At 37.9% G+C, this 72,089-nt stretch overlaps 1 long non-coding RNA gene across 1 annotated transcript; it reads right to left on the bottom strand.

Moving 5' to 3' along the window:
- Window positions 1–53,245: 53,245 nt before the first annotated feature.
- On the bottom strand, window positions 53,246–69,263 carry LOC133268228 (uncharacterized). Its single transcript, XR_009743014.1, has 3 exons — window positions 69,119–69,263; window positions 68,543–68,736; window positions 53,246–53,496 (listed from the first exon to the last, which is right to left on the bottom strand). It is a non-coding gene; the product is annotated as an uncharacterized LOC133268228 (long non-coding RNA).
- Between the last annotated feature and the right edge of the window lie 2,826 nt (window positions 69,264–72,089).

The following is a 72,089-nucleotide window of genomic DNA, read 5'->3' as shown; positions in this document are numbered from 1 at the left end:
AAATCATAAAAGCATTTACTGAACAAACATTTCATAGGACAAAAAGGTGTCAAAGATTTGTGGGTTGAAAAATACTTTTGATAAAGAACTGCCTTTGTTTACTTGTTCTTAGTGTTCAAGGTTTGCATTATTTTGGAAAGTACCAAAGGGTGTGGATCTCTATAGATGTTATTCCTTTTTGAGGATAGCACTTTGACTTGGACTTTTCAGAATATTGGGATTTGCATAGGCATGTTTCAGGAAAGAAGTGATTATGGATTGAAGGTTTCGTTATTAAGAATGATGCAAGCCATTGTGGCTCAGTTATTGAGAGAAACCACTTGTCTCCAGATGGCTGTAGACTCTGCAAATTGCTTTAGAATTTGTACTGAATATGTTAATGGAAGATAGAATTCCCTTTAAGCATATTTGAAATTGGGGAATTTGGAATTCAAGGGTTAGTCTCTTGGGGCAGGTTATTAACTGTGCAGTGCCAACTTGATGGTTTTGGGAAATGTTTCCTGATTTAATTTTTCAGGTAAAATGTTAATGGGCTATTGTGGGGTCATTTCTGTTCGTGCAGTTTTAGTTTAGTACAACTTCATTGACTTTATGCTTCGACTGATAAGCTGCAATATATTTAAGTGTTGAAAATCTTGTGTTTAGGGTGAGATTTTAAAAGCACTTTATGGAAAGACCTGCCTCTGTTAAGCATGTCTCTAATAAAGCCTACCCTGTGGATTTATTTTTAGACAGAACTCTTGTTAAGCTGTCTAAAAAATTTAGCCATTTGCTAAATTGTTTTAATAAATTTTCAGTGTTTGGATTTAGAGTAATTAGATCACACAATTCTTTGATTTGTTCAAATGTGTTGTAGCATTTCTACTCAGATTTTGACACTTGTTTTGAGCATTTTAAGCTCTTAATGCAAGTAATTTTTTTCAGATAATGCATTAAGAATTGAAATGGATTTGTAGTCTGGAAAAATACCTATTACATGACCGAGTGTGCAAAGGCGTCAGAAGAACAACAAAAGGTTTAATGAGAGACAGGAAATAAGCTGCGTTTTGAGAGAAAGATTGGTGAATCCAACAAACATCAAGCTTTGAGTGGCAAATGGTATTTGTTTCTCACCTCCCAAAATAGATGGCAGCCTTCAACCGCATTATTACTCAGCAGAGAGCTGAATGATTTTAATCCTTGTTCCTTTAAGCTGAACTGTGTTCAGATTGTGTTTCAAGAATCTCATAAATTTCTTTGTCTGACAGAAAGCAGTTTTATTTGAGTACTTACTTTATAGTCATAATTTGAACAGTTTGGGGAACAAGTATTATTCAGAGGAACTGTGTAGTGCTGCTTCTGGTTCCTACTTGAATTATGACAACATCTGATCAGTGTCTTGGAAGGTCTTTTCTGTGCATGTTCACAAGAATATAGGAGCCTGTTACAACCAGAGGTAGCAAACAATAACTCATGCTTTTAGTTCTGAAGATTGTTTACTGTGTGTCAGCCATATAAGTGGCTCTTCTGCTGTAGGTACACATGTGTCTACGTGAAGGTAATTTGTAGACATTACAGATCACCACTGTGAAATGTGCTTTCTCTTTACGCCTATGTTTGGGACACTTGTATGTTTGTTTGCTTGTTTTTTAACAACTGCGATAGAAATAATGGGCCTGAAGAGTGTACTGGCAGAAGATCCATCCACTTGTCAAACAAGCTCCGTAATATTTTCCCAGTTTTAATTCTTGGTGCGGTTGAATAGCCTCACAATTTTATACCAAACATGAGTAAGGTTTGGTTATATTTCAGAGTCTGATGATCTAACTCTCTTCTTATCACCCACGTATTGTTTTCAAAACTTACAGCTTTATCCTAGGCTGCCTCTCCCACAGCTGCCTGTACTAATCTGATGCTTGGCAATGGCTAGAGAACTAATATGTTAAGATCTCTGCCTGTTGCAATTACTGCCATCTCCTTGGATTGTTCCTTTCTCTCCCTGTCAGCAGTATTCATTTACTGGTCCTTAGCAGAGGGTATTAGCTGTTTGAAAACGACATGATACCTATGTTTAAGTGTACTTTTTTGAGACTAAAGCCCCTGTGCATTACTGTATTATCAGAAAGAAAATGTTATTAAACAAAGTTCTCTTTCAAAATTAAACGCAAATCTCACCTTAAACTAGAGCATACCTTGGCAACGTATTTGAACACATGTGCAACATTACTACTCGCATATGCAAATAAATAGATGACATTAATGATTTGGCCTGAGGGTCAATTAAGAAGTCCCTGTCTGGGTCACTAGTATCTTTACTCGTATCCTGTGACTTTACCCCCTAGGTTTGTTTGTTTATTCTTGGACACTGCTGCAAAGAGGGTATGTTTTACAACTTGAGACAGCTCCACTTATGAATAGTGTCGGGTTTTCTGAATACTGATGAGCACAAAAACGTAAACTGATTGTTCCCAGCCCCACAATCCGCTGGGTGATGTCCATTGGGTCCACTGCTGATGTGCTCAGTAATGAAGACAAATTGAGCAGGTTCTTCTGTTCATTAGCTGCATAATGCTTTATAAACAACGAGACAAATTTTAGAAAGTGGAATTTAAATGGGCAGTATCTGGCTAGATGTGCAGTCTTGTTTAATTGAAGACCAACACGGAATTTTCTATACAACTTCCGGAATATAAAATTTCCAACTGAAATGAATTTTTAAACAAGCATTCCTTTGTGGTGCATATAACCCAAACATTATATTAGAACCAGAAATTGAAAAGCAGTTGAAAGTCTAAACAAATATATAAATGGCTAGTTTATTTGCACTTCTGAAGTAAATGGGAAAAGTAAGCAAGCAGAATTATTGGCCAAATGGAAGGTCAATTTGGTCAATCAAAAACATTCTTCTAAGTTCAGTAATCAAAGGTGATGTATGTAACGTAACCAAGGACAGATTTATTTTTTTTTTCTTTTCTTGGTATGATCTTTAAATCTGACATATTTCCTGTAACATGAAGTCTAGAGATATCCCAAACTTGGAAATGCTAGAAACCTGAATGTGTTTAGTTGTGAGAATTACAAGAAAATTAAATATTTTTTGCCTTAATTGCCACTGTAGTTATAATGAATATCTAGTGATGCTATGTGTGCCGATAGTGCTTAGAATACTGATTTAGTTCCAGGCCCAAATTTCTGATGTCCGCTTAAGCCTTTCTTTGTTCTGCTTGTTAACTTCAAGGTTGTCTGTAACCGACCCAACTAGATCTGCAAAGAGTATAGTTACAAGAATTATTTCTGTCCTGTTTTGTTTTACATATTGTTTTGTTGCCTTTTTGGCAATTTTTCCTTGATTTAGTGCCGCTGGACCCAACTAGATCTGCAAAGAGTACAGTTACAAGAATTATTTCTGTCCGGTTTTGTTTTACATATTGTTTTGTTGCCTTTTTGGCAATTTTTCCTTGATTAAGTGCCACTAATGATTTTACTTATTTTTCATTCCTCCTTTGTTGTTGAGCTGTCAAAAAAAGATAGTCTTCAAATTCTGCCAATGTGTTTGCCATGTGGGCATGCAAATCTGGGCACAAAATATATAGGTCCTTTCTTGGTCTGGCCATATGTGAAAGTCAGTCATGAAATGAACTCTTATCTTTCAGTTTAAGTATGCTGGAAGGTGTAGGTTGTTCAGGATAATGTTAGTCAGGGGAACCAGATTACTGAGGTAGACAGGACTGAAGCAAGAAATAGGGCCACCAGCTTTAGCAGAAACTGGTATTCCAGAATAAAGAGCAGAGTAATTCCTGATGTGGAACTAAAGTCATTAGGCTTTGTGTCTGGTAATGAACTTCAGGCAGCATAAACTGAACTGACTCCAGAGTAAGCTAAATCAGAATTGCGTTCTTGGCAATGGATTTGAGTATCCAACTCTCACAGACTGCCGTTTCCTCCTACCTTCTCAAGAACTACAGCTATGGAGAAACAGAGTAAGGGGAATCAAGTCTCATCTGTCATTAATCTTAAAGTAGTCATACATTTATTTTTCCTTCAGTACTAAATTAAGCTATTTCACTACACATTCTGTGACTTGCCTGATACTATCTCATGTCCCAGATGGGGCTATCAAATGGCTCCTCCTGAAAAGGATGCTGTTTACATATTAGTTCTATTCAGACACCTCTATTTCAGCAGTCTCTTAAACAAAGTAGTTATTGATCTTAAAATTACTTGCTATCAGGAGCCTCAGAACTGGCTGTGTAGTATTGATATTTTAATCTTTATTTTCCTGATCTACCCTCAAATTCCACAGAATTGCAGGTTTGAAATTCTAAACAGCTTTTCTTTCTGTGTCGTTTCTCTGCAGCTATGGAATGAACATTCTGTCTTCTATACTCCTGGCTTCCATTTGTACTGGGTATTATCTCAGTCTATAAGGGGGAAAAAGGCCACTGAGAAGTATTTGACCTTTCTGGGCTAGAGCTACTGGAGACTTAAAAAGTGTTGAGAAGTTTTGCTGCCTATTGTTCAAATAAGGTGTAAGTCAGTGATGTCAACATAACATGCTGAGGAGATGTCACATGTCTGCAATTGGCTACCTCTGACTAGCCAAACACAGCTGGAAACATGGAAAACAGATGTTGTTTTCAATCAAGCAAGGGTCAAAGCAATCTTGGGATAGAATGTCTGTATTTTTCTATCCAAAAAGTAATCCTTGGGTAGTTTCAGTGGAACAGTAATTATTTTAGCAGCTTTACTCTCATTTTTTTTTTTTAAATGTGCAGCATTATGCCCATACAACAGAGCAACATAAAACAGGGGGCATGCATCCAAGCAACATGGGATGATTATTAAGAAAAGGATCCAAACAAAAGAACATCATTGGCTAAATTTAGAGCCACACTTGGTAACTCTGTAATATTTAACAATATACAGTAAGCAGAGCCTTCTACTGACTATAACATAAAAATTCGAAAACACATGGCTGAAGTCTGCTTTGTAAGCCTGAAACCAGCAACTTCATGTAAGCAGTCAGTTTATGGGTCTTTATCCTAAAAGAATTCTGTGTTCTTTATCGTTTGTTCTCTGTATATCATCCTCAAAAGATTGAATAGAATTGCTTCATGACTGGCATGTAAAGAGGAGAACATGGAAACAATGCATTGTACAGATTCCAGTGTGGACTGCACAGAAGCTTAGAAAGAGAACCAAGGCTTTGCTTCCTAGCTACAAATGCATAGTTGTAAATCTGGACCTGGCTCACAGAAATTAGAACTAAGTTTCTTTCCCTGAGATGGAATTGGCTTACAGAGGCTGAAAACTAGCAGTAGGGTATTGCCAAGAAAGGCTTACTCAGGAAAAGCAACCAGATGCCTTATGAGCAATTTAGTAGCAAAGCTCCTGGTAGGCAAAAATTGGGTATTACCTCTACAGCTGAGAATAAGAGAATGAGAAACGAGCTAAAATGTTTGCACCTGAAGTTGCTGCTTCCCAAAAGGGAAGCATCCACCCATGGGTAGAAAAGTGGCAGACCTAAATTTTTGCCTTAGAGCCTTTCTGCTAGAAATAGAAAGCTCAACTATCTTAGTAATAAATTTATTTACCATGTAGTCAAGAAGTAAATGGCTGCCTTAGTTCACTTGTTTACTTATTGTTTCCAAATCTGAGGTATGGGGTATTTGGTTGTTTGAGTTTGTCTGTGGGTCTTTTATTTGGGGGGGGGGGGGGGGGGGGGGTTGTTTGTTTATATTTTTTTATCTCGTTCATTCTTTTTGGTTGGGGTTTTATTTGTTAGTATGTTTCCCCAGCCAATCTAGGTAACTTGTTGCAGTGCTGTGCTAGATTCCTCAAGAAGACATTTTCATCTGAAGATATTCTCTAGCTTTCCCTAGCTTCACTGTTCTTTGCCATGACTGAGTGTATTTACCAAAATTTTAGGTAAATTCTGCCCTGAAACAGTGTAATCTGGCCTAAATTACTATGTAGCCAGAGAAATTTTCAGGTAGTAAAAATAAAACAACAAAGAGAATATCTAGATTTACAAATATAGAATACAGTGCAGCCTCAATTATCTGAATGTTAAAAGAAACAGTGACAGTGGTGTACTCAAAGAGTTGAGGGAATTTTCAGTGTAATTAATAAATGCCAAGGGACCTAACCCTATTTCATATGACTGACATTATACTTTTGCATGAGAAAATAATAGTTTCTTCCTTGTAATGTACACATGAAATTCATGACAGATAAAGAGATTCTCTGTGAAGAAGTTCATGTCTTCAAAGCATTCTGTTTTGTGAGACAAGTGAAAATTTATTAGAGAATCACGAGGTTGATTATGTTCATCAAACATACAAAATAAAAGTGTAAGAATTTGGATCTTCTGGAGACTTTGATGTCATTTGTAATTTCTGAAGAAATTTGCACCATAAAGGGTTTTTGAAAGGGTGCCATACTGGCAGAATTAGAGAATAAAATTTCTATGTCCAAAATGGTGTTATTCGCACACTGTGATTTTAATGTGCTCTGATGGGGCTAGGTCATTTATGCAGTATCTATTCAGCTTCCACAATTACTCAGTCCTGCTACCAGAAGGATGCCAATACCTTGCCTCATGTATTTTTTTTTAAATGGATGTGTGTCTTCTAGAAGCTGGTGGGATTACTTACTTAGTTCACATATATTACAATTCTAAGTCAAAGTGACTTGCACTTACTGTTGATATGCTTGTGATTCTAGCCAATAACCAAGCAACAAAAAGCTCCGTATTCTATACTGATTTTTGAAGCTGCTCCTCTCTAGAGGTGAAATATTTTTAAACACTCATTCAAGAAATAATTTAATTGATCTTTCATCTTCTATTATTCCCTCTCCTCGGGAACCAGTGACTGAAATTAACTCTATTCCCACTTCAGCCACCTTCCTTTTATATTGCATGCATAGAAACTTGTCAGCCACTGGATTAAAATAGTGAAAGTCTATCTAGGGTTAAATTAGACCATCATTGTGTGAAGTGAAGACAGATTTTGACATATTTCAGTCTGACTAGTCATGTACAAAAGCAAATAGCATAGAGCTGATAATTTCAAAAATGTGAGTGGTTAACTTGAAAGTATTGCGCTTGATCAAACTCTTGATCAGGATTTTTCACAAAAATGGTTTGTAGTTGCTACTGCTTTTGTTATTTATACTTCAAATCCAGTGCAGGAAAATGCTTTTAACTTGAATTTTTAATTCTACAAGGCCAAAGGTGAAATATCTGAGCAGTTATAAATTCTCTTTCAAATAAAACACGTTTCCAGAAAATGCTTTGAATCATAGAATAATTTGGGTTGGAAGGGACCTTTAGAAGTCACCTAGGCCAATCCACTGAAGTCCCCTGGCAATGGGCAGGGACATCTTCAACTAGATCTGGTTGCTCAGAGCCCCATCCAACCTGACCCTGAACATCTACAACTCCTGGGCAACCTGTTCCAGTGTTTCACCACCTCAGTGTAAAATAAATAAATAAGTTACTTATATCTAGTCTGAATCTATGCTCTTTTAGTTTAAAACCATTACCACTTGTTCTATCACAGCAGCCTTACTAAGAAGTTTGTCCCCATCTTTCTTATAAGCCCCCTTCAAGTACTGAAAGACCTATCAAGGATGATTCTATGCTGAATAATGTCTTGACAAAAGCAAGTTTAAGAGTACTAAAATCAGTGGAAGCTGTCTATTCTTTTTGCCTTTTTAGTTGTTCTTTGATTTCTGTTCAAGGTCAGGCTCAGAATCATTTCCCATAGCTGTGATGTTCATAACAATTCTCATCTGTGTGGATCATCCTACAGCTGGTAAGCGGTGAACTCATGCTATAACCATTGAACAGTGAAGAACTGAATAAGGGAGGACACTAGTATTGCACAGGACTAAAATTGGTTTGGGTGGGTTTCTTGGTTTGTTTTTTTTTCCTGTTTGGTTGGTTGGTTTGTTTTGTTTGTTTTTGTTTGTTTTCTTTTTTTCTTTAATCTCTTCAGGCATTTTGTCTTCCTCTGTCTGTCAGTTCAGTGAATTCCTCTGGTTTCCAACAGCTTAACTGAGTTAGTGCAATTGTGACTTGTATCATCAGCCAAAAAAAGTTCAAGGACTGACCAGCTTGCATGATCATCAGCATGGCAAAATATAATATGGTGGGACAAGCCAAGAATTATGGGAGAAATAATTTAGACTGACTGGTTAAGAAACATGTAAATTGGGATTTGCAAGGAATAGGAAAGAACCTTGACAAACCTGTTTCTGAGTACTATATAATGAAACTCTCATGTAATGATGTTTGCAAGCCTAAAATGCTGGCTGCAATCTATGTGCAATCCTTAGTTGTGAATATGAGTCTTCCACACTTACCACACTGATACAGCTGCCTTCAGTTAAAATTTGTAAGAGAGGAGAATAAAAATATTCGCCTGTCCAAACAAGATGCCAGGTCGCTTTGGTGGCTGAGTACCAACCAACGCTTACATGTGCAGAGATACTCACAGCCTCCCTATGATAAACAACAGGGAATATCTGAGTCCCTTATGCCAGTTTGATCACTTTACTTACTTAATGTTGCTTCATTAATTTAATGTCCTGCCCTGATAATTTTTGTTGGAACGTCCCCTGTTTAGTTCATATCACTCTTTCTCCATAAGCGTTTGAGCGCTGCTTCCACAGCTAGAAGCACTGTCCCTCATCTCAAAAGGCAAGTTGGCAGTGGAAGTTGCCAACACTAATTATCAATTCCAACAGCAAACATTGTGGGGGGCTTCTGTGTAGCTGTGTTACATATATTGCAAATAGCAAACCATGTTTATAGTATGTTTAGTAACTATGGCAACCACAAACAGATGAGTTTTAAAACATAGGATGGACTCCTTTGCAGATTAATTGCTATGCCTTTTTATCAGGCACCACAGAGTTAATAATCTAGACACATCAATGCACAGAATACCTTCAGAGATACCCCTAAGAAATGACTTGGAAAAAACATGCACTGTAGGGATTCTTTAGACGCTGTGCCTCACTGATGTCCATATTGAAGTTGCTCAGCTGGTAAATAAAACTCTAACAGTCAGCCATTCCGTCTGAGCTCTGCCCATCAGATTATACACTTTGCTACACATTATACACATCATTACCATTAACAAAAATGAAGCACTACAAAATGGTGCAGGGCTGGAGAGATTGTGAGAGGGCTTTCACCCTGTTGACATCCATGAGCATCCAGTGTCTTAAGGCTGTTTCCTTGAGTGCACTATTTTAATGGTTGCTACCAGCTAAAGGTTTGCTACCCTTTAGAACAAGTATTTTCAGCTCTGTCTCATGTTCCTAATCCAAAGGTGGCCTTAGTCAAAGGAATTAAAACTATTCTAATAGTATTTTGAGATGTGTAATTAATTAATGTTGTCTATGTACAGTCATAAACACCTGGTTTTAAATAGGCAGGTACTACCTATGTTTGATCTACCTAATCAAGATAGTTCTGTTATGCCTGATACTGGTCTTTGAGTTTCTTGAATACTTTTTTTATTATGAGCCATATGCTCTTGGTGTTTCTGTGTGTTTTGCAAAAGCTTGCATTTACATAATTGGTGGTATTCATTTGAAGGATACCAAAGGTTGTGCACTGCTCTTCATAAATCATTAACAGTAATATATCTTATAGCTACTTGAGGATTATTTTTTACAAAATATCCCAATCCATTAATAAGATCTGAATAGATTGTTGTCCCTACAGGATCCCACTATCATTCTATTCCAGCATCTACTGGAAGAGCAGAATCGTGGTCATTGTAATAGAAAAAATGGTCCAAAATAAACATTTTTGGAAGGGAGATAATTTAGGCTGCATAAATCTTGGCACCAAGAGAAGGCCGTGGTAATAAGGGTGCTTAATATTTGTAATCAAGAGACAAAAATCCTAAATAATTTTTAAAACCACATTTGACGTTAATGTCTTGTACATGGTTTCAAATTATAACACTTCTAAAGGTCCTATTCTTAATGTGATTTCTCATTCCAATTTAGTTTGGAAAACTGTATTTCAAGTAAAACAAATAGACAAATGGAACTTTTATCAGCTTATTAGAAGAATTAACAAATTTTGAGTCAAAAGCCTATAATAAAATACATAGGATCAATAATGTTAGACCTGCAGTTGTTCTGTGTTCTTAGCTAGGTAGCGTTCTATTACACCTATTGACCGACTGAGAAGTAGGTAAGTATATCATGGGTTGTTTTGGGGTCTTTTTTTATTCTTTTCATAGGTCTACACTTAAAATGTGAAGGATCTCCCATTTGTACCTATTAAGATCATACATACTGTTAAATAATGATGGATGATGAACATAAAATAGAACAGCTGGTTCTGAAGATTGGCAGCTATTTTTTTTCTCAAACAATAAAATCCCTGACCAAAGCATTGAGAAAGGTGAAGAGCCAGAATCTAGATGAGCTCCTGACTAAGATACTGACAATGGGCTTTGCCTACAAACAGCTGCAGAGGAGGAAATTTTGTTTCAATATTATTTATTATTAATATGGCAAGGACTGTTTATTAGAAAAGAAGGAAAAATAAGAAACCAAAATCCCAACCACAAAACAAACTACCCCAATCCTGTTCCCCTCCACTGTAAATACATGTAAAAATACATGTAAATACACTGTAAAAACCATGGCTTTTACTCAGGCTTCAGGTGTCCATGACCAAAAATGAAATGCAAAGCATCACCATCCAGAAGACAGCTCTTTCTTGTGCCTTATTTGATGTAAAAATTAGCAGTGTTCATGTTCATATGTTGTTCATATGCGCAGTATTGCCTCAGACCAAATATCTGGCTTGTACTTAAACCTCGCTGGCTTTCTAGTGAAAGGTCTGATCTAACAGGAGGTTCTGAGCATAGGAGAGCTGCTGATAGAAACATACATCTCACCCAAAGCAGTTGTAACCACTTTCTTTAAACTGAAGAGAAAAGCAGTATCCTTTTAGGCATCATCTGGTAGCTAGAATGGGTTGGCTGAGAAGCTTGAACAGTAGAGTTCACTGTTGCCCTCAGGCTGGAGACATTTAAATTCGCACTGTTATCTCTCAGGGGAGAGCCTTGACTTAGAGTTAACAGCTATTTGGGTCCAAGTAGGGCATTCTTTTAAGGCACTTCTGGCATCTAAACCAGCTCTGCTTCTATCTTGTTGAATCTAGGTCACTATGCAACAAGCAATGCAATATTTAAAAGGGGAACAACCAGCAGAGACGTATTGAGTTTAAAGTACCCAAGTGAAAGCAGCAACTCCTTGCTGGCAAGCCCTGACAGCAAGACCAATTTCTGCATTTTGCGTTAGAGAGTTCTTGAAGAAAAATGGGAAATAATCCTGAAATCATGGTCTGGAATCCAGAGGTACCTCTGTGCTCAGCATTTGCCAGCAGCAGCATGGGGATATTTAGATGCTTTACCAAATGTGTAGAAAGCCTAGAAGCCTCATGGTTTTGAATTTCACTTTGAGGCCAACTTCTTTAAGTACAGACTTTTCAGTGCCTAAATTGCAGGCAGTGAAGTCCTTTATTGGACCTGGCCCCATACCTCTTCACAAGATGATAATAGTTTTATTCCCAGGAGAAACCAGGTGTGTTTACATCTGTGTATTAAATTTAGAATCAAAGAGGTTGTGGGAGAACATATTCCCCATATATCCTATTTCCTTTACAGAAACTGCCTCCCACTATTAGTTCAGTCATCCTTAAAAACTGTGGATGAGGAAATGTGCTGATGAAATATTATTTTTACAGTTATTTATCACTGACATTGTTATGTATATTTATAGATATTAGAATAAGCATTAAAATAGTAATTACTAAAATTATTTAAAATTAGATTCTCTCCACAGTAAGAAATACATCCTGCAGATGTAAGGGGTCCTGGACTAGAGCCTGTAGACACAGTTTTGTCCTTCACACAGAATCACACAGAACCCCAAGGGTTGGAAGGGACCTCAAAAGATCATCTAGTCCAACCCCCCTGCAAGAGCAGGGTAACCTATAGTACATCACACAGGAACTTGAATATCTCCAACATAGGAGACTCCACAAAACCCCTGGACAACCTATTCCATTGCTCCTTAATTTATTCCAGCATTAAGAACAGTATCTGGTATACTCGAGGTGTTATAAAGACCAAAGAAAGATAGGGATGCAGAATATTGGCTAGAAAAAAGTCCTAAGTTAGTCCTAAATTTCCAAAGCTGCTCTATTAAACCATCTATTTTGATGAACTGATGAAAAGCCATAAACATGAGATGGTGAGACTTGAGTGGTGTAAATCACTGCAGATTCATTTTTCCTGCAGCTGAGGATCTCTTCCACTTGCTTTGTTATTGTTCAGCCATAAAATTTTGACTAACTCACATTTGTTTACAGCACAGCAACAGCCGAATGGTGGCAGACTAAATATCCCAACCCTCTGCCTGGTCATTCACATTGGCCAGCGGGGGGTGATTGAGGGAAGATGCAGACAGGACACAGATTGGCATTTGCCAGCAGTAGTCTACCAGACATTAATAGTTTGTAGTACAGAGACTTTCTGATCATAGTTGGGTTTTTCGTTGTTGTTCTGGGTGGGGTGTTTTTCTCTCCACTCTCATATGGTACAGCTTTCTGAAAGCATTAAATGATCACCAGCTGCTAGCATACTCAGATAGCTTTAACCTACCTAGGTTGAGGTAAGTATTAGGCCTCTGTAAAGGCATAGTCCATAGGACCTTTGTATGGCACAGACCAACAGCCTGTGCAGCACCAGCGGATAAGTAGGACAGCTTAAAGTAGAATTTAGACTGTCTGATTAAGCTGTACTGGCTTATGAGACCTGCTTCATAATAATGAGTGATACTCATAATAATGAGTGTGGTTCAGAGAACAGTTGAAACATGGAAGTAAACCCAGTGCAATTATCTCAGTGGTAGTCCATGTTATGCGTGAGCATTTCTTAAAAGATCCTGTGGGAAGCATTGCTGAAATGCCAGAGGTTAAAGTACAGTGTTCCTAGGCGCATGACAAACAGTAGGAGATCAATGGGAGTTTAGCAACATGAGTCCTTGTTCTCACTTTGGGGTTACAAACCTTGTGATACTGAAACCTTTTGACTGACCCAGACTCCAGCAAAGTTTGCCTTTTAAGATGCTGGAACATACGCAATTTTCATGCCACATACCTTTCCCCTCTTCTTTTTCTCAAATATAACAGCTGTAGTTATGGGCCTGTGGACAGGAAGGAGGGATTGATTTTGTGTAATCAGTACAAAACTTCCACTGAGCACTATAAAGCTGTAATTGTAATTTATACCTTTATCAGAAGAAACTATAATTGCTAAAAATCCGAGTCACTCAGGCTTTATACTTCTTATTCTTTAGCCCCTGTGAATATTCCCACTTATTATTTTTCTTTCAGTACCAGGAATTTGCATGGTTTCTAATAAAGGGTCACATAATGTTATTCTGCATATAAAGCATTCTTATAACAGTGTTGATCCTTTTGCCTTTCATGCTTTTTCAGCATGTTGTCAGGATTTGCATCTGCCATGAACACTTCACTTAACCTAATTCATATAAGTAGTTTCAATGTAGTCGGTAGACATACTGTTATCTTCTAGATTAGGGATTTAAAGATCCGGACTTGACTTTTCTGAGCTCAAACCTGTAGAATAACCTGTGAAGAAAAGCTCTTCCCTTTATGTTCATTGAAGATTAAGTAAATGGTTGCTTAGCATCAAATCTGAAGGAAAAGGAGCTTTAGTTTTAGGCACAGTAATTAGTTATCTATGCACTTGCCATGACAGAGAGCTAGAGAATGTTAAAACACAGCAGGAAGAAATTCCCCTGCCAAACATCACAGTGGTGGAAGACACCTGGAAACTGCTTTGTCTGTGCTTCATCCTGCTCCAGGTTGTTCTAGCAGCCCAGGGAGACGTAGAATCATAGAATGGCTACAGTTGAAAGTGACCTTAGAGATCATCCAGTTCCAACCCCTGCCATAGGCCAGGACAACTCACACTAGACCAAGTTGCTCAAAGCCCTGTCCAACCTGGCCTATTTTTAGATAGATTAATAAGATTGGTTAGTACTTATAATTTATCACTTGTGTCTGGCTGTTTCAATATTGCAAGCATATGTGGAACTCTTAAGTTTTGAGGTAGAGGTAATCCTTGGTACTGTACTGTAGAGGGAATTCTATTTGTTAGTTTAAGCATCATGACAGATCTCTGAAAGAATGACATTCCTACTAAGTAGGAACTCAATCTAAGTACATTTTTTTTCCCCTCTCTCTAAGTAATGCATTATAAAGTTTAATATAGCCTAAGCACGACAGTATAACTCTCAGACATCCTTTACTCCTACCTATCCCTCTGATTTTCCTCACATCCACTGTTGTGTTTCTCCTCACATATGTACTCTAATAGCCAATCTTGGCATAAGCTGCCCACTAGAAGCTACTGCAATACCTAGGGAATTAGTCACAAATATAGACTTGCTCACATAGGAAATACTTAATCACATAAGAAGGATTTTCAGTGTTGGATTTTAAGAACCTCAGGAAATAGGTATATGAAACATTAGATTACAGGCTATGTAATTCTATTAATGGAATGCAATTTTTACTTTCTTGTACTATTGAGGGATGAGAAATTACCCTATGTCATTCTGTTCAGAAAATGCCCCAAAGTGTCTAGCTATATCATACATTGTTTTTACTACATAAATTGCATCTAGGTGCACCTTTACTAACAAGGTTTTTAAAATGACCGAGTCCCCTTTTATTTGACTAAATCCTTGTAGCTGCTATGTAAGTCAAGCTTGCTACAATGCAGGTTTATTCAAACATACCTTAGGAATTTCAGGTGAGCTCTATTTCTCTCCACTTCTCCCAGCAGCACAGAAAGTAAAAATCACAGTCTGAAACTGTGCCTAAGGATAGTGGGAATCACAGTGAAAGACTGTGCTGAACATGTATAGATTTGGGGGGGAGGGGGGGGAGAGATTAATAATAAAAATCCCAAAACTAAATACATAAAAATCTCCAGTTAGTATGCTGACTTTTGAGATATGAGGATCCCTTGGGGATAAGTGGGAAACAGAAGGGTTAAGCATGGAAAAAGAAATAGATGCTGCAGTCTTTATTTTCTGCAGTCAGCTGTTGCAGATTGAATCGGACTTGTAATTTGCTTCTTGGGTCTGGCAAGGAATTAAGCAGCATTAACCAGTCTCCTATGGGGTAGCTAGCACAGGTACAACATGAAGGCCAGATCCTCAGTGATGTGTAAGCGCTGTGTGAAATGGATGGTGAAATACCTTTGTTTTGAGGTCCATGCTATGTACTTTTCAGTTTGGGCTTTTTGTGTTTTTTTTTAAGACAGCATATACAATACTGACTGGAAGTTCACTATTCCAACACTGGTGAAAAGTGATCATAGAGCCTGATGCAAATAAAAACATTTTCTGAATAAAGCCTAAACATGCTGACAATGCCTTCTGCAGGGGCCTGCTTAAGCCTTTTTGTTTTCTATTCTCTGGCAATGTCTGAGCTAGGGCTCTTGTGAGAAGAGAACTCTAATGTGTGCCTCAGTGTGCTGGAGATTGGTACTAGTTTCTTCCCCCAAGTTACTATCATTCGGGGAAAGAGCTTTAACATGGCTGTTTTGAAAGTATAGTGCCCTTTCAGACAAAAAATTACTAGAAGAGAGAGCATCAACAATCTTGTTATTTCTTAGGGCTGTGTTGAAACAGGGCTGTTTAAACTCTCCAGTGATGTGCAACAGCAGAAGTTGAGAAGCTCTGGAGACCCCAGAAAAAAATTTTCATTATAACCAGAAGTGATAGATTAGAGTAACACATAGGAACACAATTGCTTTGGGTTTAACTTTCAATAATACAAATATTATACAATATAGATAATATGAAAGATTACATCCTGCTATAACCATGAGGTCCATGTATATAACTAGCAGCATTCTTCTGCAATAATTACTCTTGCAAAATGCAGTTTGTTTTGGTTTTGGGATGTATTTGTAAAAATATATGTACTTAAGTACATATAAATGCTGCCTTAAGCTCTGAGTGGGAGAATTTGTGGCTTGTAATATACCTAGTACAGGATGTGTTATGGCTGTCACTTTATGGTTTATAAGAAGATTTTTTCAGTTGACTCTGACAGCTCTTTATATGTAAGCACCTGCTCCTCACTTCTACCAGGAGCAGATTCTCATACAGGTTTGATTTTTCAGCTTGTGAGACATATTTTCCCACAGTACGTCAGAAGCAGGCATGCTGAAAAATGGCTTTTCCAACTGGATACAACCATAGCAATAGGTGGCTTCATCCATGGCAATTATCACTTCAAACTCCTTGGAAAATCTCACTTCCCAGGAGTTTGAAAATCGAAGGTCTGCCATTCCCCTAATGTGCCCTGTATTTAACTGCAAGAAATCCATATGTTTTCATGAATTTTGTCTATATTTCAATAGTAGCTTAAAGAAAAGTGAGGGTGGTATTTTTTTGTGTATGGTTTGGTGGTTTTGGTGGTATATTTTTGAGGATTTCTTGTGTTTTTTTTTCTTTTCTATTTTAAAGAAGGGAGCAGAGAAGACAGCAGGAACACAATTTTACAGTTTTTATTTGATCAAATCTCACAAACACTGCATTTTTACTATCATCCCTCACACTAGTTTCACTCCACATGACTTAGCAGAAAGCATATTTCAAGGAGAATATCATCACTAGACACTAAATATCAAAATGAATACCATTTTTGCCTGAAGATTTTAACCCTGTTCCTACCTTACACCTTTGCATGAACAGTCTTCCAGGCTTCTGTGTGATCACAGGGGATGGGAAGAAAATGGTGAGGAACCGTAGTTTGCAATTGACATCTGTGTTTCCTCAATATTTTTCTATTTCTTTTTTCCTTAAAATGTTGGTCTCTTAAATACTAAACAGGACTGTGCAATTCTTAAGGCTTGCCTCAGAGCAAGAAATAGGTGTATATTTCATCATGTATATATGCCATTGTATGTATGCCATGTATATATGTATATGTATGTATGCATGCCATTGGCTGAGGGAAAGGACTGCCGAACGTCCTACAGCAATGGGTTTACCACAAGATTTGGGGTAGATGTGTCAGTTTAATCACCTGTGAAATAGGTGTATTGAGAACATGAATATTTCATTATCTATGGTGACTAAAAGTTTAGATTCAGATTTTTATAGTCTTAACTTCTTGTCTGAGTGCATTCTTACTCTGCTCTAGCTACTTGCAGTTGTTCATTAAGTAAAATGACCAACATGAAATATTCTGTACAAAATAAGTGCTTGGGGCAAATATTCAGTTTATAAACCTCTCCCATATTCAGAAAACAACCCTTAATCTTTAGACCAATTGAGAAAGTAGTCTAATTCAGGTAACTTAACATACACCGATTTTGTTTTAGCATCAAATATATCAATTATTTAAAGAGTATTTCATTTCTTTTGCTGTATTGAGCCTGTTGTAAAACCAAAGCTAATCTTTACTCAGTTTTCCCCTCTTACCACAAAACAGAAAAATATTTCCTGCAAGTAGTGTGTTGTACTAGAGCATCTGCCTCTTGTATGAATAAACTGCCAGATAGCCTTAACAAGCAATTAATTTATTCCATTGACAGATTTACTATGTTATCAGTTATTTGCTCAAGGACAATTTTATTATATGCAAATCATTGATATAAATTGGGGCAGAATAGATTTATCAAAGGGTCTAGATTCGTCTTTCACCATTTGGTATGTCATTTTTATAATGTAATGTATTTACTTTTAGAATATTAGTTTGAGAGTTCTGTTGTAACTACAGGATTTGTCATGGTTGGGATAATGCTGATTTGTTGTTTTTTATTATGCTGAACCTTCTAGCTGGTCTGAGTTCAGAATTCATGAAGCAACTAGAGAGTTTTGACCTGAGATAAGGGAGTTTTAAAACTTGTACTTCTGTTTAACTGGACTTGACCTTTTAAAGTGCAAGACAGAAAAAATTCAGATCCTTACACGTAGAATCGTAGAATGGTTTAGGTTGGAAGGGACCTTAAAGATCATCCAGTTCCAACCCCCTGCCACAGGCAGGGACACCTTCCACTAGAGCTGGTTGCTCAAAGCCCCACCCCACCTGGCCTTGAACACTTCCAGGGATGGCACATCCACAGTTTCTTTAGGCAGCCTGTTCCAAAGTTGCACCACCCCACAGTAAAGAACTTCTTCCTTATATCTAGTCTAAATCTCCCTTCTTTCACTTCTGCCACCTGGTCTATAGAAACCTGCTCTGTCTCATTCACTGGGTAACCATTTTGTAGATAGTAGTAAAGAAATCATAACCAAAATTCTGATTTCTATTAAAGAAAAACAAAGGGACACCCCTCCACCCCTGAAACCTAAAGAATTATTGGAATAAAGATTTATGTTGGAGGATGGGGAAGATTTTGAGTTTTGGGGGTATTTTGGTTATGATCTCAGCATTTGTTTAGTTTTTTGGTTGTTGTGGTTTTTTTTTGTGTGTGTTTTCTATTGTGGTGTTTTTTGGTTTTAACTTTTTTTTTTGATTGGTCATTTGTGTTTGTTTTTTTCTTGGACTTTTTTTGTGCGTGTGTGTTTTTGTTTTTTTTTCTTTTTTTTTTCCTTTTTATTTGGCTGGGGTTTGTTTTTTTGTTTTTCTTTTTTGTTTTCTTGCTTATCTCATGTGCTAGCTTTGTTCTTGTCCTATTTGTGTACGCTTTATGTACACCTTCATGCTGTTGAAAAAATGCTTTCACAGATACCCATAGAAGATGCCTTCATGTTGGCTGCCTCAGTGCTGGTATGAGGAACTGTACAGTTTTGCGTGATTGAGAGTGAATGGGTCTGTGTCCTGTGCATCTGTATAGAATAAGGCAAAATAAGTGTCATTTGTTGAGGGCAGCCTTAAAAAAGGTGTCTGATCCAGTGGTCCTCCAACAGTGCACGGAAAACTGTTGACACACTAATAGTGAATATAGTGTATTTTCCTCCTTTCATTATTTTTTTAATTTAATTAAAATATTTTGAAAAGGAAAATTTTGCTTTATATGTATCAGGAATAATGGAATTTCTAAAATCTTAAGATTTTGAGGTGGGAAAAGTCTGACTTTTTTCTAGATCTAGTTAGGACTAGGGGATGTGTAAAGCTTGAGAAATCTCTGCTCAAATCATTGTTCTGCCACAGAACTGAGCATGCAACTTGCTATATCTGTGCTTCAGTCCCCATCAATAAATTTGCACTAAAAGTAAGGTTTTGGAGGGCTGAACACACTCAAAGCTGTTAGATTGATCAGATTTCATGTTGTTTGAGGCATAAAATTGTTAGATGTAAGTTTGTGAGACCTACAGAAAATTATTAATCCAATTTACCTCAACTTGGAGTTAAAGAGCCATAATAAGTTATAGAGCCCTAAGTGCATACTTTCTTTCTAAGAAACTGCTCCCTCTTTTTTTCTACTCACGCTTAGTTAGTAGAACATTCAGTCATCTTGGAGAAGATATTCCCTTCTTCTCATCTGAAGTAACCAAGGTTTCCTGACTTCTCTGTATGTTAGAAGACACTCAATACTGTGTGCTGATGAGGCACAGGTTGAAAAAGTATTGACTTCCTTGGAGCAAGACAAGTACTTATGATGATTATTTGATGTGTAGCAAAGGGGAAAAATTAAAAAATTCACTAAAGTTTTGTGATTAGAGAAAGCTGGGGAGCAAAAGGGAGAGCAACTTTAAAAATATTAATGTCAGACTAGCTTTATGGGTTTTTATTTATAGGTGGTACCAAAATATTTCCATTTAAAAATTACTCATGCTACTGTTTCTAAATTTCTGTAAATATTCTAGACTTTTAAAACCTTATTTAGAACAGCCTATTTCAAGTTTTGTCTCAAAGTTTGTTGTAAAAGAATACTAGTATTTTATATTGTGATTCCAGCCCAAACATCTTGGCAGTATGTCTTGTGCCCCAAGTTGCTTCATTCATTTTGGAGGTGTCAAAGTAATGTTTTAAGGAGTTTTGGAAGATTTTAATGGATATTTTTTTTCCCTGATGGATTAATTTGTAAATCACAGATCCACAATGTAAATGGATTATGCTGTTTTCTCAGCCATCATTCATGACTTCTTATGGAATCAAAGCAGTCTACTCAGACCAAATCCATGGGGAGCAAACAAGTATTAGGTATCTTTCCTACCGTGACCTTACCTTGCCTTTCTTACCTAATAATTATGCTTCATATTGCTTGAATTCTTTAAATGTATGGACCTCAGAAGGTTCATCTAGGTGTGGAAGATCTCCATAGGGTTTAATGGATTTGAACTACACTTTTTTGAGGGTCTTGTCTGTCCATCTTAAAAAAACAAAACAAAAAAAAACAAAACAAAAAAAAGTATTTAATGCATTTGATATTCTGTTTTTAAACTGAGATATAGATAGAAAATATAAAATAGAAGAAAGGCATGTACTATACAATTGCTGGGGTGAGTAGCTTGAGAGAGGACGCCTGCAACACCGGAGCAGAGTGGGGTGAGACCAGCATTCAAGAGCCTCAACTCAGAGCAACAAGAGCCACCGAGGGAGCCTCAAGGCCTCGACAGGACCTGCCCAGGAGCCGGCAGCTCAGCTGACGAGAGCGAGCAGCTGACTCACACGGGGCGGAGCCTGAAGCAGCAGCACCAGCCCTGAGTGGGTAAAAACCTGCCCAGGGAGCGCGGCGAGGCGGTTTGCTCGGCAGTGGGCAAAAATAGCGGGTTGAGGCACTTTGCGCGGCAGTGCAAGCAGGGTGACCGCCTGATCAAGAGGACTTGCCTGGACCGCAGGAGGAGGAAGGACTGCTTGCTTGTGCAGAGAGACGTAGACAGACCAATCGACCAGATAGATCGTGGTCACAAGAAGATCAAAAACTGTAGTGATGAATAATATGGGTACCCAGACTGAGCCTTCCTGCAGACATGAGACCATGCAGGTCTCTGGCTGCAGTGAATGCCTGAGCCTGGCACTTGTACTGGAGAGAGCCAGTGACGCCGCTTGTGTGCGGTGTCAGCAAGTAGATGACCTGCTAAAGCAGGTGGTTGAACTGAGGGAGGACATAGGAAGGTTGAGAGCTATCAGAGAGTGTGAAAGTGAAATTGATTGGTGGAGCCACACCCTAAGGCAAGGGCAGAGGGAAGTGGTTGAACAAGTGATGGATCCCCTTCCCTCCTACCATCGGACAGAAGGAGGAAACTTAAGGGACAAGGAAGTATGGAGGGAGGTCCCTCCTCAGAGAGGTAAGTGAAAACCCTCGCAATCCCTTCCTTCCTCCCAGTTGCCCTTGAGTAACAGGTATGAGGTCTTGGAACTACAGGGCCAGGTAGATGGAGATGGAGGGGTAGATCCATCCAGTAAGTCACCTAGGGCTTGTCACTCACCCCCATGCCTTAGAACTTCTTCAACAAAGAAGAAAAGAAGAGTAATTGTAGTGGGTGACTCCCTTCTGAGGGGAACAGAAGGGCCCATTTGTCGACCTGATCCATCCCACAGGGAAGTCTGCTGCCTACCTGGGGCTCAGATTAGAGATGTTAAAAGGAAACTCTCTGATCTGGTGCAGCCCTCTGACTACTATCCGCTGCTGGTTTTTCAGGTTGGCAGCGATGAAATTATTACAAGCAGGGCAAGGGCAATGAAGAGAGACTTCCAGGCCCTGGGACGGCTGGTTAGAGGGTCTGGAGCGCAAGTGGTGTTTGCCTCCGTACCTGTTACAAGCAAGGGTGAAGAGATAAATAGGAAGAGTCTGCAGATTAATGTATGGCTATGTGACTGGTGCCAAAGGCAGGGTTTTGGGTTTTTCAATCACGGGCTGCTATATGAGACACCTGGTTTGCTGGTGGCAGGTAGGATACACCAGTCCCAGAGAGGGAAAAGGTTTTTGGGGCAGGAGTTAGCAGGGTTCATTGACAGGGCTTTAAACTAGGTATGAAGGGGGAAGGGGAGATAACTGGGCCTGTTAGGGACAAGCCCAAGAGAAACATGCTAGGGCTTGAAGGATGGCAGACTAGGGAGGACTCTCAATCTATTGTTTCATTTGAGGGAAAGGATAATTATTTAGACCCAGGGGAAAAAGGGTACCTGGGCAAGAGTTAGTAGAGCTCACTCACAGGCCTTTAGGTTAGATTCAAAGTGCGAGGGGGTTGTAGCTGGGTTTGAACTAGTGGGGCATTGTTCTAGTATTAATGAAGACCAGAAGGCCTCATGCCTCCCAAGGGTGCCACTAGCGTGCTCGGCTTGCTCCCTGAAATGCCTGTACACCAATGCACGCAGCATGGGGAATAAACAGGAGGAGTTAGAAGTCTGTGTGCGGTCTAAAGGTTATGATCTGGTGGCAGTTACAGAGACGTGTTGGGACAGCTCACATGACTGGAATGTGGTCATGGATGGCTATGTCGTTTTTAGGAAAGATAGGTCAGCAAAGCGAGGTGGTGGAGTTGCTCTCTATGTGAGAGAAAGACTACAATGTATTGAGTTTTGTCCAGGAGCAGATGAGGAGCAAGTGGAAAGTCTATGGGTGCGAATAAAGGGACAGGCTGGTATGGGTGGCACAGCTGTGGGGGTCTATTATAGACCTCCTGATCAGGACGAAGGAGTTGATGAGGCTTTCTATAGGCAACTGAAAGCAGCCTCACGACTACATGCCTTGGTCCTCATGGGGGATTTTAACTACCCCGATATTTGCTGGAAGACTTGCACAGCCAATCATTCATAGTCTAGGAGGTTCCTCCAGTGCGTTGATAATAACTTCTTAATGCAAATGGTGGACAAACCAACTAGGAGAGGAGTGCTGCTGGATCTAGTACTCACCAAGGAGGGTCTGGTTGAAGCAGTGATGGTCAATGGCAGCCTGGGCTGCAGTGACCATGAGATGGTGGAGTTTAGGATCCTGTGTGGGAGGAATAGAAAACCTAGCAAGGCCACAATTCTGGATTTCCGAAGGGCCAACTTTGGCCTCTTCAATCAATTGCTAAGGGAAGTATCATGGTAAAGGGGCTCAAGATAGTTGGTCAGCATTCATGGACCACTTCTTCAAAGCTCAGGATCAGAGTATCCCAATGGGTAGGAAGTCAAGTAGGGGAGCCAGGAGACCAGCACGGTTAAACAAGGAACTGCTGGACAAACTTATGCGGAAAAAGAGAATCTATGGATTATGGAAGGAGGGGCTGGCCACTTGGGAGGAATATAGGACAGTTGTTAGAGAATGTAGGGAGGCAATTAGGACAGCTAAGGCCTCCTTGGAACTTAATCTTGCAAGTCGGGTCAAGGACAATAGAAAGGGCTTCTTCAAATACATAGCGGATAAAACTAACACAAGAGGCAATATAGGCCCACTGCTGAACGAGGTGGGTGCCCTGGAGACAGAGGATATAAAGAAGGCAGAGGTGTTGAATGCCTTCTTTGCCTCTGTCTTTACTCCTGCAGACTCTCCCTGGGAGACCCAGATTCCTATAGCCCTGGAAGGAGTCAGGATAAAGGAGGAGTTTGCTTTGGTCCATGAGGATTGGATTAGGGATCAGTTAAGCAATCTGGACATATATAAATCGATGGGTCCGGATGGAATACACCCGTGGGTGCTGAGGAAGCTGGCGGAGGTCATTGTCGGGCCACTCTCCATCATCTTTGGTAAGTCGTGGGAAACAGGTGAGGTGCCTGAGGATTGGAGGATGGCAAATGTCATGCCAGTTTATAAGAAGGGCAAGAAGGAGGACCCGGGTAATTATAGACCGGTCAGCCTTACCTCCATCCCTGGAAAGGTAATGGAACAATTTATTCTTGACACCATCTCTAGACATATCAAGGATGAGGGTCATTAAGAGCAGCCAACATGGTTTTACCAAGGGGAAGTCATGTTTGACCAACCTTATAGCCTTCTATGAGCAAGGGTTATATGAAAGTATAGAAAGGTAGGTTATAAAGGTTCTAATTCTACCAGTAAAATCTTCATTTCATTCCAAAGACATAGAAATTTTACCTTTGCACATGTGTGTTTTTAGAGTGTCAGTGAGGTCCTTCTAAAGCATAAATACCTGGCATACCTATTTTTTTAAAATAGATTTTTCTTTTTCTAGAAAGACGATACTCCTAAAGAAGTACTATGCAAACTGTATCCTGTACTAACACAAAAGATAAAAGACAAGAGGCTCATGCCTTTCATCTTAATATCAGTGCTGTGTTGTTGATCAATATGTAATAAACCTCAGTTGGAGTGTTCATTGAAATACTTTTTCCATGCCATATCTTGCTGTGCGAGCTGTTTTGCCACTGAGCATAGCGAGATTTATGCTCTGTAAGACTTCTCAACTTCATGTTTGAAACTGATTGTATGTTATATAAGTGTACAATTACCTATGAATAAAAAATATATATTGTATATATGTACATAGTATATGCAGAGTTATATTTTAAAAGTTTATATGTAAATATATATGATTATTTATGCTTTTCTAACACTGATATAACTGTATGCAAAGTCATCTGGTTTTCATGGAGAAAGGTCATTTTACCTTACTCTCCCTTTTCCAAAAATTCATGATTCCCAACTCAATACAATCAATCACTAATATGAAAACTTTAAGTAGTGTCTGATTGTCTTTTTCTCATATTAATTCTCTGTGTCAATTAACAGATTTTAATTCTTTTAAAATAAACTGTACAATTCTGTGAGTGATAGCTTCCTGCTGGTGGCTTATAACAGAATGGCACGTTTTCAGAAAATTCTTTCTGATAATATACTACCACTTCTTAATGACAACAGGAAGCCATCAATCAGATGAAAGTTCTCTACATTTCACTTAAAAAAAAAAAAAAATCCAATTTTTAATAGAGAGAAAGAAGGAGGGCCAAGCAGGGGGAAGACAGATGGCAAGTTGTTGGAGCCATCCCGACTAACATCTCTTTAAAGTGTTATTTTTCAAACCATAAAAGGAGAGATTGCAAACCATTTTCATTCCCAGTCAAGGTTTCTTGATGACCTCACATTTCCTGTACAAAACAAATAAACAAATCAAACCCAATTATGCAATAATCTCTCTTCTGCCTTCTTTCCTTACCTTCCTTTTTGGTCTGTAAGATAGTAGTTAATGCCTCTTAAGCACAGTAATTTAGTATTCTCCTCAATGTGGAGGTGGTATAAATTTATAATTCTAGATTATTTGTTAAGTGTATATGTGTATATATTTATATGAAGATCACTTTCAAGTAAATATCTTCATTTTTGATCTTGTTTTCCCATAGCTCTTAATTCACATAATGTCATGTTCCTTTTTTGTTTCATACATTTTATATAGAAGGCCATGAAGCACTGTAAAATAACCTGTGTTGAAATTGGAGGGAGAAGAAGACAGGCAGGTTTCCTTCCTTAAACATTTCTAGATAAAGGATTCTTACAAGCAAAGTAGAACGATACAAGGTTAGGTACAGCAGGAGATTGAAAGTGAGGAAATGTAAATCTGGCATCATCACTGGGTTGGAAAGAAAATCAATTAACCTGTACAAGTTAAACAGTGGTAAAAGGATTCAAAGGGATTCAGGTTCAAAGTTGCTTATCTTATTCTCACTATTGAGTACTTCTAGTGGGTGTCAATAGCACAAAATGAATGTGAAAACCTGGAAGCACAGGAAACAAATCAGGAAATGTATAGCTAATAAAATAAAAGTTGTTATCTAGTAAAGTAAACAATAAACTGTATTGACAGTTATTTAATCAGAGACTATTTCCATCCTGGACTCTTTTGAAGTGCTCTCCTTGCAAACTTTTTGCTAAGTTTTTTCTTATGAACTCTTTCAAAAGGTTAATAAATTAACAGATATTTTCATGAATGTTTGGTCAATTTGAAAAGATTGCTTTGAAGTTGGAGTCAATAGACTTCTTATAGCACAGAACTATCTAATATATTCTGGCTGTGCATTTAATCCATCATTCATGCTATTTACTTTTCTCCTATGCTTCTTTGAATTATAAACCCATGTTTTAAAACAGAATCTCAATAGAAAGTTGTCATGGTTTAACCCCAGGTGGCAATAAAGCACCATGTACCCACTCACTCTTCTTCACCCTTCCTGCGTCAGCGGGGTGGGGAGGAGAACTGAGCAAAAAGTAAAACCCTTGCATTGAGGTAAGACTAGTTTAACAATCAAAATAAGGTATACTACTAATAATAATAATAATAAAAAGGGAAATAACAGAGAGATAAAATAGAAAAATGACCAAAAAATCCCACAACACCCCAAACAAACAAAAACAAACCCCCACAAACACAAGTGGTGCACAAGACAATTGCTCACCACCCACTGACGGGGATACCCAGCCTGACCTGAGCAGCGATTGGACCCTCCCAGCCAATTTTCCTCAGTTTATATACTGGGCATGATGTGCTGTGTTATGGAATATCCCTTTGGCTAGTTCAGGTCAAGTTTACTGTCTCTTCCTCTTGGCTTCTTGTGCACCTCTCACTGGCAGTGCATGAGAGGCTGAAAAGCCCTTGCTTAGGATAAGTGCTACTTAGGAACAATTGAAACATCACTGTGTTTCAGCATTGTTCTCAGACTAAATCCACCGTGCCAGCTATGAGGAAGAAAATTAACTGTATCTCACCCAAATGTAGGACAATAGTGGAACTGGCTGACAAAAAATAATTTGTGATACACCTTGAAATTGTGAAGACAGTAAAAGAACTAGGGAAGGAAGTATGATCTAAACTGTTAACAGCATTTTAGCTTCAGATTCACTGTTAAACTACTATTGTTCAGGGCAATAGCAAAATACCATAAATTGGGGTCTGGTAGGGATTCCGTATTTCTATTTGAGGTCTTATGCGTCAAACCTAGAACTGTGTAAATCAAGTCTGAATGAATAAGGCAGAAAAGCATGGGTAATAAAGTGGTGGATTAACACAATGATAAAACAAGGCATCACCGAGCCATTAAATTTTGACAATTTTCAACTTCTGCATTGATTTAAGATGACTTGTGATTTATACAGATCTGATCAATGCAGATGTGGTTGTATTGCATCATCAAAGACAATGTGTTTTGATGTCTTGGATTATCTCTAAGACTCTATTTTAGTATAGAGTTCTCAAGCCAACTTTGCTTGGGTCAGTATTTCCTGTTATGTCTAAAGTAAGGTTCCAGATCTGCCCTGAGTTGTTATTCTCATAGACCTAAGTACAGGACATATGCAGACCCTTTTGATATGAAGTCTGCATTTTATACACTGTGTTAGCAACACTTTCTTGCACTAGATTAAACCGTATTTTCAGGATTTGTCCTGTATCTGATATTTTCTGAGTAATTTCTGATAAACTTCAGCAGGCAGATCTCAGATCAACTGTGGGTAAAACTATTTTGTGCTCTCTGTGAGTAAATTAATTCATTTTAAAAGCAGATAAAAGAAAAATGTAGTGTATTAAGAATGCTGAAAATGTAATAATCTTCCAACTGTATCAGATAGAAAGACTATGAATAATACAATTTATGTTAGGAGAGTTCATAATCCGGGCTAATAATTGTGATATATTGATCAGGTATTTAAAATCTAAGCAGCGTTATTTTCTAGTACCCACTTCCAGTACTCCACTAAAATTTTAGTTAGTTATATACCTGGTCAATATTACTCCAGTCCAGAATTTAGCCTGTTAATCACTCAGAAAAAAGCAGGAATCAAACAGCAAAACTAGTTTCCCAAATACAGTGCAGTTAGTATGCTAAGAAACTTTAGACAGAGTAGTTATATTTTTACAAGAGAACCTTTGCCACATGCATAAACTCATTGCACTTAAAGTTGTGCAAGAGACCTAAAGACACAACAATGCCACTAGAATTAAATGCACCAATTGTTACTTTTAATTTTGTTTGCATGCATAATTCATAAATATACTTCATAGATGATAGGAAAAAAAGTAGGATTGAACACAAGAGCAGAATTCTTCACAAAACAGAGACATTATAATTAGGCAAATATTGAATGTGCTTATTACCAAAGTGATTTTTAGTTACAGAGCTAAATAATGTTTCCTTTGGAGACGAAAAAGGGGGGGGGGGGCAGGGACAAGATGAAAAATGAACCGCTCTTACTTTGCATTATCCCATGTAGTGAATAAATCTGTTCAGATAAGCTTCTCCCTTCAAATAATGTAAGAACATAATTGAGGAAGGTCAAACAAAGGGAGGGCCAGAGCTATTCTCACCATTTTCGCTGCTGCTGAGGTCCCACTCCAAAAAGACTAGTGGCTGTACTTCATCTCTCAAGACTTTGTGGAATAGTGACTGAAGCAGAAGTGAAGAGTCTCTTCCAACTCCTCAGAACACAGGGGACAGTCTGTGTTTTATGATGACAGCCAAGCTATGCACTACATTAGCTGGACAGTTTTATTCACCTAATTTTTCTACTATGCATCTGCAGAATTTGACTGAAGGCCCGCTGGAGAGATTCTTAATTCCCGAGTTCTGGGTTAGGCCTAAGAATTTATCCCATCTGTATTCTGTGTCACTGAAATCAGTGGCAGTATGTATTATGAAGGGGAGATTAACTTGATGTTTTAGGCCTAGAAAACGGAAGGCTACTAAAACTGGGGGGAGAAATATTTTGTATCTGCCTGGCTCTGGGTTACTCTTAGTATGTGACTGAACCAACTGCTGGCCTCAAAGTCACTGTGGTAGTTCCTATATTTTTTCTCTCTGCAGCCCTTAAAGAAGTAAATTTACAAGTCCTGAACAGTATTCTAATGTTATTACAAACTTAATATGGCAACTGCTGGAGGATGTAAAATTTTCATATCAGATGCAAACCTAATTATATTTAATTTTTTTTTCTAAAGGTCAGGTTGACACACAAACCTGTAGGAGTTTCTGTGGAGGCACAAAAGACTACAGAACAAAAGACGTAGTACATTGTAAAAGCTTTGATTTTAAAGTCTACAGGATTGTTTTCTATTCTGAAAAAAAGGTTGTTATGCTAATAGTCATTCATGATATATCTGATGAAACACTTCAGCCACTACAGTTTTTTCACCTCATGGTGTGTATGTACCTTCAGCAACCATTAATTATAACCTTTGAGATATTTATTATTACTTAACTGTAAAATCTTGAGCAAATGGAACCTGTGCCCGAGTCTTCTGGATTTGAAAATAGAGTAAAATTATCTACCTCAGCTAGAAGTAAATCAGAGCTTTAGGAAAGTTCTAGAGGGTTTTTCAAGTTGAGATATTGTATTTACTTAGTGTATCAATGTATGATTTAATTGAAAGCCAACTCAAACCATATCTTTCTGCTTCTCCCTGATCAAAAATGATCGAATTTCTCAGTCTGATAACTCTACAATTAATTTTCAACAGTGAGAAAACAATTTATTCTATCAAGATGGCACACTTCCTTAGTCACAAACTGTTTTAAGGCATCAAACTCCAAATAGCTTTAAAGGCAAAGCATCAGACAAAGTTTTACTTTGCAAAGTAGAAGGGAAATTCCGCACTCAAACATATCACACTAACTCAGAAATTGATCTCTAGCCTGTACTTTTCCCTAGCACACCCTTGTTTCAGTAATTTTTCAGGGGGGTGCACATTCCCCTGGAATACTGTAATTCAGGCCTGTATTGAAGAGGTCCTGTAATGCTGAAATGTGTACATTTTTGTTCAACTGAGTGTTCAAAACAAAGAGATTCCTCTAAGCTCAGCAGATGCTTCCAAAGTTTATGACTCAAGCAGTAACTGATCATTTCTATATCCCTTTGCTGGACTTGTTCAGAATTCTGATATTCAGTGTTTGGATGTTCAGCATTGAATGGTTTCCATTCAGCGTCTCTTGTAATCTGGGAGTGCCAGATTTGTCTCTTGCTGGAGAACTGTATCTGTTTCATTATTTAATTAATAGGCCTCACAGGATAGCCCCTACTCAGTGCTGCCATCTCAGAAGTAATAGGGTGAATACCAAGCTGGGCTTTTAATTGCTACTCCTTTCAAGCATTGCTGGGTCATATTTTGAAACAATTATTCTTCATAAAGTTTCTGCATTATCTAGGGAAAGATTGCCAATGTGATACACCAAATCTAGTCTGGAGTGAAGTAGTAAAGCAATTCGAGAGTGCCATAGGTATATTAGCAGATGACCCAGTGCATTGACTTAAGGATGTTTACCTTGCTTAGGAATACTTTTTCATGGCCAGAACAGTTTTGCCTGCCTGAAAGGCAGAGCTCTGAGCAGTGCTTTAGTTATACAGAAACATTACTACTTGGATGGATCTTCAGGTAGCAGCTACTACCTAACTCTGAAATGGTAACATTTAAGAGTATTGGAGTAATGAAAAAACCCAAACATTATAATCTACTTACTTATGGAATCTTTGTAGGCATCTCCAGAAACCTATATCATTGAAAATAATAATGGAAATATTGGAAGAAAGAAAACATCAGTTGAAAGTCTTGTAATGAAAGTGTCGGGCCACAAAGCGAGTAATAGTAAACAATGTGATCCTTTCTTCAGACAGACAACCAGGAAATTCCTGGGAGGATATCCTCATAATGATCTGCTCAAATCCAACATGCTGTTAAATAGGATCAAACAATGGCAGAAGCTCTACTCCTGATTTGGTTATTGCAGTTACCTCTGATTATGCGCCTGCAAAGACATTCCATTAATAAGATGAAAGGAAATTAGCTTAAGAGATCATAATCCATTGCTATGAGCAGATTCAGAAGAACAAGCTAATCCTGTAACAGCATTAACAAAATATCTCCACAGAATAGTCACTGTTTTGTTTGTTATTTGGGGATATTTTTAAATCAGACCAAATAAACTTTATAGGTGAACACTATCTTTGAGAATGTGTAGAATGTATGCTATACGTGGGAAGGTTAGGAAAGGTTTGTGATTTAATTAAAAAAAAAAATAATAAAAAAAGGGTGGGAGATAAAATTCTAGACCAGCCAGCTGAACTTCAATTTCTGTAAAAGTACAGAAAGTATCAGTCTATTTTTAAGCTCTTTAGAAAACAACAGAGATGAGTAACAGCCAGCATAGACCTGTAAAGAGCAAATCATATACAGCTAATCTAAGTTTGTCTGATGGTGTAGCAGGCCCTCTGGATAATATACTGCAGAAGGATTCTAGCTTGATTTTCATCCTGCCACTCTTTAAACACCCTCATAACCTTGTGGTATAGGGTCTAGCTCTTAAGTGAGTGAGGCAAGGTTTTGAAATTTTTCAGTTATTCTTTACTCAGTTCATTATTCTCCTTTGACAGGGCTCTAAAATGCTCTATCACCAGTTTTGGTGCTATTCAATTTTTTTATTAATGCTTATTAAAGTTGCAGATGACAGCAATGGGAAATGAGCTCAGAATATGTCAAAAACAGTAAAAGAATTCAAAATGACAAATTCAAGACCTTGATTAAAAATATATTGCATTGGTCCTCATTGAAATACAATTTAACTACATTTTTATAAGTATAAGCTGCTTATTCAGAAAATGAGACAATCAAAATCCTTCAAAAGTGATCTGGTAATTATAATAAATCACATATAAATCATAAATTACAAATACCACATTGTCACAAGAGGATAAATACGCAAATAGTATCTCATGATAATATTATATATACAGTGCCCAAGCTCATGATATGTTCTGCAGCCTGCAAAATTCATGAAATTGCTCTCTGCTGTACTTAACATTGGGAAAGACTACCTACTGTGTCCAGGTCCAGGCAGTGCACTGTAGGGAAATATAATTTGGCTGGATAGACTGAAAAGGAAATTGGCATAACCTCAAGGAAGAGAAGGAAGAAAGGAAATAGCAATGTTCACCCTCAAGGAGATGATGTGAAAATGTTTTTCAGTATGTAAGGAGGTAGGGAACTTATTCTTCCTAAAACAAGCAAATGTGATCTTAAAATACAGTAGGGAAGATTTAAAGTAGGCAAAAGAATACATCCTAGTGAAAAAACATCATGAAGCATTTGATTTAATTTACCCCTCAAAGTGCTGCTTACACCTATGGCCTGTATTTCTGTTATGTTGATGAAGTAGTTATACACTGATATGTTCATAGTTTTGTTGGTCTTTTAAATCCAAACCAAGACCCTGAATCTTTTCCTCATATTGTAATTTCAAATTCTCTAAAGAACTCAAAACAGATTTATAGTATGTATGACTGTCTTGTTTTGCATTTTTTTAAATGACAGAACAAAAACTGTTCCCAGCCCAAAATCTGGGTGCAAATATCCTGGAGTTTTCTGGAGAGGATTTCAAGCCTGTATTCAAGCTTGAATTACGCATCTTAAATCCGTATCTGATTTGGAGATATTTTGTGCAAGAAAGCATTTGGAATTAATTTTTTTTTTTTCTTCAGCTTTTAATTAGAAAAAGAGTCTGACTGATTACATTCTCCCCTTGAATTAACTAAAATAATTTCACTTCTGGGCTTATACCTTGCATGCCAAATTGCAACTAAATGTGCATAGTAACACCTGATGATAGTGTCCCTAAAAATAGAGGTTCAAAACAGGAATGCTATGAGAATTTAAGCTACGTGAGATTGAACAATAATGGTCTAATGTTTCAGGCCAATCTAAGTTTCTTTTTTCTCCTCTATTTGTTCCCAGAAGAGCACTCAGTTTTATATAATGCATGAATACTAAGATTTGTGGTGGGAATACTTCATTGTCTACAAATGGCTGTCCCACTGAGATTTGTAGCACTGGTTTAGATTTCTGTTTCCTGCTTCAGATTTCTGATTCAGTTTCCTGAACTTTCACAATCACACCAAATGCCTTTTCAGAAGAACTCTGTTTTAGCACTTTTCTGCGTTATACACAGTTCTCTTTATATACGTGGATTGGATTACACTGAATCACACTGTCAAATTAATTTAAAAACACGGACTTGTCAGAGCAAAAATATATGTATAAAAAAACAGCAAGTCATCAGGATCTAAATACAATTCATTTTTCAAAAAATAATATAAATCTTCTTGAGTCTTTTTCGAGGAAGAGATGTTTCTCTTTGTACTCATAAATGAGTTCAAATACTGATGAATAAATATATGAAAGTCAAGTCAGCAATTTCAGTGCCAAGACAGAACTGAAGAAGCCTGTCTAATATCATATATGTGTTACGATCTAGTACCATGTTTCAGTTTCCCCGCAATATGTTTTGTTCTTTTTAAGGCTCATTCAGTTAAATGCAGAGCTTCTCAGTTTTTGTTGTTAACAAATACCCCAGGCATTGTCTTTAGGTATCTCCGCAGATCCTCACATCCTTCCTATGTCTTGATTATGTTGTCTCATCCTGCCTTACAGTTCTAAGTCAGTACCTTTTCAGTCAGTTCACATAACTAAGATTGTTGTCTAGATCATCAGGTCACATCTTGGTTACTGCATATGCTCTTCTGTTGCCTGTAGAAATGTGATTTTGCTCCCTATTTATCCATACTGAAGCTTGCTGACGGAATAATTCTTCTATATCACCATTTAGTTTTTGCACCTCTCCACTGATTTTCTATTATATCAAAGAGAAAGCACTTGTCCTTACTTTCAGGGCTGTCACCCTGCCAAATTTATCCTTGTTTGTTCACACCAGAGAATTTTATTCTAGAATCCGATCATCCCTTCTTTGAAAATCTGGCTGAGTATTAAGTGCTTTTGGGCTTTGTCCCACTGGGACTTCATGCCTGGGAGGTGCTCTCCAAGAAGAGCTGCAAACAATTCTTTAAACTTCCATCTACTCTCAGAAATATTTGGCAAACTAACTGCCAGTGAACTGAGGCTATTGTCTCATGTTAATCTGAATGGTTCCTTCTTTAGTCCTAGTGCCTAGGACTAGACAGCAGACGATTCTAATCTCTAGACTCACTAATCCATCAACATTAAACCAGGGTTGTAAAATTTTTAGGAGTAAGGATTCCTTTTTGTCCTGAGCTTGTATATCACTTAGAAATGTGTCTGGCCACTACAATAACACAAAATATGGTTGGTGATTCTGTAGTATTCTTTCATTATGATAATTACAGTTATCGTAATAAATGAGAAAAGATTAATGAAATAGTGGAATTCCCATAAAGTGGTGGGTTATTTTTTTTTCTTAAAAGCCCGCAAACTGACATGTGTGGCATGACAGTGGAATGTTACATTAGTGTGGTATCTCTGTGGCCTACTTGGGTTACTCTGGCTCAGAAAAGACAACTTGATTATAGTATAAATCAAACTGTTCTTCCTTCTAATTGTGGTAGTGTAAAGATTTTGATTTTAAATAACAAATAGGCAAAGAAATCTCTGTGTGAGAGCTTCAAAACTGATTTTAAAATCTGTGCTCCATAGTGAGAGGCATTGCTCACTAGTGAACTGAGATGGGAAAATCACACTGGAAGAGAACCTGTGCAGCAGAGCGCAGGTAGCACAGATTCACATACATTGGTGCCAGAAGTTACTAAGTCATCTTTGTTTTTCTGGTAAATATCTGCTGGAAATGACTGACACTGAGGTTTTGGGAAATTATCAAATATAAACAGAAAGATCAGGTTGGCTTTCATAGTATTACAGCCTGTGTTGCTCGAGTTGCTCAAGACCAAGATTTTGAAAAATAATTAGATTGTACTAAAACCAGCAAATTAATTTTCAGGAGTTTTTGTTTGTTGATAGGTTTCCTGTAGTTGTTGTTTGTTTTTTTTTTTTTACATAGGTTGTGCATTTTAAGGTGCATCTTTTAGATCACAAAGGGTAAGACATTGCTTATCTGTCTTTAAAGAAGACATAGAACTTGATGCAATTTAATTGCACATGTATTTCAGGAGAAAAAAAATACAAAATTTTCTGAAAGTCAGGAACAACTTGACCTGTAGGACTTTGCAGTTGCTGAAACTGGATGTGTAAATAAAACTAGGAGGGGAGAATGCAGGAAACAGAGAATAAAGAGGCAGAAATTTTTGATGCAAAATATTTACAATTGAGATGCATCATTATTCTGAGCCATGAATGCAGTGTAATTTCTTCATCAGTACATTTACAAATACTTGTACAATTCATGTATGCCAATACTTGCAAAGGGAAAATTAGAATTCTGAAGCTTAAAGCAGAAGAGGCAAAGGGCCAATACCTTGTTGTTTCTTTTATTCTTCAGGGCTGAGTCAGTGACACTCAGAGACTCCATTTAGAGGCTTAAATTGATTCTTCTAAAGCCCTATCTCTTCATCTTTAGAGGCAATCACAGAATCATAGAATAGTTAGGATTAGAAAGGACCTTAATATCATCTAGTTCCAATAATGAATTGGTTTGGTTAATTATGCTGGGGTTTAAACTGTATAGGCTAAGCCAAAATAAGCTGTAGATATAGCTGAGGCAATACATGTTCTGTGCAAAGTCCACTGCTCAATACTGGAATATTGTTCAATTTGGTAGCAACATTTTCTACAGAGATATTATACCTTTACTTATTCCAGTAGGGTTGGGGTGTTTTTTCTTCCTTTATTTCTGAAAGGGTAGAGATTGGATACAGCAATCATGAAATGGTTTGTGTTGGAAGGGACCTTAAAGCTCATGCAGTTCTAAACCTCCTGCCATGGGCAGGGACAATTCTACAAGACCAGGTTGCTCAAACTCTCACCCATCCTGGCCTTGAACACTTCCAGAAAAGGGGCAGCCACAACTTCTCTGGGAAACCTGTTCCAGTGTCACACCACCCTCACAGTGAAGACAAACATATTATTTACTTATTTTTTTTTATTAAATTATTATCTATTATTTTTATTATTCCTGCTGTGGAGACAGAAATAGTTTCAGAAACATTTGTGCTCAAAAAACATTGGAAACACACTTTTATTTAGTTAAGAAATTGATAAGCGCTCAGAAATTTCATCCTGGATAAAATCAAGCAGTCCAATAATCCTGTCTCTAGAAGTGGCCACAACCAGGTTCTTTAGAAGGACCTATAGCAGGCAGGCATACTACAGCACATCTTCACACACGTTTAATCATGATGTTGCTAGAAATTGTGCTTCAGGTTTTAATCAAGTTTTAATCTTGAATTATATATATAGTTGTTAACTATAGCAATCTAGGTGAGTCTGCTATCTTTGTATACATTCATAACAGTTTTGAATCTTAAGTTTTGTCTGTGATAGCTTCCTGTAGTAGACTTTTCAGTTCAATTTTGGTTTCAGAGTCCCATTTTATTAGTTCTTTTAGGTGTCTTTTTGTTGTTATACACAGTATATACATGTAGATTTACTTTTGCTCAAATATTTTTGATTATTTGTTCTTTTACTGTATCATGGAGATGCTCTTTGTCTTCACTATTAAAGAGACTAAATCCGGAATGTGTGTGATACAAGTAAACCAATTCCAACATAAGAAGATAACATAAACTTTTTAATGGTTCCCTTAAAATTTGCCAGAATTGCATGAAACATGTAGATAATTGTTTTAAACTCCTTAATTCCTAACAAATCTTCACCCGTAGAAAAGCCTGTCTTCATTTAGTAGAGGTGTGGGAAAGTCCTTTGGCATTTTCTGTGGGAAGCAGCACAATGTGAACTAGTTCTGAAGTCATTTGATACGCAATTTGCTCTGCAAATTATATATTTTCCTCTGTGATCATGTCTTTCCAAGTGTCCTGGGTTCAGCAGTAGCAGTCATTTTTCTCCTCCTTGGTAGCTGGTGCAGTGCAGTGTTTTGACTTTTGGCTCGGGAACAGAGCTCATAGTGATGTTTTGGTTTGGCCAAGGACTTTGTGAGGCTCACGCTCTGCCAGGGAGGAGGGGAAGCCGGGAGGAAGCAGAGACAGGACACCTGACCCAAACTGACCAAAGAGGTATTCCATACCACAGCACGTCATGCCCAGGATGTAACTGGGAGTTAGCCGGAAGGGCTGGGAGACTGCAGGGTTGGAGGAGGTATTGGTCGGTGCTTGGTCGGGCTGGGGAGGGGGGGGGGGGGGGGGAGTTATTAATCAGCTGGTGGTGAGATGTTGTATTCTCTTCCCTTGTTATTTCCTTTATCATTATTATTATAGGTGGTAGCAGCAGTGATTTGTGTTATACCTTAGTTACTAAACTGTTCTTATCTCAACCCGTGGGAGTTGCAAGAGGGAGGGCAAGAAGGGGGGGGGGAGTGAGGGAAGGAGCTCTGCCTGGTTTTAAACCACGACACCAAGTAATTTTCTTCTTTTTGTTTTGCTCTTCAGTCTGAAAGCAATTTGATATTCCTCAGATTGTTAAGGTCTTCATACATCAGTATAATTTTTGAACACCATGCTAGATTTGCTATATGAAGCAGTCTAAGGAAAATATGAGAAGAGAAAGAAAGTAAAAAACAATCAATTTTTGCCATGTGCTGATGTAAAAAAAACCCATAGGAATAATGGTCAGCCATAAATCTGGAAAAATGTGAACTCAGAAAACCTGGGATTATTCAAAGAAAGGTATTTTCAAAACCAGCTGAGTTGATACCTGTTCTCACATGATGCAATGGGCTCTGCATTAGATTGGTGAGATTCTACCATATCATGACACTGATTTTCTTTTTTTCTTTTTAGGCAGAAACTAATTAACTACTCATTAAGAATTAGGGGAAGTTCTGGGTAATAATCGTTGGGACATGCACTCCTGAAGGCAGCCAATCAAACAGCTGAATGCATTGAATCAGAAAGTCAAAAGAGAGCCCATTTTCAGCACAGACAGCTCTCACCCAAGTAGCATTAGCCTTTTATGATCAGATCTTCATTTTTATCAGCTTTGGAAAAAAAGAAGCAGGAGACAGGGGAGTTTAAGGTGCAGCTAGACAGCATTTGATCCAATATGAGCCAACTTACTGTTGCTGAGAGGGGTAGTTAGGCTCATTGCTGATTTTAATATAGTCCAACTCACACTGCCAGCTCTGGCACTCATGTGGCCTCACAATGAGTTGTTTCAACCCACTAAATAAAGAAGAAAAGATGAACTGTGCTATCAGGGTCAGGTTCTTCTAGCAACAAGTGTGTTTCTGCTGTCTTGGAAAAAAGAATAAAAAACCCTTCTCTGAAATCATCTTTATCTGCTAATCCCTGACTCCATTTTTTGAACATTTCCCTTTTTCATTGCTAAGGCAGGGACTAGTTATCTGCTTGGTTTTTTGCATGGTAGGGTACAGATGAGTAGAAAAGGCTGAAGGAAAAAAGTAAGCAGGAGGCTTGATTTAGGAGTTTTGAAAAGCAAGTTTGTCCCCTAGGTAGTCAGGAGATCTCAATATAGCAGCCAAGATGGGATAGGCAAAGAGAAGGAGAAAGGTAAATCAGTATTCATCCTGCTCAAGCTTCAACACTTCATTCTTTTTAGGTTTGTCTCACTCCTCCCATAAGAAAACAGCTGATCCCTTTTGGTCCTTCTATTCTACTGGGCTACCTTTAAATCTCCCCTTCCTTTTCCACACACTCTCTGCCATTCCTACAACCTTGAATTTTTTTTCCTTCACAACTGATAAGCCCTCAGTCAGCTCACGTAAATATTGTTTGGTGTGAGAAGCATCCTAAAATGCTACTAGTAAGTAAGATTCCACCCTGATTCACAACCAGCCTTTACTGAACAAGTGTTTTCAGCTACGTTAAAAAACCTTATTTTAAAAATGTTTTGACTTTTTTTTTTCCTAACACTAAGATTCTGATCAGGGCTGATTGTGGCTTGCTATTTCCCATTTTCCTCATAGCTAATGTATAATATCCACTTATTTGTGTGAGCTACAATGCTGCTTAAACCTCCAGCAAATCAGAGGATGAATGATTCAACTGATATCAGGCAGTAATTTTTATTTTTAAAAGACAATCTCATTGGTATATGCTATTTCATTAATTGCCCCACTGTATATGAATGCATACCATACACCTGCAGTGTTTGCCATCAGTCTGCTTTCTTCTTTTATTTTATTAATATTTTTCTGTCTTCAGGTCCCATTCTTGCCATCTTTGCTCTTTGAGCTACTTCTTAGCCACTCTGCATTATACATTTTATCTTAGTCATATCTGTTTACCCTGAAGATGGCTCAAGTGTTTCTGAAAGAACAAACCCAGGCAGCAGTCCAAGCTTCAGCTAGTCTGTAAACTAATCATAACTGTAAATATCACACATTTGGTGCAGGGAAGTACATATGAGTAATGAGGTTTCAGCCTCTGCTGCAGGCAGTCTTGTAATGAATATCTTATAATGTACCGAAGTATGTTGCTGCTTCCATCTGCTTTTTCCTACCTTATTTACTGCTACCAGTTAATCTACAATCCAGTTATGATTCCTTACTCATTCAAAAATGGCAACGGCTCATGATCTTGTGCCTTGCTACTCCCACCTGATTTCATCACCAGGTCCATCAGTTGCTGCTTTCTGCCTTGCTACACTTTGCTTTCTGTGCTGCTCTTTCCACCTGCACTGTTAGTAGTTTGGTATGAGCAAGTGTAGCAGTCTTTCAGAGCTACAGCCTGCTGTTTCTCATCCTCACATTCTGAGGTGCCTCCTTTATCACAGTGCAGATGTGATGGCAAACCTGGATACATTGGAAACGGAGCCCCACAGGGACTGAGCTCTTAGGCCTCAGGGGGTTTAAAATCCTGCTGCGACTCAGTAGAAACCCCTGGGGAATGATAAGCTCTCTAGTTGCAAGCAAGGAGTACCTTGGGGGGAAGGCAAGGGGAATACGGACTTGTCTGGATAGGAGAGATGTATACTCTTGCTCACCTCAGCTGAAATAAATTGCAGTTAAGCTTGTCTAAATTGCTGTATCTAGAGTAATAAAAAACATAGACGAAATATCCTTTAATATGTCTTCAAATCAGGAAATGTTAACACATGAAAGACCGGTTGATGGGCTCTCCTGGATAGATTGGTATGTTTTTTCATACCTCTCCTTCAGCAATTGCTGAGGTACATCAGTCATTTTAGAATGGAAAGAAAAGACAGCTAGACCATATTTTCCTGAAATATTAAAAGCCAGATTGTTGAATTTAGAGCAGCCTGGAAATTTCTCCTGCCTGTATGAGAACTAGAGCTGTAACTATCAGCTAACCTCTGTGGTATATCTAAGAACACATCTCAAAGGTGGTTTAAGTAGCTGTGAAGCACTTCCTAACCTTTTTCTAACTGTCATAGAGAAAGTCAGAGCTGCTTTGGTGTTTTGTTTTCTGTTAGATTCTTGGTCAATGTTGTATATTGCTGGTGGTTCCATTTTTTTTTTTTTTTGTGAATCTATGTGAGTTTAGTTTCACTTAAGTTTTATTTAGCTTGTTAACAAAATTACAATTGACCCCCCCATTAAAATATTTACCAAACCACTAAATGCACTTAAAACCACTTAAGTGCACTAAACGCACTTACCTGTCAGATGGCATGTCGCCTGCATAATCATTTAAATTTTGGAGAGTCCATATCTGTAACCATTTAAAGTGTATAATAAAGCATATTCAGGAGTCCTGAGAGGTAACTGTAAGACTGTACAAATGGGCATCAGTAAGAAAAATGAAAGTGTCTTTTTAGCTAGTTAAAATTATATAGTGCTGTTGCAGAAATAGACCATAAAATATTATCGGAGTATTTATCTGTAGTCTTTCACTTCTGATTCAGTTGGAAAACCCCTTGGTTTGTTTTTTGTCAAAGAGACTTCAGGTTATGCATCCACTGAATAAAGTGGCAAGGCTGGAAAAAGTGTATAAAGGGAATATATTTATGTAGTATTGACAATTTCAAAATTATTACAAGGTTATCTTGTTTTCATTTTTCTTCTAAGAACTGAGACTTTTGATCTACTCTACTTGTGCTTTGTAAAGAACCTTGGTTTGTTTTCTTAATAAAGTGGCAACAGAAGTAATGAACATAGCAGCAATACCAAGACAGCATTTAGTGCGAGAGAGGTTAGCAGCTTGGATCCCAAAGCAGTTTCACTGTAGCCCTCTAGGGGAACCTAATGGATCTCTCTGCAGAGCACATCCCTGCACAGGGTAGATGTAGTCCATGTCATATGTGGACTTATATGGATCACTCTGCAACTGAAGATCAAAAGGCTGAACACCTGCTTTGGCAGACTAGCTGAACTTCATAACTGTCAACCAGTTTTCAAGGCAGTTTTCAAGAGATAGATGAAACATTTAATTGATTTGTAAGCAGAGTAGATTAGCAGCATGAGAAGATGTACCCCGCTCTCGAGTCATTGATCATCCCCAGGAGCACTGAGGCTTCCATATTGAGATCCTGTATCTTTGGGGAGGACCAAAGGGAAAAGATGAGAAACTAACTGTGAGGAAATGGATTCCTTGCCTACCACAGGAACTCTTGTTTTTTGATATCTACTGTTGGCTAGCTTATTCTTTGTCTTTTGTATGTTTTTATGGTTTCTGCTAATAACCTGGAGGAATTGAAAGGCTTATTCTTTTCACTGAGTCTTGGTGACTTCCCCTGAACTTCAGATGTTGCTTAACACGCCTAGCTGAACTCCCATGTTCTGCCTGCATCTGTGATGAATATAGGAATCCAGGTTCCTCTGAAAAAATAGGCAGAGTCTTGAGTAATGTTTAAGATTCTCATTAGAAACTTTCGTGTAGCTGAATTTCTGAATGTACGTACCTTACCTCCAGTATATTTTTCAGGATAGCAGAAAGAAATGCGAGGACATATCAGTAGAATGGCTGCTACAGTGGGGAGTAATTCCAGTGGGTAAATGCAGTCCTTCAGTTAGCTTCTCAAGGCACTGGCATGCTGGTGTTCCTCAGGTGGAGTTAAGAGAGTGAATCCATCTCCAGTGACTTCCCTATGTAACAGGAACAGTCCATCACTGCCTGAGGAATCAGAAGTTACCTGAGCAGCTCCTCAAGGCTGTCACTGATGGATGTCATTCAGGACTCTACTGGCTGCAGAGGGAATTAGGACTAAAGGAATCTGAGGCATTTTGCAACTCTAAACTGTAATGAGGGCTGCTGGCCTGCAAGGCAGGAACCCCTCTAGTGAACAGGGAAATAGTACCTTCTGGCCAAACAGCTATCAAATTTCTACAAATCTCAGTCTGACCTCAGCAAATCTTTGCTTTCCCTATACTCTCTAGGTAAATGGCTAAAAATGGAGTGCTCTTATATGCATGTTTGCTGAGATAGCTATAATCGACAATCCAGCTGGAGAAAACAGCTTTTCCAGGCTTTTTAAAGCTGGTCAGTGGTTAGCTCTAGCAAGCTTGATTATGTCCATTTAGCTCACTAGTGCATACTGATTGTGAGAAACATGTAAAACTGGGACTTAAAGGCCAGCAGAAATGTTGACTCCTGCACATGGTGGATTGAACAGTACTTATGAAAAATATCATGTTCAGAACATGATCACTGAACCACGATCTCAGCACAAAGGCTGAATATCCCATAATATGTGGTTCATTTTTAATTTTCCCTGTCCTGCATGTCAGTGAAGAATAGTCTCAGATTCTTCCTTACACGCTGAGGAAAAAGTAAAAAACGATGATCAGTTGTTGCTGTAGCTTTACTGAAGTACAATTTAAAGATGCTTGGCTTCTTTTTTCAAGCCAGTGATGACTCTTTTACAGCAGCAGGATTCTATATGGGAGCAGAATATTATGTACTGAATGTCAAGAGCAGTTGTTACCATTTGTTGGATGTGAACTTAATGGATGAACAGCAGTGAGTTTATTTGCCAGAAATATCAAATGCTAACGAACAGCTTGCTGTAGTCCTGGTCTTGGCTTCTGTCATTAACCTGATTAGACCAGAATTATCTGCAATGTTCTTGGATGTTCTTTCACTAGTATTAGAAGGTCATTAAACAATGGGCATATATTTTGCAAGCTCCACTGGGATCTCTTTTAATTTCAAACAGGTAGAAAGGGATTTCATGTTTCATATTGAAATGCAAATCTTTTATATGAGTTGGCAGATTCTCAGCTAGCAGAGAGAGTCTGAATTGACTGGATTGTATTGCTAACAATTTTGTTGTTTTCCCTTTAATTGTAAAAATTGTAGCAGGGTGTTTTGGGGGGTTTTTTGGGTTTGTTTTTTTTTTTGTCCATGCTTAATGTTCACCCTTTAAAGGTCACTTCAGCATCATCTGTTCTGTTTTCCAGATATTTTGTTTGGTTTAAAGGACAAAATGGCTTTGATCACAGGGGAAACAATATTGATTCCATCAAATATATGCTGTTCTGGCTTTTGTTATTTATATAAACCACTATATTTTAATAATTGTTTAATTGTCCATCATGACAAAGAGGCTGAACATCACAATTGAAGTAATAGTAGATGAATTGAAATAAAATAGGAAGTGCTTGAAGATAGTTTATAGCAGTGATTGGTATAGTTCTGTGGTATATGATGTTATTTCTGGACCTTAGCAGCAGTTCAACTTTTTGTTCTCTTCCTGAAACATGGTTATCTGTGTCTGGTTTGCTTTAGTTTAATATTCTATGAGTAGACCCAACAAGTTCAGAAATGGGCATTAGAAGTTCCTAACTTCAAGATACAGTGTTCAACTTTTAATAAAGAGATGAATTTTTAAGTCCTGTGCAAATATTTTCCTTTTTCTTCCTGTAACAAATTCTATCCAGAAGTTTTATGTCTCTGCTCCAAATGTTGCGTGTTTCTCACAAATAAAACCATACTATTGTGCATATCCTAAATTCAGCAATTGCATCACTATAGCTATCCATGTCATAGTATCAAATCTCAGCATTTTTAGTATGTTTTAGCATTAGCCACCTTAATATTCCCAGTGATGAGAGATGACCTTTTATCTTATCTCAGATTTTCTGGCAAACAGTATTGTTAACTAAAGCTTTTCCAGCAAATTCCTCTGGTCCTTCTTGGGTGCAGGTGTGGGGCATGTGGTGCTGAATTTACCCTGAAAATTCTAAATATTGACAAAAGGTGTAAATGAGTGGGAATGGGGAGGAAAAAACAGGGACGAGGTCCAGACTGCTAGGAACCGTTGTGGCACAAATCACTTCCTGTGAGTCCTGGTAGTTCTGTTCACAGTATGTTGTGGTGCTTACAGAAGAGTGGCTTCCCATTGCTGTCAAGGCTGCTGCCTACATGGACGGAGCAGCTCATCTTATAGCAAAGCTTAGGGAGAAGAGGCAAGTCAGACTTCATTATTCTGGGAAAGTGATTTTTGTAGTATGTCTGACTCATGCTTAAATGCACTAATGTGCTGGCTTTTTCCTTTAAAACAAACAAACAAATCTACATATTTCTAGCTCTTTTGGTTGTGATGAGGGTTACCATGATGCTATTTCCTCTTCAGTAGTATGCATGCAGCAGGAAGCTATTGTTAGTGCTGGGAAGATTCAAAGGCTTAAACAATTTTTTTTTTTATTTAGGAAACCAGCTTTTACTACTTAAATACCCTTATTAACTATGTTACAGCCTTAACTTTTGGAAATTGAGCTAAAGAAGCCTAACCCACAATCCCAAACTAACACCCTAGTAATCTGCTGTGAAAATCTTCACTTCCCACTTGACAGTATCTGATGTTTTTATGTGGCAGTAGGTTCAAAATATTGCAGAGTGCTGCGTGTTAAAAATGGAGAGTAAATAAAATAGGATGTTGACATGAAATTAAGTAATATGATGTGTTTTGAAGAGACATTGCATAGCATAAGAAATTCTGCATAACCTGTACCATTTTCATATTTAATTCAGCAAAATAATTAATTATTCAGTAGTTGAAGATGCCATAGGTTTTCCACTCTAGTGCACTGGCATATCACAAAATCCAGTACTCTACTGCTAATGAATAGGGATGCTTAGTAATCTAAATACATCTATAATGCAGTCAGTTTACATTGTTAGATCTGGGCAATTAATGGGCCAAATATGTTTTGAGACAAATTTGATGACCTCATTCACACTGGATATTTGTTTTACTGCACCAGCATTTCTACTGAATCCAGTAAGGCTGTAAATGAACAGAGAATTTCTCAGAGGCTGTCACTGTGGTTCATGTTAAGTAATGGTAAGAGCATGACTGCCTGCTGTAGCCCAGAGTTCCTGCTGCTCCTGCACTGAGCTCAGCTCGGGGACCTAGGCTGAGGGATGCAGCTGCAGTTTCTCATTTGCCAGTCAAACCAGTAGCAAAGCTGAGCATGTATCCCAGCAACAGGGGACAGGTCCAGCTGCGCAGACTGCCAGGGACAAGGTGCTGCATTCAGCAGCACCTACATATAGGGCTCACACAAACCAGAATGGTTAGAGTTGGAAGGGACCTTAAAGATCATCTAATTCCAAGCCCCTGCCATGGGCAGGGAAACCTTCCACTAGGCCAGGTTTCTCAAAATCCCATCCATTAGAGACAACATAAACACAGACATTCAAGTCCCCTTCCCCCTTTCCAGGTGGTTGAGACAAAGTCACTAAGAATAGCACAAACCCAAGGCACAAGCACATGCACATTCACCATCCCGTGAGTACTGTCGCTTCTTGCCTTTTTCAGTTACATGTTAGGACATACAGTAACACTGTGTTTGTGCATCAGTTGTGTCAAAGCCCAGAATCATGTCATGGCAAATAGCAGGATTTTAAGATTGCATCAGCAAAGAGATTATGCTGGGGATTGTTTGAATGCAAATACAGCTTCCTTACTCTCAGGGACTTGGTGCCAGATGGAGATAGCTGGCAGGTCCTTGAAAGAGAGAGGTGCTGCACTGTTTAACGGCTAACGAATAACCAACATGTACAACCGAAAGTTTGGGGGGGGGGGGGGGGGGCAAAAAACATATCCTAAATGATTCATGGGACTTGACATATTTGTTGTAGAAAGATAATAAATATTGGCAAGCCGGGTTTTGACTTTCTGTGATTTTTTTTGTGTTTTTGTGTTTTCCACTACTCCACACCCCTTAAACCTTTAATGGACATTTAAATAAATGCCTCCTGAATAAATAGTGTATTAAAAAAATAATAATAAAAAAAAACAAAACCCTCCAATATCTGCTTTAGGTTCTTGAGTATAGTAATCAACCTGAACTACATACTTTGTATTTCTACTAAGATGCCTGAAATTAAATGTATGGTTGACTAGAAATGAAATAAAATGCATCTGTCACTTTGCAAAAAAATACAATCCAGTGCACAATATCGAGTAAACAAAACAAAACATTACAAGCTCCTTGTGTTATGAATGGCAAAATTGACTCTGAGAACTCTGCTTGCTGCTGCTTGCATGAGTCTGTAATACAGATCCTGTACATCTCTGCTAACAGCACAGCTTCAGAATAGGGAAGAATACTCAGACAACTGCAAAGCTCAGATTCCAATTTTACTGGTACTTGGGGATATAAAGGTTGCATCTTCAGAATGGGGAGTAATGCTGTTTGGGAGGAGTAGGAAGCACAACTCTAATTTTTGAAAAGTTTTTAGATCTTTGGCTGAAAGTTGTATAGAAAGCTGGTGGGTTTATTGACTACATAGGGGACAGGGTCCCTGTGTTCTTGTAAGGTCTGAACCAATATTTAATAGTGAGAATTTTATTAGCTTACTCTAGTGGGGATATGGTCTTTCTATAGATGAGATCAGGATTCTACTTGGACAAACAAAAATCTGGACTCTTCTACCAAACCCACAGATTTTAAAAACAGTATACACTGGGACATAGCAGAGGGATTTGCCACTGACTGATGTCTGGGGATCCTAGGAATCTAAACAGAACTAAACAGAAGCAACTTATTCCTTTTGAATATTGACACACTGGAACCTCAAACTTTCTAAAGAACAATGTGACTAATTTAGCAATACTTGGTACCTGTCCCTAAGAATCTAGGGGGTTCTTAATACTGACCATTATTTTTTTCTAATAGTAAAACTTAGAAATTTTCATTTAGTTACTTAGAATTTTTGAGACCTCTTAATATAAGGTGTTTTTTTTTTTTCATGTTGATTCATGAATATGAATTTGAGTTGCCAGTCCCAGTGTTTGAAGTTTGAAAACATTGGTCTTCAGCTATAATTTACAAGACATTTTTGTTGTGTGGTAGGCTTTTTTCTATCTTGAGAGGTGAGTTTACTAACTTAAAGCTTGTGAACATACTGTCTTTGAGTATGTTATGATTCACTGATTGGCTTGTGCAAACAATAGCAGTGCAGGGCTGTGAAGGCACAATTTAAGAAAAATCATAGTCTTACTCTGGAAACATATCTTCCCCTTAATACTACTCTATGTATTATTTTTCCTTACATACATTTATTATTGTAATGAAATGGGTAACTGAAAATAGCAGCAATGAAAGAACCTTTAAATGCTCTCGCAGTGGTTTGTCTTGCAACATTTCCTAAAGTAATTTGTGGGTCGGTTCAATGGACTAATGGACTGAGCATCTCTGCTTTTGTGGCTAGATTAATTAATTGCAAAATACTTCTGCTTTAACTCAGAACTTTTTACCTTTTGCTTGGAAAAGAAAAAATGGAGAAAGCAGTTTCTAAACTTCCAAGATTTTTCCCTTTTGCTTTTTTTTTTTTTCCTGCCATCTCTAATGTTTAAGTATGGTTTTGCTGGCAGTAACTGAAATTAGAGTCTAGCGGTAATTACTTTGTGTGATCATAATACTTCCAAGATGTATAGAAGTTTATTTCTGTGTCTGTTTAATTTGCTTTTACGGAAATTATCTTAGACTGTATTTCATTACAAAAGAACCTTACTGAATGAACTAAACTGTACTCTCATTTATTCTCTCTTGATTACAATACAGTTTCTTGTTCTGTCCAGTTTGGTTGTATGAAAATCATATTTAAACATCTACAACAATGCAACTGTTTAAAATGTGAGCATAGGAATTAAATGAGCTTATAGGAGATGAATGCTTATTGTCAGTCTGTAGTGAGATTCACATGATACAAAGCTTGCATTTACTCAGATGATAGTACCTGTCTACGGGTGACCTTTCAGCAAGTTCCTTCTTCCTATTAAGCCTCTGTTGTTGCTTAAAATAAAGTGACTATTCGATAAAACTCAGCAAAATGCCTCAGGGCAACTCACTTCTAAGAAACAAACTGAACCCATCAGATAAAGCTGTCAGGGCTTGGGCTTTATCTAATGCTGCACACTCTTTTATAAATTGATTCACTTTTCTGCCAACCAAACATGTCCATGAAATAGCTTGGCTGCTGCTACAAGTACAATTATTATTCCGCCTGAGGTGATACGTGTGGTCTTATAGCCCAGCAAACATCCATTTATACTCAAAGAGATTGTAGATAAAGTAGACACAAGCCTGCATTCCAGGCAGGCAATGAATGACAGCTTCACCATAACACAATGGTTGCAGATTGGCTCTGTGGCCTCATGGAAGGCCTCATCAGTCTGCTGGAGCTGGGCAGGCCACAGCCACAGAGCCAGTCTCTGGGAACAGCCCTACAGGACAAGTGATTACCTTGATACCTTGCCACACACAAATCCTAACCCCAAGGAATCTCAGTCTCTGGAGGGAAGAACATTTGTGCGTATTGATACCCGCACGAATTTACAGAAACCAATGGCACATGCCTATTTTCTTGTATATACATCACAAATATATCCTATTATGTGCATGTGTCATGAAAACTGTAATTACAAGGCACTGTTTGCAATTCTGTGTAAATGAAACCCAGCAATTTTTTGCAGGAAAACTTTTCTCTCCTTCCCCCTCTCCTTCAAGTTTTAATATTTAAGCTAATTACTTTCTTGGAGTGGGGAAAAAATAAATTCTTAGATGGACAGTAACTTCCCAATAACAGACCAGGAAGTATATTATTTGGAACACATGACGTATTGATATCCGTGTTCTGGATCTTACATTTTCATTTATTCTCTGTGTAGTCCTGAATGGGCTTACTTCTTAATGTACAATGGAGTATAGGATATACCATTATCTACATACATCAGCAAAATCCTCCAAGGATTAAACATAGGACAATCTCAAAATATAATGACTAGAGATAAAAACAAAACTACTATAGAACTACAGAAGCAGACATTAAATGTAGGTATAGGTGTAGTATCTGAAATAATTTATTAAAAAGAAAAGAAAAAAACAAACCTCACCACCAAAACTTGGCAAGATTTCAAATCGCCCCAAGTGAATTTGCCCATTCAACCATTTTCTTTTTTTTTTTTTTTTTTTAAGAAAGAGTATGTAACTGGTGCAATAAATAAATAAAGATAAGTGCAAACATGCCACCTAAAATAACCATTATAGGATATTATTTTCTGACATGTAGAATGTCAGATTTTCCACAATTTCCAGATGGCACTTGAAATTATTTTTTGCTAAGAATCTAGTTGGAAGTTGAGGGTGATGGGAATGGTTGTATAAAGTACACAGCCTTTTCTTGAAGCAGAAAAATTAGCCTTGTGAGTAATTTTATGTCTTTGCACAGCTTCCTAATCAAGCTGTTTGTATTGCATTATGTTAGAATATTGATCTGATCAAAATTTTGTATTAAAGTAGCTGTTTTTTCAAATAGAAAATTCAAGAAAAGCCCCGTGTAAGTGAGTTTCAGTATTTCATAGAAAAGAAAGGTGTTTGGTGTCTTTTTGTTTGTTTGTTTTGTTTTGTTGTGTTTTATTTTCAATGCTGGTGAAACAAATGGCTTTTTTATCATATGGAATAGTCTCAGCCTTCCTACTCCCTGCCCCAATGGCCTGGGGGAAAAAAAAAGTCTTACTTGTAGAAAAACTTTTTGTCTAACTGAACTCTTAGCTTAAACTATCATGAAAATGCAAAATAGAGTTGTCAGGGTTGGTAAGAAAGGAAGAATTTGTCTCCAGCCTGCTTGGACCTACTGATATGTGCTCTCTGCCAGTGGTAGTACAGCTGGATGAATCAATTGAGTGAGACTACTTCAAAGGAGAGCACAGGGAGTTACTGTTTTGTTCTGCTGGAAAAAGATTCCACATATATTACTATTAGTAACATTCTTAAAATGGGGACCTAAAGGTACTCTCTAAAGCCATTTTTAATTAATTTGATTAAAGAAGAATAAATAAATATGGAAGACTTCAGAAACCAGCACCTCTCACTGATGTAATGGAAAATGTGTTGACTAAATATTTTTGAAAAGTAGGTCACATCTTGGAAAGCAGCTCATGAGAGCAAAGGAAAATAAATATGCAGGCATTGGAAAACAAAGACAATGGTTTAAAAGGATATGGAAACATAAGAAAATTTCTTTCTTCCCAGCTAAATCACTAGCAATGTTCACAGCCGTATTTCCAGCCCCCAACATCAGTGGTCAGATGAAAAAATGTTTTGTGTATTATTTGCAGTACTTTTTATTTGCAGTTCTTTTACTCAGCAGAAAGACAGTTTCAACCTATGGGAAGTAACAGTATTGCTGGTCTTTATCCCTTCTGTCAATAAGTAGATGGAAACCACTCATGTCTCTTAGAGATCTAAAACCAAAAATGAGGGGTTACTGAAGCATATGCCTAAAGTAATTAAAAAATATGTAAAAAGTGAAGAGCTGTATTTACATACTTTTGTTAGGAGTGTGCTTATATCCTGTGTTGAATTGTGGCCCAAGAATTAGATTTTTCCCATATTCGCTATACTGCCTCGTGACAAGTGAGTTTGCAAATTAGGCTTTTGATCATAGCACAAATACGTGAAGCTTCTTTGAAGTTCCTGTGTAGCTTACTATGATGGTAGCCTCTGGGAAAGGATATGATTAAGTCATAGGTAGTTCAATGCTTGATCTGACCTTCAGGCTTCCAGTTAATGCTTTTGAGTGTAACAAAAAATATACAATAAACCAAACAGATTTTGGTTTGAGTGTTGTTTTTTTGGGGTTGGTTGTGTGTCGTCTTCTCCCAGCTCCCAAATTAGCACAGTGCAGTGCTACTCGAAGTGTGAAAAGAATTCTGCTGAAAGAAAGGGGCAGAGCAGAGCTTTCCCCAGAAAAAGAATGTGCAATATCAAGTATACAAATGTAAAGTACACTGAGTAAGAAAGGATACAAAGAAAACTCATTTTTAAGAAGCAGAGATCAATATTTCATACAGGAAATGCTGGCAAGAATTAGCACCAAGAAGAAAGATGCTGTAACATTGAAAGGAACAAGATTTACTATATTACTTATGGCATAGAAAAGGACTGGGATATTTTTTTTAATGATTGGTAAACTAAGGGCTTTGAAAGATATGGCTGTACTAGCATCTCAATATGTTAGTTTCACAATTTATCTTTGTCCAGTTACTACAGTGTGTGAAATAGATACACTGGTAATTAAATTAAACTTGTTTGTTTCTTTCTTTTGGTATTTGTTAGCTAGAAACCATTTTTTATGACTTAGCAATAACAAGCATTGATTTGTGTGGCTTGTAATCTCTTCGTTCTTACATGCATTTTGCCCATACCTACCCACGCTCTCTGCTTCAAGTAATGACAATGCTACAGTGCTGGGGTGGACACTAACACAATAAATTTTTAGCATGTAATCACTGTGAGGAGGTCATAATCCTTCACTTATAGACAGCTGTTGTCACAATTTCACACTGACAATTCTGGCACATGAATGAAATATATATCAATTGGCCTCAACAATAAATACTGCCCAGTAAGTTACTTGATTATATAATATTGAGAGACTGATTTATGCCTTATGCAGTACATATAGTTGATTTCACTTTAGACAAAAATGTAAAATTAACTAATTAAGGAATAAGACCCTAACTAGATGGGTTTGTTGCTGCATCAGTAAATACAGGCCAGTAATAAATGATCTGCAGGTTCGTTTCATAAACTATCTATTCTAGTTTCATCACCCTTCTAAAAGTGCACCAAAATGCCATATTAAACGGTATCTGATCCAGAAGAACTTCTGAAGTATGTTGCAGCATGTTAGTTTCATTATGTAGGTTGGATCCCACAGAGGTCATTCAGAAAGCTAAAACCTTCCTTCCACCTGGAGTAGCTTAAAATCCCTGCCTGAGTTAGGAGTGTTTTATCAGAGTACCTGCTTTCTCATAGGTGAAGGCTTAAAATAATGTTGCGGAACATTAATTATGTTAGCAAACAGCTTGGCGTTTGGTTTTTATATAAAGTCACTGTAGTCGCAAAAACTTGAACTGTTCTTCATGAGACCACTGTAATACTGGACGAAAAGTTAACTTTAAAGATCATCTAGGCTGGGAGCAAAAAAGGACTTGGAAGAGTAGGGTCAGAATGCACAATATTTCTTCAAAGAGACAACACAATGAACTGAAAGATTATATAGTACTACTTAGATATCACTATATTTATCCATTGATGTAAGGAAAGGTCCCAGAAGTCAGAGCATTTGAAGCTCCTGCCAACCACAACAGGGTGGTCTCTATTAGTAACTGTGTCTGAAAGCGACTGTATGAGAAATATGGATGTGTTCCTGCAAGCATAGTCCAGAGATGGTTTGTTGTTGCTGTTATGTCTTTCAAGGAGTATGTTACACATCCTTAAGGCACTGACACAGCATAGTTAATTTTGGGTTGAAGACAGTAATTTTCAGTAACATAATGTAACCTTGCAGTATTAGATTCGTACCAAAACACATATATTTTTTCAGACATAAGCTTCTGCTTATTGCCTTTGTGACATTGAGAGAAAGTGATAGTTCACTAGAGTGAAGTATTTACCAGGGATGTTTGAAGCATTTAATCAGTAGAAGCTCCAACCTTGGCAAACTATAAAAAAAAGCCCACTGGCATAGGTGTCTTTTAATCCTGCTAACACATACAACATCTGCCTTACTAATGTGGCAATTTAATTAGCAGAACACTAATTAGTAGAGCAGTGGGATCTTCACAGACTCATCTTACAAACAAGCTCTTTTTTCCAAAATAAAAAACCTCCAAAGTCTTTGAATTGTCCTTACCCAGAAACCTCCTCTCTAAGCCCCAGAGACTATTCCCCCCCCCGCCCCGGTCTTCTATATCTTCTGCAGACTTAAATCTTTTTTCTGATTACCTTTCATTTGTTTCATTGGCTACTAGTTTCTCCTGTGCATCTAGGAAGCCATTTAAAGGCTCTTGCTCATGTTTGTACGTCCTGAACACGGCCACATCAATATTCAGTGTAGAAAAGATCATTTTTTTTAAATCTGTTGTTCTGTTTATTTGTTTCTGTTGAGAAGGATTTCTTCCTGCTTCTGACTAGTGGTCAGATTTGGGGTGCATGTAAAAAACTTTCTTATTTAGCCTTATTTAGGAAACAACTCGGCACACTTAAGTCTTACTCTCTTCAACATGTAAGCATCCTTATGAATTTAGACAAAGCCCGTCTCCACAAAACTACTAGCATTTTAAAAAGATTGTGTGATTTAAGACTCAAATAGGATCATTTCTATGATGCTGAGCTTACAGGTATTCAACTCCTGTACACAGACAAAACTGAGGGACTTTCTGTAGCTCTGGAGACAGTTCTCAAGAGTGCATGGCTCTCAGTGCTTCTAGAGGCAGGGATATTTGAGATCCAAGGTGGAGCTGCAGAGGAAGAAAGAGGAGGTTTTTACATACAACGGTTCTTTTTTTGTGTGTGTGTCAAAGCTTGGAGTTTTTATGCATTCATGTGTTTGATATTTTGGTAGTAGTGGCATGCTTTTACTCTATTTACTTCATGTGTTTTCAGCCCTTCAAGCACAAAGTGAAGCCTGTGCAGGTAGTCAGTGGTCTACTTTGCATTGAAAGTTTTTTTTTTTAATTGTTTTGCCTAAAAAAGATGTTCTTTCCTTCCTTGTCTTTATGCATTTTAAATTTAAACCCAAGACCGTATAACATCTCTGACATCCTTAGGTGTAAAGAAAAATATATTTGAAGATGAAATTGTAATGAATCATTGGGACAGGAAATGTTTATGAATATTTTCTTGTAGGGAAAAATGGGTCTTGTCAGATTTAACATCTGTCATGTCACTTCCTTGAAAGAAATGCATATCCTGACTTGTGATTTTGCAAGGATTTTGGTGGGTTAATTGGAAAATATGAATATTTGTTAAAACTGTTTCCTTGTGTATAAAAATGGAGGGGAAGAGGTATAAGCCCTTCAGGGGATCAGAAAATCTTGAGGATGGTCTTTTCTTTTTCATTTTAGACAGAGAGTCTCTTTGTTTAAAAAATTAGCTCCCTAACATATGTGAAGGTGAAATTGTGACTGGGAGGATATTAACTGACTAGGCACAGAACAGGATTTTAGTTAGATGCATTCTAATTTTAGAATCTGATTTTGCAAATGCCTCAGCGTACTCATAACTCTGCTCACAACCAGAGAGGAAGGAAGCATAATGTTTAAGCACATGCACATGTTCCCACAAGACCATTGTTGCAATCTGTGAACAGATTTTGACTTTTCTCTCTCTCTTCCCCCACCCCCCCCCCCCCCCACCCCTCCCAAGTTCTGATCAACTTTGTTTTGTTTTTTTTTTCATTCTTCCATAGGGAGGGTGGGGGGAGGGCAAGGCACATTTTTAGTTGGGTTTTTTTGTTTGCATTGGGTTTTTTACGGTTTGTTTTGTTTTTTTTTTTTTTAAAGTTCCTTTTTTGTTCAAGGTGGCAGAAATTGTTTCAGTAAAAAATTAGATTTTTTTTTCATTATTATATATTAAGCATAATTTTAGAAGGACCCTTACCTCTTTTGTGAGACTTTTAGGATGATTTAGCCTTTCTTGTTTCTCTTTCCTCTTGTTAGTAGCCTTGATTTTTTTTTTATTTACAAGTGCTGTCAACTCTCAAGGTGTGTTGCAACTGAGTATTATCTTCCAGAGACCTACATGGCTTTCACTGGGTTTTTTCCTTATAACAAGTTCTCTATGGATTTTTCTCTTCCTCTGCTGAATTTTGTTTCAGAATGCTGGGGCTCTATTATCTGTGACATATTCTAAACATACAGTTTACATGTTTACTCTGTAACAATATCTTTGAACAGAAAGATGTGGGACAGAAGTAGATTACTTGAAAACACAGGCATCTGTTTTCAGCAATTTGGTATCTTATTGCATATTTAAAGCTTGTACATTACAAATGTGCTTGTGAAAATCAGGAAAATGGCATTTCATTTTTGAAAGTCTTACAAGTGAGTATCAAAAACAATAAGCACTCAGTTTCAACCAAGCTGTGAGTAAATCAGGCTGGTAACTGGAGCAATTCATTCAAACATGACATAAAATGATGTCATGGTGATTTTAGGTTTGGATCTACTCCACCGTGGCTGAAAATCAGAAAGGAAGAGATCTGACCAATGTTCCCATCTTACCACAAACTGGCCCTAATAATGTTTTGTATTGCAAAGCATTTCTCTTTACAAAAAAGAAGCATTCTCAAGGTTTTGAAATATACCTATGTGTCCTTTCTGTGACGTATGAGGAGAAGCATGACCTTATAAAATGTTTTTAAGTGGTATCTAAGTTCTTTACCAAATTTAAGTGACAAGCCTGAAGGCCCTTTGAACATATGTATTTCATAGTCATGGTAGGATTATGTAGCATGTTTATTTCTGTATCAGAACATCTCATGTAGAGAAAATTTAAATCCCATATTGAATTTGATATACCCCCTCAACACAAGCTCTTCATCAGAGGAATTCAGCCAAAGAGACCAGTCTTTCTCAGTCACCAGTGAAGAAAACCTTATTCAAACATACAGTCCAGTGAGTAATTAAAAGATAATGGCATACAGCCACAATAAGGAAATTCATGGAATACATTCATATGAAATACACGTAGTCAGAGATTATGTGGATATTAATAAGTTAAAAATAGCTGATAGGAGAAAGAAGATATAGTTAAATCCAAAACTGAAGGGTGTCTTGTGTAGTAGCTCTTCTGTGCATTACTCATGCAAAACATAAGGAAACATTCAGACACTGAAAGTTGTGTAGCCTTGTGTACTTATCACAGTTCAGATGTCAAGAGAAAATGCTGATGTTTTTTCATTTTGGAAGTATTTAAATTCAGGTATTATGGAAAAATAACTTAAAAATAGGAACGTTTATGGTATATGATGGCAAGCCAGATTTTGTGGTGGAAGACTGAGAAAATGCACTGCATTTTGGGAGAGATGTTTAAAACTTTTAAGTCAGGTCCTATTACAAAATACGCTGTAGAAATTATAATGGTAAACATGTTCTGCCCTGAGTGTCTTATGATTTCAATAAAAAAGATTTCCTGGGTGTGGAAAATAATTTATGTAGCATTGTGCAGGATCATGCAGGAAGTGAACATCAAGGCGGTGATAGCAGTATCACGTTCAGCACTATTCACATAGCACCTGTGAGTACCAGCAGGAGTTTGAAGCTTGTTCTGGAGTGCTTTCACAGGAAAAATCTAACAAGCTTTATAGTAATGCACCCATACATGTGAGAAGGAGTCCAAGGCAATGAGCAGGATGTAAGCGCATGAGATCTAATGAGATCTGCTTTTTACATGTATGATTATAGATGGTCAAAGTTTGTGTAATTCCTTTTAGATCTGCTCTCTGAGGCTTTGCCACTAATACAAAGAGGTAAAGAAGAAGGAAATGACCAACACATGCTAATCTGCACAGGTGCAGTTAGGTTCGTCTGGATCGGTGGGCTGGGCTAGACACCCACAAATCCAGCATAGACCTAGAGTAGCTGAAGAAGCACACAGTTCTAGGAAGTAATACAAAACTTTAGTTCAATGATGTAAACTTAGCCAGGAAAGGCCAAGTAAAAGCCCACAGGTCTGAAAATGTTAAACAGCTTTATCACTATGCAGAAGGTTTTATTTTTTTTTCCTTCTTAGAATCAAACAAACTGCTCAGTGCCCTCTAGGTGTATATGTATTTTTAATAACTCCTTATCCTGCTACCCATTTTGAAGCAAAAACTAAACTATAAGATATAATAGAAGAGTAAAAAGAGAAATATTTTAATGAAACACATGATTTAACCTCAGCCACAATCTGTGCATTATGAGATGGTTTACTGTAGTAAGCAAATTAATATGGCAGTGAGTTTTCCAATTAGGACACATATAAATTTATTTTTATGGAAATGTTGTATAGTTTATATTTTTAATACATTATGAAATGTGAAGGGAGTCAGTCTACTACCCAGAACATGACACTCCCTAAGGCTCATACATGTTACTTAACCCTGTTGTGCTAATAAACCATTATATACTATATTTTGCTAGCTCAGCTTTTAGCTCTGCTCAGCCTCAGAAGCTCAGCCTGCTTAAATTTATAGGAAAACAACAGCTTGAAGAAGAAAAATGTGGTAGTAAGGGGAGAGGGGAAAGGAAATGTTTCTGCTCTCCCTGCTGAGAAGACAAATGGCGAGAGACTTTTTTTTTTCCAAACCCCACAGTATTCCACTCCCTTTCTATAAGAAAAATTAGTCTTAAGAAAAAGAAATTCAGAGATCATAAAGCATGAAGAGAAAGAGGAATTGATCTTGGATGTGAGATGGGATTGAGTTATTATATAACAAGTTACAGGGTTTTTTTCTACTGAAAGGCAGAACCAATTGATTTATTATCATGACTTCCAGCTTGCATTTTTTTAGGAAGGAACTGTAGATGCTAGGTAGCACGTCTCCTTTGATTTGCTACACTATGTCTTAATTACCAGTGCTAGAAGTTCGTGGTAGTATTTCCCAACTTCAAAGGCTTCAGCAGCTTAAGCAGCATGAGTGGATCAGATTTGTAAGAACACAGTGACAATGATATGGTGTCTTCGTACTCTAGAATTGTCAGTTCATTTTTTATTTATTGTACATAAAAAAGTGAAAGTGAAATAAGCACACAGAAAAGCTAATAGGTTTAGTCAGCATTCTCTTCTTTTGCTATCATAGGAATTGAAAACATTCTCTTGTTTCAAGAACTGGGATTCAAAGCTGAAGTTCAAGCATATATTTTTTTTTTTCCAAAGGCTAATGGTCTGAAATTTTTATTTGAAATATTTTTGAGTCTTTCCTTACATATTTGTGAGTTACACCACTATACCTCCAAGAAAGTCTGCAACTATGATGAGGAAAGGCCGGTGTAAGTGGAAGAAAATCTGGCCCATGAGATACAGGATCCAGGGCATGACATGGAGAATTTTCCTTCTGTAGAGACCAGATCAACAGGTCACTGAGGTAGTTCTGTTAGTTTAGGAATATAAATAGCAGTCTAATAGCATTGCTGTCTCACAGTGAGGTTGGAGACAATGAGCAAAGCTCTTTTAGTAGAATTGCTGACTAGATGTCAAATTGTTTACTTGGTACAGTGGTGAAATACAGCATAATGATGGTACAGCAATGGCACATGATCCATGCCAAACTGAAGGATCTTAATTGCTGAGAATGGCTAGAGTACTGAATAACCTTTAATCAGGTTGGGGGTGACTACAGAATGATTACACCAATTAAATGTGAATGATGGTTTTAAAATATCAGTATTTGTAATGCTACAGCAATGCCTTTTATATTGCAATAGAGAATTGAGATGTAGCTCAAAATTTAGAAATTAAAATATACACAGCATGAGTTTATACCCTTCCATTTAGTCAATCTAATAAGGATTCTTCTCTGTATTACCTTTTATTGTATGCTGTATTATCTTAAATTAACATTACTGTTCATTAATGCTCTGCTGGAGATTTAAGGATTTGTTGGTTTCTTCTGCAATGAAAGATAGCTGAAAGGTCATTAAATTTCTTGCTGGTTTATGAAACCCAGGCTACAATCAGTGCATCAGGTGAAAAATCTATTTTCCTCATACAGTGACTGTCAGAGGGGATGGGTTCAAGTATGTTTATCTCTGTACTATAATAAGGAATAAAAAATACTATTGGTCTTCCAAGTGCTCTGGCTGTGACAGTAAATTAAAATAATCAATGTCAGCAGAGAAAAGAAGAGGAAAATATTATGATGAAGCGTATGGAAGTGAGAGAGAAGACATCTCACATTGACATAATAATAAAATCATAATATCTTTATAAAATGATAGAGATTTTCTTGTCCAGAGCCTTTTCAAATCTTTCATGCTTGAAAAATGTTGAGAGTTGTAAGTAATATGTCTAATAGATTAGCATGTTAAGTACTGATTTGTTAGTACTATCTGCCAATACTGCCACTGTCAGGACATTATTTTGTATATTGTAAATCTTGCACAGATGTACCTCTTGATCAGCTAAGCTTTTCCAATTCGCTCTTCTTCAAAGGAAATGACATCAAGCTGTAATAATCTTTCCATTGTTTCTCATGTAGTTTTCATTTGTTCTTCCTTTTATTTTTATTTTTTTTTTAGTTTAGGAATTGTTCAATTGGGCAATTCAAACCACCTATTGATGCATAATATTAAAACACTTGTACAGTGCAATCCATTTGATCAGGGCATGCTTAATCAAGAATCTGTTTAATCACAGAGAACTGATATCAAACTAATGACAATAACTATTGCTTAATTGGAATGCTAGTTCTGTAAATAGAAGGCATCTATTTTCAGTTTTATGAAATTTGCATCCAAACTTTGCATCTATGTGACATACATTACACAGCTGTAAAAAGAAAGAGGCTGATTTTTCAAGTGGAATAAGAGAACAAGCAGAACGTTATTTAATTTGACTCTTCCCTCCTTCTATTTTGTCTTGACCACTCCTTTTTTCTTCCATTTCTCTTCTTCTAGTGCATACCTGGTTTTTAGACCCAAAGCAGTACGGGGTTCTCAAGCTTTACAGGGGAAGCACTGTATAAGGATCTCAATTAGAAGATTTTAGGGAAAGGAAACAGAAGGGAAACTTTGAGCCTTCCACCTGTCTTTCCAACTGACCCCTTTTGTTTCACCCCACAATTAGGCTTCTTGCAGTCTACTTTCACAGAGTAATCTGTTTTGTTTTCTTTTCCTCAGAGTTCAGAGTGAATTCTTTAAATATTTTCATTCCCTGAAACTGGAGTTTTGAAGGTTACAAAAAAATCTGGTTATATCCACGTCATCCTGTTCATTATACTACCCGACCCTGCCTCTTACCCATGTGAGGATGGATCCTACTCTTCTGCCCTAATGCTGGCCCACCATCTGAGCTCCTCAGCCTGCCTATTGCTATGGAGCCTTGGTTTGCCAATTCTCTGTCACTTTCTAACCTTTATTTTGCCTAAGAAAGGTGAAGGCCCAGATGATCAGCCTTCTCTGGTGTCCCGATGGCAGTGTTGTGAATAAGGAGTGGTAGATAGTCATATGACTATGGATAATAAAATATTTATTATACTGAAGTGAAATAAAAACCTTGTACAGAGCTATATTCCTATTCTTCACACCCTAGGGCAAGTTCTACAGACATAGACACTTTGATGTAGAGATTGAGGCCTTTTTCCTTTTATTTTTAGTATTCAAGTGGACATAGTCTGTTTCTCAGACATGGTGTTCATGGCAGTGAGTAGTTCTGCCTGGAATGATAAATCCTGGCCTAAATTTCAGGGCCTATGTTTTGCAAAATAGTCTTTGTAATGGATATTAGATTTATGGCACTGTAAATAGAGGGCAGGGCTTTCTTTTTCATCAGCAGGGAATAAATAAGGCAGTTAAATTTCCTTTTTTGTGCTTCTGGGTCAAGGTTTGACTTAAACAATAAGCAGTGAGAGGTGAGTACAGTCACTGCATGTAATGGTGATGGTGGTATGAATTCAGTTTCCTCTAGCTTTTGGTAACCTGTCTTAATAGGGCCCTGACTTCTGCTTTCAAAGTGTCAACCACAGTAGAAATAACAAACCATGAAAAAGTGAAGTGTGATGGCAGGATCTATTGGGGTTAAATTCTTCCTAAAACCTTTGAAGAATTTGATTCTGCAGTAGTAGGAAGAAGCAGGCTGTCTGTGGCAATCAGTACAGTGATTGTGTCATACAAACTTGCAATAGAAGAGTAACAATTTTGCTCTTAATTTTGTCCAGAAAATTGAAAGACCATGTTGTATGATCATTTGCACTGATTATATTAGAATGTCTTTTGAAAAGATTTTTGCAAAGTATAATATTAATGAGAAGCAGGATCTTAGTCTGTTAATGATATGTCTTTCTAGTACAGTTCCATTTTTTTTGCCTTACAAATACCGTGATGTTAATTGAGAGGATGATGAAAATAGACAAATGCATGACTGCTCTTTGTAACGGGCACTATTCTGTCCTATTTAGTCCTCATTGAATGCAAAAGCTAGTGGCAATTACTCTGTGGTGTACAGTGATGACCTAAAACCTTGCTTAAGAAATTCAAGGTCAAGATCCTGTCTTTCACAAACTTCGGTTTAGATGAACCAAAGTACATGAATATAATATTGTTTCTCTAATCTATAAGAGTAATTTGAGACATAAGTTGCGTAAAGCTCTTAACTCATTAGGCAAAAGGCATGGTGTTGAGCAAAAGTGTTGTTGTTAATTAAAATTCATGCTCTTCCTGGAAAAAAGTGAAAAGATTTTTTAACATTGTGACCTGTTTGGGTATTTGAGTCACACAAAAATACCCACACCTGAACTGAGGTCTTGAGGCAAAAGTAAAAATAAACAACAAACAAACAAAAAAAAACAGCTTTGGCAAGTATACTTAAAAAAAATAAAAAAATATAAAAAAGGAGAAAATTTATGAAGTTACAAAGTTGCCTGATTTATTGACTATATAAACTTCTATTATAAAGGATTCAGACTGCAGCCTAACCAAAGTGAAATATCCAGCATACAGCTCTGTCAGCTACATACATGTACTACAGACCTGCTTACTCTAGACTGAGAAAATAATTTTCTTCAGCATAGCTCTGTTTTGGAGAACTTTGGTGCAGGTCAGTACATTGTGACACTGTATAGTTTTCAGTAAGACAGGCACAGGTTAAAAGACAGGGAAAGAGAAGTGTGAAGAAAATTAGAAGGAATATTTAGGGCATACCATGGGGTCTGTAATTGTGCTACAATTATACTTTATAGCACAAAGTATAATTGAGAGCATCCTTGTAACTGTTGTGAGCTTTTATCTCTACTACACTTTAATATTTCAGGTATTTAAGGTGAATCATGATAAAATGTTAGATGGTAATTCAGTTATTTTGGTGGAGTAGAAAATTTCTTGCCATTCATCATATGATATTCAGTTTGAAAGTCTGCAGTGAAATCCAGCACTGTCATCCTAGTCTGTAGGCCAAAACTGAGATCAGGGCTCTGATGGATAAAATTCTGTAATAACAGCACTATTAATGGCATGTAAAAGAGAGCACTATTATGAAGAGCCATTGAGATTGGTTAAGCAGAGAAAAAATATAAGCATCACAGAGGAGGGAAGAGTGAATAATAAGGCTGAGTGAGGCGCAGAACGCAATTTATCTGGCCCCTCTCAAAAGATGTATCCATTAAAATATTTATTCTCTCAGTCAACCATATCTGCAAGAAATTTCAGTGTAAATATGAGAGGAAAAAATATTACCTGTGTGTATGTGTATATCTACATACACAGGACCACACTTGAAAAGGAGCAGAAGAGGATTATTAATGATGAGAGAAGAAGATGGGGAGATTTGCTAAACAATGTGGAGAAAGGCATCTGGTATATGTGAATATGAAGGCTGTTCCAGATATGCAGCAAGACAAAACGTGTGTGTGTAGAAAGGAGACCAAGGGAAGACTAAATGGAGACCACTGGGGACTAGGGCAGGAGGATAAAGTGTGGAGGAAAGGAATTCATGAAGTATTGTGACTGAAACCATGTATGTATAGCTCAGTGCTTTCTGAAGCAAGTATTGCACAATGAAGAATAAAGTGCAATGGAGTTCAAACAAAATGTAATCCATTGTTAGAGCAGTGCTGTAAACCGCCTGAAATATTACAGACGCTGCCTGTGACAACATTAATGTCTTGGGATTATTTCATAAATCAGGCTCTAAAGCATAATAGAGTGGAGAGGGTCACCGCTTTCAATAAAGATGAGATTGAATTGTAAGAGAATTAATGATACCATCATTACAGCCTTTAATCTATTTTATAGAGAACTGTTCCTTTTATGAACAATTTGTCCTTTAGAGAATTCTCTAATATTTCTGAGTAAGCAAATTTTTTGAAGTTTTCTTCTGAATGTTTGAAAAAAGGATCTTTTGTCCTGTCTCTTGCTGTGGAAAGGAATAAAGTCTGTAACAGATTCTTTACCTTCATGCAGATTACAATGGGTTAATCTCTGTGGAAGTAAGTAAATACATGAAGTTTCACTAAGGCTAGGTTTAGCCGTATGTACTGTGATTCTGACTTTAAGCAAACCACCTGGTCACCAGTCTAACTTGTATTCCTGCCACTAATGCCTGAATAATTGCAGATGGAAAGATAGATGTATATCCCTAGATATTTTTGAGAAACAAACATTGAATAGCTAACTGCAGCAAGAAGCAACTAAAAGAAAGTGTTTCTCAAATAGGATGTGTACCTTTTCCTGAGTGCTTTAACAGAGAAGTTTAACATTTTGTATTGGTGTAGCTCTAGCTTTGTATAAGGGAAGATCTTTTTTTCTTTTTTGCTCATTAGGTCTTTCCTTTATACTTTCATGCACCACACATTGGGCCCACCTTCTCTTTCAGAAGCTTTTTTGTGGTAATTACTCCATGATGCCCAATCTAACAAAACTAATGAAAACCTGCCTTTCAGTCTAAACTCTAATCAGTTTATAACAAGCTCTCTTTTCCTGTGCTACATTACTGTGACAAAATCTCTTTTTCATACCTCAGAATGATAAGGCAGGGTGGAAAAAAAATCATTTTCGATCACCAGGCTTGCATGAAAGGGAGATGGGTTTAAGCATGCAGAATTGATTTATTTGCATTCTTCTATTGCCTAAGTTGCTGCATCTTTGAAAGAAGTTAATATTTTTGATTTGGCCTCTCGAATGGCAGGTCCTGGCAATCAAGCATGCTTATTACAATAGATAAATAAACTAGACCAACGGATTCCCAGTTTGTATTGATTCATTTGGAAATGGGTAGACTCATAGCAAAGGTATTTTGGAAAGTTAGCTGCACATATGGCAGGCTTTGAGTGGAAAAAAAAAAAAAAGTCATTTGAAATTGTTAGCCCTCCTGACAAAGTTATCTTTATCTGCTTTTCTTAATACTTGTGAATATAACCCTAACCCCACCAACCAGTTGTTTGTAATGTTTCTTTTTTCTACTCATTATTCTACTGTTTATATTTATGTTTGTGTCCTGCTTTCCTGCAGGCTGCTTACACAGTAAGAGTCATTGGTCTCAGCTGAGTGATGACATAACCATAGGTTTCCTATCTGCTTTAACAACAGTACAAAATTTTGCTATTACTCTAATACATGACATAATTTACTATAAAAGAAGGGTGCTTACTCAAATATCTCCCAGTCTAATTTACTGGTTCAGCCCTCATCCTTAAGCAATCCACACCTCATTCAGTTTACACAATGAAAAGTAGGAGCGTGCTGGCCTCCATGACACCAGTATGATTTTGTTAATTAAATTCTGAATCTGTAAGGATGGTTAATTTTTCAAGAAAGTAATTGAAAATACGATATGCCAATATTTCTGCTGTTTGCTAATCCTGAAGAGGGACTTTGCCTTAACAATAGATTAAGAGTTTTCCACTCTCTGAACAGGGAATCTTTAGTGGAGTAAACACTGTACCATACCTTGAGTTGCCAATGATACCATGACTCCATTGTAGAGAACAGTACCTGGAGGCAAAAGACATATAAAAAAAACAGTGTCAAATGTGAAAATAGAAAACTAGATGGAATTAAAGGAATTAGAGATGTGTGCATGTCTACGGGGATATGATATAACAGGCATCACAGAAACATGGTGGGATGGCTCCTATGACTGGAGTGTTGGAATGGAAGGTTACAGGCTCTTTAGAAAAGACAGGCCTGGCAGACGGGGAGGGGGGAGTTGCCCTTTATGTTAGGGATAGGCTGGAGAGTATGGAACTCTGTCTGGGGACAGATGAGCAGTCCACAGAGAGTTTGTGGGTCAGGGTTAAAGGGAATATAGCTATGGGAGACATTACTGTGGGGATCTGTTACAGACCGCCTGATCAAGGAGAACCTGCGGATGAAGCACTCCATAGAGAGATAGGAAAAGCCTCATGCTCACAGGCCCTTGTTCTCATGGGTGGCTTCAACCACCCTGACATCTGTTGGAAGGACCGTACGGCCCAGCACAAGCAATCCAGGAGGTTCCTAAATTGTGTAGAAGACAACTTCCTTCTGCAATAGAGGAGCTGACAAGGAGAGGTGCCATGCTTGACCTCGTGCTCACCAACAGGGAAGGGCTCGTTGGAAATGTGACGCTCCAGGGCAGCCTTGGGTGCAGCAATCACGAGATGCTCGAATTTGAGATCCTCAGGACAGTGAGAAGAGCGTGCAGCCAGCTCACTGCCATGGACTTCAAAAGAGCAGACTTTGGCCTCTTCAGGAGCCTGCTTAGTAAGGTTCCATGGGATACAGCCCTAGAGGGCAGGGGGGGCCAAGACTCTTGGTTGATATTCAAGGATCACCTGCTACAAGCTCAGGAGTGTTGCATCCCACCTAGAAGGAGGTGCAACAGGAGGGCCAGGAGACCTCCTTGGATGGATAAGGAGCTCCTGAGGAAAATTCAATTGAAAAAAGAGGCTTATAATAAGTGGAAGCAAGGACAGGTGGCCTGGGAAGAGTACAGGGATGCTCTCTGGGAAGCTAGGGATCAGGTTAGGAAAGCTAAGGCTCAGTTAGAATTAAACTTGGCTAAGGATGCTAAGGATAACAGGAAGGGATTCTACAGGTACATAGCAAATAAAAAACAGACTAGGGAGAACTTAGGACCCCTCAGGAAGCTCTTGAGAAAACTGGCTACCTTGGATTTGGAGAAAGCTGAGGTTCTGAATGACTTCTTTGCCTCGGTCTTCACTGGCAATGGCTCTGACCAAACCACCCAAGTCTTGGAAGGCAGATGCAGAGACTGTGAGAATGAAGACCTTGGGCCCACTGTAGGAGAGGATCTGGTTTGAGACCATCTTAAAAATCTGAATGTGCACAAGTCCATGGGTCCTGATGAAAACCATCCGCGGGTCCTGAAGGAGCTGGCGACTGAAGTTGCTAAGCCGCTGGCCATCATATTTGAGAAATCATGGCAGTCAGGAGAAGTTCCCAATGACTGGGAAAAGGGAAATATAACCCCCATTTTCAAGAAGGGGAAAATGGATGACCTGGGGAATTACAGACCAGTCAGTCTCACCTCTGTGCCTGGCAAAATCTTGGAGCAGATTCTCCTGGAAGGCATGCTAAGGCACATGAAAATCAACAAGGTGCTTGGTGACAGCCAGCATGACTTCACTAAGGGGAAATCCTGTCTGACCAATTTGGTGCCCATCTATGATGGGGCTACAGAACTGATGGGCAGGGGTAGAGCATCTGATGTCATCTACCTGGACTTGCATAAAGCGTTCAACACAGTCTCACATGATATCCTTGTCTCTAAATTGGGGAGACATCAATTTGATGGATGGACCACTCGGTGGATAAAGAACTGGCTGGATGGCAGCACGCAAAGAGTTGTGGTCAATGGCTCAATGTCCAGCTGGAGACCAGTAACAACTGGCATCCCTCTGGGGTCAGTGTTGGGACCGGTCTTGTTCAACATCTTTGCTGGTGACATGGACAGTGGGATTGAGTGCGCCCTCAGCAAGTTTGCTGATGACACCAAGCTGTGTGGTTCGGTTGATACCCTGGAGGGAAGGAATGCCATCCAGAGGGACCTTGACACGCTTGTGAGGTGGGCTGATGCCAACCTCATGAAGTTTAACCATGCCAAGTGCAAGGTCTTACACCTGGGTCGGAGCAATCCCAGGCACAGCTACAGATTGGGCAGAGAAGAGATTCAAAGCAGCCCTGTGGAGAAGGACTTGGGTGTGCTGGTCGATGAGAAAATGAACATGGGCTGGCAGTGTGTGCTTGCAGCCCAGAAAGCCAACCGTATCCTGGGCTGCATCAAAAGGAGCGTGACCAGCAGGTTGAAGGAGGTGATCCTGCCCCTCTGTTCTGCTCTTGTGAGACCTCACCTGGAGTATTGTGGGCAGTTCTGGTGTCCTCAACATAAAAAGGACATGGAACTGTTGGAACAAGTTCAGAGGAGGGCCACGAGGATGATCAGGGGACTGGAGCACCCCCTGTATGAAGACAGGCTGAGAAAGCTGGGGCTGTTCAGCCTGGAGAAGAGAAGGCTGCATGGAGACCTCATAGCAGCCTTCCAGTATCTGAAGGGGGCCTATAGGGATGCTGGGAAGGGACTCTTCATTAGGGACTGTAGTGATAGGACAAGGGGTAACGGGTTCAAACTTAAACAGGGGAAATTTAGATTGGATATAAGGAGGAGATTCTTTCCTTTTAGGGTGGTGAGGCACTGGAATAGGTTGCCCAGGGAGGTTGTGAATGCTCCATCCCTGTCAGTGTTCAAGACCAGGTTGGACGAAGTCTTGGGCGATATGATTTAGGATAAGGTGTCCCTTCCCATGGCAGGGGGGTTGGAACTAGATGGTCTTAAGGTCCTTTCCAAGCCTAATTATTCTATGATTCTCTGATTCTAAACTAAGGCCCAGTCAAAATTGGAATCTAGCAGTTCAGTTATGCTTCGTCCCTTGATGGAGCATTAGCGGAATTACTCGGAATGAGGGCTAGATTAGTTCTGACTCTCTGAAACCCAGCTGCGGGCTTTGAGTTCACCTTTCTGTCTTCCAAGACATAAAAGATTATAAAAAACCCAACCATATATGACACACACATGTTATTTTCTTTCCAAATTTGAGACTCAGTGGATGACTTGAGTCCTTTTCCCCTTCTTTTTTAAATAAAGCAAATCTTTTCAAGTGACACAGCAGTCAAAAATGCTTTTGAATCTTTGAATAAAAGAGTGTCCATATCTTTCTGCAACTGGTTTTGCATTATATAGATACAGTGTTGGGCAGGAAGCAGCAAAGAATAGTCAGGAGATGTATCTCAGCTCAAGTAGAATATTGATCAATCAAGTAAGCAATCAAGTAAGCTGCTCTCTTGCCTCTCAGTCTAGAACTTTGATACCCAACTCGGCGTTAAAACTGCCAGCTTGTCAGTGAATTCAGATTAAATATCTGCACTTCAGGAAAAGGAGTCCATAAATTAACTTCTAATGCTGATGACATTCAGATAAAAAGAGGCTTTCATTGGCATTCATGGTTCATCACTTTTGGACTGGCAGACTTTTAAATTTCATTTGCCATCCAGCCTCACAAGCCACGATGGGATTTTGATTTCAGCATTGTAATACTTCAAAGAAATTTGCAAAACAGGCTGAGTAAGGTTACAGTTCTGAGCGGTTAGGAAAAAAGCAAACCAGCAACATGGCTTTTACTTGGCATACGTGCCTGTTAGATGTGACACCTGAGAAAGTCCATTATGTTTTTCATCATACACATTTTTTATAAAATTTGCCATGTAATTAGTGTTGAAATGGAGAAATCATAATTTTAAGATCTTTGTTCTTTCAGAGGTAATATATAAAGAATAAGAAAAGAGAACTCTATACAAAGCTGAGTGCAAATACCTGTTTGACTTTTGGCAGTCTGCCCTTCACCTTAGTCTCTTCTCTTTCCAGAATTAACTTTGAAAGTGAAGTAGAGTTATTTGTTAGAAGCCATGTAATTCTTGTTCCATTACAGGTTTTGAGTGGTCTTTTGGCAGAGAATACACAGAAATCCTGCTTCTGGTGACCATTGCAGTAGCATGACGGGAAATGGTCTGTGGTAAAAATTTAGTGTAATGTGTATGTTAATAATTTCCTACAAGTATTCCCATAATTCCTGTGAAATTTAAGAGAACAAAAGTAGTGAAATGCTTACAAAAACAAAGACAAAACTCAAAACTCTATCGTAAATAACACTAACATTTTTTCTTTAGCATTTTTAAAGCTACTTTTAAAATATAATTATAAAGAGTTATAGTCCCACTTAACATTCTACAGGCAGGTTTGGAAGTTGGATGAAAATGCTTGCCATTTTCTACTATGTTTTGGAGGACCTTTCATAAGTATTTATGTGCAATTTGAACAAGGATTCTACATCTACATACCATAGCCTGGATAAAATTTTCACTACCTCTGGAATAAAGAAAATAATCTTACCACATCCAGCAGTAAAATTCTTCAATAACTAGGTACAAGAATACGAGTCTCAAGTTTATTGCTTTGACAAGAAATAAGTCAAAAGCTTCGTAAGTGTCCAAGTATGGAAGCTGAGTTTCTGTATGTTAAGCAGTGCACAAGTGAAACAGTTTCATGGAATCTGAAAAGAGAATGTTGAAATGAAATTTCAGGTCAACCATTACTTTTCTACAGGAAGAAGGGGTTTCAGGTTCATATTTAATAAACATACATTTTTGTATTCAAGTATTTCTGCAGTAGTGAAATGTCATACAACAGTTCAATGGGAAATAATGAATGTTCATCAAGCATAAAATTAAAAATTGAGAAAATTACTAAGTCATATTTGGTAGCTATATCAGCCAGAAAGGAAGTATATCAGTGGCAAGATACACACGTCCTGTGTGCTGGTCATCTCGTGAGATGCCCAGATGTTTTAGACTAAGACATTGACCATATATTTATTTCAAGAATCACGTGAATTTCCGCCCATGCACTCAGAATAGCTTTCCCAAGTGTGGCCTTCTGAAGAGCTGGCTAGCAGTTTTGTTTGACTGGGAAAGTAAAAAAATTATAGCTGATTATTGATTTGTTTCTTTGACTTAAATGTGTACTGGAATTAGAAATTGTCTGCAAAGAGTAAAATATTACTGTCTTGTAAATATTCATGGCTCTGTTGCAGAAAGGAAATCAAATGCAAACTTTTTTCTGAACAGCTTATTGCCTGCAAGACTTTTTATTCGAAGAGCAGTTACACTGTTCCCTGTTTCCTCTATATTCATAATTGTAGTTCCTAATTACTTGGGGTCATGATGTATCTTCCATCTTCCAAAGGTCAAAGATAATAATTCTCTTCATGAATAATTTATTCAACAATTGATTAGGTAATGAGTGAAATAGCTGAATACATTTTTCACTGGAAAATATTAGACTATATAGGGATATAGTCATGAAATAAAAAAATGTTTGAAAAATAGCCACAGCAAATAATTCAATCAGCCATAAGACTCAATATTTTATTTTTCTACATGAAGTTCATCCATAACGTATACTTCACATTTTTAAAATTAATAGTAAGAAATTATTGTTTAACTTTACTTGCATACATAATTCTTGGGTAAATGAACAGTTTTTATAAATACCTATCCTTTTTATATTTTCTCTTTATTATTGAAGGTTTATTTGTAATGGAAGGCCTCTTAACTCTGTCAAAGATTGTCACCTTTTTGTGCAAGATACCGTATAGGAGCATGACCAGCAGGTTGAAGGAGGTGATCCTGCCCCTCTACTCTGCCCTCGTGAGACCTCACCTGGAGTATTGTGTGCAGTTCTGGTGTCCTCAACATAAAAAGGACATGGAACTGCTGGAACAAGTCTAGAGAAGGGCCACGAGGATGATCAGGGGACTGGAGCACATCCCGTATGAAGACAGGCTGAGGAAGTTGGGGCTGTTCAGCCTGGAGAAGAGAAGGCTGCATGGAGACCTCATAGCAGCCTTCCGGTATCTGAAGGGGGGCTATAGGGATGCTGGGGAGGGACTCTTCATTAGAGACTGTAGTGACAGGACAAGGGGTAACGGGTTCAAACTTAAACAGGGGAAGTTTAGATTGGATATAAGGAGGAGATTCTTTCCTGTTAGGGTGGTGAGGCACTGGAATAGGTTGCCCAGGGAGGTTGTGAATGCTCCATCCCTGTCAGTGTTCAAGACCAGGTTGGACGAGGTCTTGGGTGATATGATTTAGTGTAAGGTGTTCCTGCCCACGGCAGGGGGGTTGGAACTAGATGATCTTAAGGTCCTTTCCAAGCCTAATTATTCTCTGATTCTCTGATTCTATACAAATCTGATGAAAGGCAGCTCTTGTTCAGATGACCTCTATTTAAATAAACGATATTAGTAATGAACAGCAGAGGCGTAGGGATCTTCAATTACCTGCCTGAATGATAGATTCTGTAGCAGAAACCATGAATTCTTCTTTCTTGTTTATTGCTTAACTCCAACTGACTATGCAGTGCCAATTACTTAAACATTTACAGAAGATTATAGTTAACTCAACCTGATCAGACTTTTTTGTTTTTAATTTACAATTTTTCAATTAAGTATTCTCAAACTTTCAATAAGGTTTATTCAAAGGCATTTAGATTTCTGTAAAATTCCTATTGAACCAAAAAGTTCTTAATTTCCCATCAGTATCTTGGTTTGTGAAGTCTGTGAAGGATACTCAGTTAACTGAAAGAAGTAGAAGCATTTGACAGTGACCGGATATCAGAATCATTTGTTTAGCACTGCAAGATATAGTCATGCTCCTTTGCACTTGCTGAATTTCTCTAACAAGAAGGAGCAGAGCCTGAAACAATGAGGATCTTCCACTCATATTATGACACTACAGATTGTTATACTCTTTCTAGACTCAAATGTAAATATTTTACAGGGGCAATCTATGCCTGATGACTGCTGTTACTGAATGCAGGCAAAAGAGCTGGTACAGAACAATTGTAGTCTCCTAAAGATGATCATACCCAGAAGAAGAAATGAACTCTGGATATTTTACTGATGAGTTCTTTATTGGTTAACCTTAAAAATAAATTATAGACAGTGAACTTTGAGGAAAACTAAGGTTGAAAATTCTTTAGTTGGAAATGGAATTTCATGCTTATCTGTGTTTCTACAGTTTCCTGCTGGAATGTCATGTGTATATGTGCAGCTAATATTTTTTTGTTTTTAAACTGAGTATAAACCTGAATGATCTTCTTCAAATTGAAATGTGAACATAAAAACCAGTCCATTTGCTTCCCAAACAAAACATTTTAATTTCTTTTAGTTCTTTATGTGCTCAGTAAATAAAGTATTTGTCTCAAATATTCATGTACCTTTCACTCTGCTTAGGCACGGTTCTCTACCAGTGTTCTAGTTTTGTACTGTTTCACAATTTCTACAAATACTATTCTTTATGTT

This window comes from Pezoporus flaviventris, unplaced genomic scaffold (genome assembly GCF_033815535.1).
Source record: "Pezoporus flaviventris isolate CSIRO_AGI_PZ_B2104156 unplaced genomic scaffold, CSIRO_AGI_Pfla_v1 ptg000013l, whole genome shotgun sequence".
Taxonomy (NCBI): Eukaryota; Metazoa; Chordata; class Aves; order Psittaciformes; family Psittacidae; genus Pezoporus; species Pezoporus flaviventris.
Note: the sequence above shows the minus strand (reverse complement) of the source record. Positions and strands in the feature narration are given on the sequence as shown.